The 72,089-nt window shown below is 42.8% G+C and overlaps 1 long non-coding RNA gene across 2 annotated transcripts; it reads right to left on the bottom strand.

Annotated features, from left to right (window-relative positions):
- Positions 1-18,367: 18,367 nt before the first annotated feature.
- Positions 18,368-44,599, bottom strand: LOC135227277 (uncharacterized). Of its 2 annotated transcripts, XR_010317437.1 has the most exons (4): positions 44,097-44,599; positions 43,805-43,967; positions 19,708-19,786; positions 18,368-18,819 (listed from the first exon to the last, which is right to left on the bottom strand). It is a non-coding gene; the product is annotated as an uncharacterized LOC135227277 (long non-coding RNA). The 2 variants fall into 2 exon arrangements; XR_010317435.1 differs by lacking the exon at positions 44,097-44,599 and having other exon boundaries at positions 43,805-44,090.
- Between the last annotated feature and the right edge of the window lie 27,490 nt (positions 44,600-72,089).

Here is a 72,089-nt window from a genome sequence, read left to right as displayed (position 1 = left end):
GCTTTAGGCCTATCACTAGCCAGCACTCGCCTTCCTGGTACTATGTTTCTTCATCTACAAACAGTAAGGGTGTGCTGACATGAATTGTAAGATCCTTCCATCCCTAACACATTCTGATCCTGAGGTAAGTTGAAAAAAACTTTTTTTTTTTTTTTGACTTTTTGCTCTTCAACAGAGGAATTAGGCCAGACAGCTGCACAGAAAAAACAGCTGTTTAAAAATACATTTTGTGGATAAAGCATATTTATTTTTCCTTTTCCTGACTCCTTTTGACCTGCCATTTTTGGGGGCTGACTTGTGAAAGCAGAGCTGGGAGCACGTTCATTTCTTCAGCTCGCTAAACCCCTCAAATACCAAGTGCCCTAGACACCTGCTGGGAGGTCGGGCTACGGCCTGCTGTCCATGGCTCTCACAGCCCAGAAAAGACAGGCCCGGCCTTCTGTCTTTGAGCCATTAGAGACATGGCCGCCACTAAACACGAGAAGCATTTTCTCAAGAAGCATGTATACCCTTGACCAAATGCGATTAGGGGCCTTCCAAGATTGAGGAAAAGTCCAGGTTCAAGTTCAAGCATCCACCTTTGCTCAGGGCTAACTCATGGCCATGCCATCTCTCTCATGGCGGTAATTTAAGCCTCACTTGACAAATCGGGTTAATGACTAACCAGGCTAAGTGACTCAGATGCAAGTTCCACGTCCTGACTGTGGTCACCTTAGTGGTGCTGTTCTGAGGGATGTTTTGTCTTAAAACAGTACCTTTAGACTTTTGAGTATTTTTACCTTAGAGTTTGAGACACTTTTCTTTTTTGAGGTCTTTGTGAAATAAGGAGCAGAGTGTATAGGAACATTTTACCCACTTTGTGGTCCAGTGGTAGAATTCTTGCCTTTTATGTGGGAAAACCAATAAAAACCAAACCTGCTACTGTCGAGTCGGTTCCGACTCATAGTGACCCTACAGGATGGAGTAGAATTGCCCCATAGAGTTTCCAAGGAGTGCCGGGTAGATTCGAACCGCCGGCCCTTCCGTCAGCAGTCGTAGCAATTACCCACTACACCACCAGGGTTTCCTTTATGTGGGAACCCGGATTCAGTTCTCAGCCAATGAACCTCAGGCACAGCTACAGTGTCAGTGGAGGCTTGCATGCTGCTATGATACTGAACAGGTTTCAGTGGAACTCCCAGACTAAGACAGACTAAGAAGAAAGGCCTGGTGATCTCCTTCCAAAGATCAGCCAATGGAAACCCTATTGTTTTAGGCTGGGTTCTCCAGAGAAGCAAAACCAGTAAAGTGTATAAATATATATAGAGAGAGAGATTTATATCAAGGAAATGGCTTCATGCAGTTGTAGAGGCTGGAACCTCCCAAGTCCCCGAGTCAGGATAGAAGCTACTCCTGATTCACATGGCCACAGGGGCTGGCAAACCTGATTGGCAGCTCAGACAGCAGAGCTTTTGCTCACAGGCTGTGAAGACTGATGAATCCCAAGATTGGCAGGCAAGACCACAGGTAAGCTGCTAGCTCAAGTCCCAAGAACTGGCGGTCAGATTAACAGGATCTAGCTGCAGGATCCAGCACGAGCAAAAAGCCCACAAGCCTTGCTGGAATGTCCACTTATATTTGATGTAGGCCACACACCCAAGGTAACTCCCTTTCAACTGATTAACTACTCATAGCAGATCTCATCATGGAGGTGATTACATCACACAACTGCCAAATCACTGAGAATCATGGTCTAGCCAAGTTGACACACAACCTTACCCATCACACCTATGGATTACAATGTTCTGATCTGCAACTGATCACAGGGATGGAGCAGGATAGGGCAGTGTTTCATTTCTGGTGCACTGGGTTACCATGAGTTAAGGATGACTTGACAGCAACTAACAACAACAACAACCAAAAGAATCACTAGAGGCCACTCTAAGAGGTGTACTGAATGAGCTAATTCAGCAGGGTGTGAGCCAAAACGGGGCTTCAACCGGCTGAACCCCTGCTGAAAATTTGCATTTCTAACAAGTTCGGGGGCAGGGGGTGCGATAATGCTGCTGGTTAAGGACCGATTCTGAGAACCACTAGTAGAGCAGTGATTCTCAAAATATATGCAAGAATCATCTAGGGATGTTGTTAAAACATAGATTCTGATTCAGTACATCTGGGGTGGAAATGCAAATTCTCAGCAGGGGTTTGAACTGGAATGAATTGGTTTGCTCAAAACTCCATCTACCCCAGTCAAGTCATTCCGTCTGAGTTGTTCTGCCTGCCTCCTAGTGTGCCGGCCTCCCCAGGAAGGGGGCATGGCCTTGGCCAGCCACTCTCTTCAGCTGAGGTAAGCCGTTTTGGCAGCTGACAGCTGAGGGCTTTCTACCTCCCAGGAGCACTCCCAGCTGCTGGCAAATACATCCTTCATTCCTGTGTCAGGGCATCCTCCCATCTACCACAGGCATTTGGAGGAGAAGGGCACAGTCCTAATTAGCTGGTAGAGGTGGGACATGCCAGGGAACCTTCCAGTAGACGTGTAATTGCTGGCTCCTCCTCAGTGGGATGCTTCGAAGTTTCCTTGAGGATCTCCTCTGGGGACCTCTGATTACAGTTCGTCCAGCTGACAGTGCCCTTTAGGCCAGCTACTACAGCTGTGCTTCGCCCTGGGGATTTGGGTTGTTCACCCCTTCATTGAGACCCCTTACCCTCCAGGTGCTCTAATTTATAGCATTGACAATTTCCGTATAGTCCCATGATGGCTTATGTCAGTGATACCACTGAACATGGAGTTAAAAAGAGACGCTAAGAACTGGCTTCAACACACCATCAAGGATGACAGCTCTGAAGGCTGGGGAATCAAGGTTTCAGGAAGAAGCTGAATCTTAGCAGGTTCTAAAGGATAGGCAGATTCAAGATGAAGGAGGAGGGGCTTCTACAAGGGAACAGCCTGGGGAGAGGAGCAGGAGAGGAAATGGAGAGAAAAGTCATGGAACCAGGAGGATCTTAGAACAAGCCCCAGTTCATTTACTGGCTATGTGATGTGAGCCTCAGTTTGCTCATCTGTAAAACAGTACCTATCACACAGGATTACGTGACATAGGTATGTTACTTGGTACCCAGCTGTTAGCTGTTGCCGAGTCAGTTCCGACTCATGGGGACCTTACGTATAACAGAAGGAAATGCTGCCCGGTCCTGAGCTGTTTACATGATGGTTGGTATGCCTGGGTCCATAGTTGTGGCTACTGTGTCAATCAATCCACCTCATTGAGGGTTTTCTTCATTTTCACTGTCCTTCTACTTTACCAACCATGATGTCCCTTTCCAGCAATTGACCTTTCCTGGTAATGAACCAAAGTAAACAAGCCAGAATCTCATCATCCTGCTTCCAAGGAACATTCTGGTTGTTTTTCTTCTAAGACTTATTTGGTTTGTTCTTTTGGCAGTCCACGGTACATTCAATCGTCTTCAACACCACAGCTCAAATGCATCAATTCTTCTTCTGTCTTCCTTATTCATTGTCCAAACTTCGCATGCATGTGAGGCAACTGAAAAGACCATGGCTTGGGTCAGGTACACCTTATTCATCACAGTGACATCTTTACTTTTTAAAACTTTAAAAATGTTTTTTGCAGCAGATTTGCCTGATGCAATTCATCATTTGATTTCTTGACTGCTGCTTCCATGGACATTGATTATCGACCCAAGTAGAATGAAATCCTTGACAACTTCAATTTTTTCTCCATTTATCATGATGTTGTTTATGGATCCTGTTGTGAGAATTTTCATTTAACTCATGTTCGGGTATAATCCATGCTGAAGGCTGTAGTCTTTCTCAAAAAAATGTTGAACTGTCTTTAGCGTGAACTGAATAGTTTTAAGTGAGATGTTTGTGTAAGGCTGTTGTGGTATAAAAGTTCCAAAAGCATGTATATACGTAGGTGTGTAAATATGCACACACATAAATACACATACACTCACTTACATAGTTGTAGTTCTCCATTTACAGAGACAAAGCTATGACATCAGCTATAGAGATGTATTCCATTCTCATTGAACGCAGGCTAGGAGACCGTTAGGGCATGACATCATTCCTATTTAGTTGTTCAAGGACATCTGCGGGTGCAAAGCCCTGAGGGACTCAGGAGAGAAACATCCTGCCTTGGCCTTTGAGGCTATAAACAACCACAACAGGATCGGAAGAGGTGCTCACGTGAAGATGAGTTCCTTCCAGACTTATTGACAAAGGGGATTTTAGGTCAATGTTTATCCTTCAGGAAACAACAGGGAAACAGGGATCATTCTGCATTCCTTCAAGGAGGGGAGCAACGTTTCAGAAACTAGAGCAAATTCCTGACATTAAACAAAAGAAAGTGTCTTTGTGGATATGATTGGATTGGGCAGGGGTAGCTCAAACGTGTCCCTTTGTCTGGCTGGGTCACTGGGTAGACAGAAAGAGCTCTTCTATGGTTGGGCTGTCAGTCATTTAGTAACTTGACTCAAAATTACATTCTTTGGCTACAAACTCAAGTATGCACACTGGCTCCTGGAGGAGCCAGTCTAGATGGGTAGGCTGCCCTGGACAACTCATCACCATGGTTAGAGAAACAATGATAATAATCTTATGTTTGCAATCAAAACCGTTTGTACTCGCCTTGGGAGTTCCAGGAATTTAAAGGAGCTTCTTAGATTTGCATGGAGGCATTGGTGGTTCAGTGGTAGAATTCTCACCTCCCATGCAGGAAACCTGGGTTCGATTCCTGGCCAAGCACCTCATGCTCATCTATCCCCTGTCTGTCAGTGGAGGCTTGCATATTGCTTTGATGCTGGACAGATTTCAGCTTCCAGGCTAGGAAGAAAGTCCCAGTGATCTACATCTGAAAATCAGCCAGTGAAAACCCTATGGATTGCCTATGGATCGCAATGGTCTGATCCACAACCAATCATGGGCATGGCAAAGATTGGGCGGTGCTTTATTCCACTGTGAGTGGGGCAGCCAAGAGTTGGCAGTGACTTCACAGTAACTAACAACAACAGCTTACATCTGCATCCTATTTATGTCAAAAATTAGTGAAGACTGGTTGTTCCTGAGAGGGAGCAGAATTGCTCAAAGCCAAGGATAATCTGTAAACAGGAGCAAATTAAAAAAAGAAAAAAATGCAGGACCAAGTCATAAACACCATTCCAGGTAAATGTTAGCTGAAATGGTGTCTAAGGCACAGAGCTGACGATGGAAAGCATATGAGCATAACACGATCTCAAACAACACTTAGAATTTGGGGGAAAAGAGTAGACCAAACAAGTGAAACAATCTGAATATAGGTTGAGAGCAAAGGTTGCAAACACAAAGGCCTGTGGGCAAGTGCTGACACTAGTCACATAGGAAGCAGCAGGCCAGGCTGCTGCCGTTGCTTCCAAGCTTAGTACCTTGAACTCCTGTGTGGGCTTGACACAAAGGCCAAATAAAACAGGTGTTAGGAACTGGCTTATGCTGGAAGAAGCTGATAATGCAGTCTGCAGGTAGAATTTCTTCTTCCTCAGGGAAACATCAGTTCTGCTGTTAAGGACTTTCTACTGATTGGATGAGGCCCAGCCACACTATCTAGGACAATCTCCTTTACTTAAAGTCAGTGATTGCAGGTGTTAACCGTATCTACAAAAATACCTTCATAGCAATACCTGATTTATTTTAATAAGAGTGCTATAGCCTAGCCGCATTGACCCAGCTTCCAAGCTCCCATAGTTCTATTATATAATACAGAAGTAATCCTGACTGGGTAGTCAAAGAAAACAGCGAAGCTTCCCCCACAGCATGACAATGTGAAGGATGTTTCTTGAGTCAAGGCTTAGCTGTGCCTTTGTGGCCCGTGGCCTAGCCAAGTCCTAGACTTGTCATCTTGGATTTTTAAAGAGAAAGTTTACAGGTCTACCAGTATTTTATTCCCACTAACTTTTCAGGGGTTTGATTTGGTTCATAAATGAATCCCATAGCCCTTACAATTTTTAATCTTTGATCTCAAGAGGTGCCTCAATCATAGCCGGGAAGTATTAGTTGGCTCTGATGACCATCATGTTGTGCCTGTAATGCTTTCTTCTCGTAGACTTTCGCTAATGAACTTGATTCAGCAACTTCCAATTTTGTGGGGCCGTATGCTTCAGTGAGCTTCAGGAGCTTGGTGGGGGTTAAAGTGGGTCAATGATTTAACACACTGAATGAATGGCCCAGAAAACACTGGTCACATCAACAGATTACCCTGTCTATTTTCACAATGGTGTATATTCTGCTTGATTAGAAACTTTCAAACTAATTGCTAACGATGGCTACTTCAAGAAACATCTATGACCGGTAGTTAGCCAGCGAGTAATTCAACCCGATAGGTTGTTGCTGTTGTAAATGTGCATGTGCCTAGAAGTGTATTTGCAAGGCAAATCCATCCATCTGTCTGTCCATCTGTCCATCCATCCGTCCATAGCTCCCTCCTTCCCTCCCTCCATCAATAAAATAGATTTATCACTTTTATTTTGTGTTTTCTTATGCTTCTTTCTTTCCTGCCTTGCTCCCTTTTTATCTCTACAGTGTTTTCCCAGGCCTCCTTTGGTTCTTAAATTGTTAAACTCTGTAGTAATTGGAAGGTCCCTGAGTGGCACACATGGTTTTTGCTTGACTACTGACCTAAAGATTGGTGGCACTACGGAGGAAAAGCCTGGCGATCTGCTTTCATAAAAACTACACCAAGAAAACCCAATGGAGCAAGTCTACTCCGTAACATATAGGGTTGCTCTAAGGAGTTAGAACTGGCTCCATTAAAAAAAAAAAAAAAAATTATTTTATAGCAATGGGTTTTATGGGCAGTTTTTGGAGCTGTGATAATATACCTTCGCTGAAAACTTTTTTGAGGTTGCCACTGTCAATGCTGCCATATGTAATGATCTGTTGTCTTCCGTGAAGCTATTATATGCTCCTTTGAATCGGTAATAGCAACAACTGATGGACTGTGATGAAGGATGACACTGGGGAGGTTGGTAGTTAGTGTTTTTTTGCTTGGTCTCCTACTACATGTCAGGTGTGGGACTGGCCTAGGATTTCACACACAAGGAAACAGATTTCATCTCTGACCCCATGGCCTATCAGCCCAGCCAACTCTCCTATTGTTCCCTCTCCTGGTCAGGTTCTTATTGGAAGATTCTGTCCTGCTTAGAATCTTACATCTTAAGAAGGACAGTGAAGAAAATTCAGAGAAAAGATAAAGGAGTGGAAAATTGAACTGATCAGAAAAAAGTAAAGGTTTGGAAGTTATTTTGAGGTTTTTATAATTTGGATCCTTTATAAACAATGCTTTCATTGCTTTGCTCCAAATTAGAAAGTCCACGTGGAGAATATCTTCAAGTCCTAGATCAGTGCAGGGAAATTAAGAATCTGAACGTTTCTGGCACTTTGTGACTTCATGTTAGTTAAGGAACAGGAGACTATTTTATTATCCTTAATTGCTTTCTTCACAAAGTAGAGATAATAAATTTAATTGCACTCATTATACAGCACTTTTTTTTAGGTATACAGTACCAGACATGGTGCTCAGTGCTTTACATATATTAACTCACTAGATCTTTGCAAAAACTCTATGAGAGAGGTCCTATCGTCCCCATTTCAAATAGATGAGGAAACTGCAACATAAGGAGGTTAGGCAAGTTGCCTACAGTCACACAACTAGGGGTGGCGCTATAACAAAAAAAATTCAAATACCACAACTCTGGCTAGCTTCAGCATAAAACCCCAAAGACACAACACTTTTCTTACATATATTTTCATATTATTTCTCCCACTCAGTTTTTCTTTTTTTTTTTTTTTTGTACTTTGCCAGGTACTGAGGAAGATGATCTTTGTATGTTTTATATTAGAAGCTTCTAGCAGAGCCCTGGTGGCATAGTGGTTAAGAACTACAGCTGCTGACCAAATGACTGGCAGTTCAAATCTACCAGCCGCTTCTCAGAAACCCTAAGGGGCAGTTCTACTCTGTCCTGTAGGGTTCCTGTGAGTTGGAATTGACTTGATGGCAACGGGTTTGGTTTTTATTGGGCAGAGTGGGACCATGTACTTTTATATTTCTGGTAATTTACAATACTATATTAACAATTTATATTACTTTATTGAAATTCTCACTACAGTGAAAGGGATTTTCCTGGATGATGACATGACAATTGTCTTAGTTACCTAGTGTTTCCATAACACAAATATCACAAGCAGGTAGCTTTAAAGACCAAGAATTTATTGTCAGTTATGGATCGAATTGTGTCCCCCACAAAAATGTGTCAACTTGGCTAGTTGTGGGGCTGTCCACCATTTTCTCATTTGATGTGATTTTCCTGTGTTGTTAATCCTACCTGTATGATGTTAATGAGGTGGGATTGGTGGCAGTTATATTAATGAGGCAGGACTCAATCTACAAGATTAGGTTGTGTCTTAATTTCTTTTCAGATATAAAACAGAGACATGGGGACCTATACCACCAAGAAACGAGAGCCAGGAGAATAACGTGTCCTTTGGACCTGGGTCCCTGAGCTGAGAAGCTCCTCAATCATGGGAAGATTGATGACAAAGACCTTCCCCCAGAGTTAACACAGAAAGAAAGCCTTCCCTTGGAGCTGGCACCCTGAATTCGGACTTCTAGCCTCCTAGACTATGAGAGAATAAACTTCTCTTTGTTAAAGCCATCTACTTGCAGTATTTCTGTTATAGCAGCACTACAGAACTAAGACATTGTCTCACAGTTTGGGAAGAACTCTAAATCAAGGCATCAGCTCTAGGAGAGGGTCCTTCCTTGTCATAGCCCCAGGCATTCCTTGGCTTGTGGGAAGATCTTCACGGTGTCTGTTTTCCCCCATGTGTCCGTCTCTCTGTGACTATTCTGTTCTTTTTATAAGACACCACACAGAAGAGATTAGGTTTAGGACCCACCGTATTGTAGTAGGATTACATTAACATAACAAAAGAAGAACCCTATTTCCAAACAGGGTTACATTCGCAGATATAGGGTTAGGACTTCAACATATCTTTTTGGGGAGCACAATTCAATCCACAACATTTATCATATGACATCTCTCTTCAAGAGACATCACCAACTGCCTATTGCATTAAAGCTGAACTCATCCACCTGGTTTCCAAGGTTTGCAATAATCTGACTTCCCTCTCCTGACAACCTCATCTCCCGCAAGTCTTCAGCATGAGTTTTCTCTCCTGCTATCTGAAGCTCCCATGGTCTCCTCCTCGATTGCTTCTATGGTTTCCTACCCAGACAGCCTTCTCCTCACATCTCATCTGTCTTAGTCATCTAGTGCTGCTATAACAGAAATACCACAAGTGGATGGCTTTAACAAAGAGAAATTTATTTCTTCCAAGTAGGCTAAGGAAACCCTGGTGGCATAGTGGTTAAGAGCTATAGCTGCTAACCAAAAGGTCAGCAGTTCAAATCCACCAGGTGCTCCTTGGAAACCCTATGGGGCAGTTCTACTCTGTCCTATAGGGTTGCTATGAGTTGGAATCAATTCGACGGCAATGCGTTTGGGGTTTTTTTGGTTTTAAAGTAGGCTAAAAGTCAAAATTCAGGGTGCCAGCTCCAGGAGAAGGCTTTCTCTCTCTGTCAGCCTTCTCACCAATCTTCCCCCAAACTAGGAGCTTCTCTGCACAGGGAACCCGGGCCCAAAGGACGTGCTCTGCTCTTGACACTGCTTTCTTGGTGGTATGAGGTCCCCACGTCTCTCTGCTTGCTTCTCTCTTTTGTACTTCAAGAGACTGCCTCAAGACACAATCCAATCATGTAGGTTGAGCAGGGCCTCACTAACACAGCTGCTGCCCATCCTCCCTCATTAACATCATAGAGGCAGGATTTACAATGCAGAAGAAAATCACACAATACTGGGAATCTTGGCCCAGCCAAATTGATACACATATTTTTGGGCAGACATAATCAATCCATGACATCATCTTATTCAAACCTGTGCTCTGAGGCTGCTCTCAACCCTCCCCTTTTGTTTGCAGCACTCCCCTCCCACCCTAGTTCTCTCTACTCTCTCCTCTTCCTTTTCAGCCTCCCAGCGTACTTGTTGCCTTAATGTGCATATCTGGCAATCGATTATATCCTCTGCTGGACTGTATTCAAGTGCTTCTCAAACTTTGGTGGGCGTCAGGATTATCTGCGAAGATAATATAAAATTAAGCTTCCCAGGCTTACTCCTAGAGATGTCCAATTTTGGTTGTTTTTGTCTAGATAGGGAGGGAAGAGAAACTGTCATCTTTAAAATCACTCCCAGGTGACTTGGAGGCAGATTGTCTTTGGCACAAATTTGCAGATGCTTTTAGAGTTTTCATATATGCTACATACTGTCTCCAGGACTGTAGATGCCTCTAAATAAAGGAAAAGGAATTAGCATTTAATGAATACCTAGATTCAAAGCACTTAACTCTTATCCACACTGTTGATATTATGTATATTTTATATATACTGAGGCTGAAAAACTGTATAAATCACCTACGATCATAAAGACAGAAAGCAGAAGGGCTGGGAGCTAAACCCAGGTGTGGCAGAGACACTCCGTGTGCTCACCACTCCATTTCCTATTCTTGGACACACAGGAGACTAGGCTTCCAGCCTTCATCGACCTTTTAATTTGGCCAAGTTCGTTCCTGCCACGTGAACGAACTTGGCCTATGCAATGTTATAGAGAGGTTGTAGGAAGCTTGTAGGCCTGGCCTTTATAAGCATCCACAAGGTCCCTGTTCTCCCCTCCCTGCCCATGGCAACCTTGAAGGACACAAGTTCCAGATGGCAGCCCTATCAGATGGAGAATGGCCACCAGACCTGCATCAGAACTGAAAGAAGAGTAAGAAATGAATGTTGATTGTGTTAAGTCACTGAAATTTCACAATTTACTGCAGCATAGACTATTGTACCCTGACTAAATCCATATCCTTGTCCTTCCTGTGACATTACACTGCCTCCCAAAACCTAGGACATAACTTTGTTTTGTACTTTCTGCAGCACCAAGGATAATGTTTATCATATAGAAGTCCCCCCACCCCCCGCCACCCATCTACCCACCCAAATCTCGTAGCATTGATGTGGATAATGAGAGTAATGTAAATTCCAGGTTTAAGCAGAAAAAGACTAGGAAACACCCATTACAGTGGCAGTCAAAGCAGCTCCAAGAGAACCACTTAAATGACTTTTACCTTTAATTTCCTACTCCCACCTTACGTCTCTGATTCTTTCTCCTAACTTCCTAGTGTAATTTTCCTGAATCCTCAGAAAACCAGTGTTTTAATTTTAGCAAACCAACTTTAAAAAAAAACACTTCAGAAAAGGTTAATGATTATAAATAAATAATCAGTGCCAAACGAGTCCGATGCTTGGAGAGTTGAGCTCACATAGGGCAAATGGGATACGTTTCTGAATACCCAAAGCCAGAACAGAAGCCCTCTGTGAAGTGAGCCTGCCAAGCTGTGGGGGCTCAGATGAACACATGGCCTTACACATGAAAACAGGAAATGGAAGGGGGAGACTTATGTTTGGGCAAGTGGAAGAAATCAAGACAAACAAGGACAGCTTCCCAAAAGCTGAATCCTCCAATTTACTGCTTTGCACAATGTCATCTGAGCATGTGTTTTCTCTTTGGTATGTGGCAGAGACATCCCCAATGTGTATTTCCCCCATTTTCTTTAATAATACAACTGCCAATACTTACCTGGGAACATGGCCATACAAAATATAGTCTGTATTTCCCAGCCTTATTTCCAGCTGTTTGTAGCCATAGAGAAGTCACCGGGTGATGCAAATGGTTAACCCACTTGGCTGCTAACCAAAAGGTTAGTGGTTTGAGTCTACCCAGAGACACTTTGGAAAAAAGGCCTGGAAATCCAGTTCTAAAAAATCAGCCATTGAAAACACTATGGAACACAGCTCTACTCTGACACACATGGGATCACCATGAGTCAGAATCGACTTGACAGCAACTAATTTTTGGTAGCCACAGAACTAAGTTCTGATCAATGACCTATGAGAGGAAGTAAGTACACAACTTCCAGGACAGGTCTCTAAATGGAGGGGGTGGGCTTTTTCTTTTTCTCTGTATCCATTCAGCATTGTAATTTGGATGTGATGACTGGCATTCTATCTTGGGCTGTTTGAATGAAAGCCACACCCTAGTGCTGGTGAAACATAAAGCTGAAGGCACACGGGGCTTGGGTGACCGTACTAAAACCAAACCCATTGCCATCGATTCCGACTCGTAGTGACCCTATAGGACAGAGTAGAACCACCCCACAGGATTTCCAGGGAGCGGCTGATGGATCTGAACTGCTGAACTGCCAACCTTTTGGTTAGCAGCTGAGCTCTTAACCATTGCACCACCAAAGCCCTGAACTGTCTACAGCAATCCATTATAAGATGGAAGGTACAGCTGAGGTGCCAACTTAGAGATGATACTTTGAAAGAATGACACCTATACCAGGATGCAGTACACAACTTAAATCCAGAACTATTATATGATGCTGTTTCCCTAAAAGGTAGAATCCTTTCCCTAAAAGGATCTGGAAACCAATGGGTAGCATTAGGAGTGGCCCACTAATCATTATTCTCAGGAATTTATTGAGAATTTGTTCTTCCCATCTCCAAAACTTTAGGCTCTGTAGTTCTAGGGGTCATGGTTAATAGAAGAACTATTCCACCAGGGGACCAGTAAAAGTCCCTTTAAATTTTATACTATGACTATGTTCCTGTCATTTCATGCTCCTTGTGCCAAGAGATCAGTCAACAATAACAGGAATCACTATTACTTGTTAGTTGCTGTTGAGTTGATTCCAACTCATGGTGACCCTGTCTGTATGTGCAGAGTAGAACTGCTCCACAGGATTTTGAAGGCTGCGTCCTTTCAGAAGCAGATCACCCAGGACTGTCTTCTGAAAACCAAAACCAAACCTATTGCTGCTGAATTGATGGTTAAGAGCTTGACTGTTAACAAAAAGGTTGGCAGTTCAAATCCACCAGCCGCTCCGTGGAAACCCTATCCTGCAGTCCTACTCTGTCCTGTAGGGTCACTATGAGTCACTATATTTTCCAAGGTGCCCATTAATTCTGATCATCAGGAGCAGGCAGGGCTTTACAAAATGGAAGCAGGGAAGAAACATGTAACTCTCAGGTAATCCTCTGAGGTGTCTTTGCTACTCTTTTCCCCAATGTAGAAAGTAAATAGACAAGAGCACCTTCCATGACCTGAGAGAGACATGCTGTCCGTATATATGGTTAACCGATTTTCAACAAAGGTGCCAAGTGGCAAACGTACCAGAAGGTGAAATGATAGTCATTTTAAAACAATGCTGGAACAACAGGAAGTTCATTTAGAAAAAAATGAACTTTGACTCTCACTTCACACCAAACACAAACATTAACTCAAAATGGATCACAGACCTAAAGGTAAAATCTACAACAAACTTTTAGAAGAAAACAGATAAGAGGAGAAAATCTTTGTAATTATAGGTTAGGCAAATATTTATTTTCCTAAAGGAAAATAACTGATAAATTGGACTTCATCAAAATTAAAAACATCTGTTCTTCAAAAGCATTGCTAAGAAAATGAAGAGATAAGCGACAGACTTGGGGATAATGCTCTCAACACATATACCTGAAAAAGGATTTGCATCTAGAACATATGAAGAACTCTTACAACTTAGGAAGATGATAAACACTGTAATTCTTTTTCCCTGTAAGTAGATGAAATGATAACTAATGATGCTCAACATCATTAAAAAAAAAAAATTTTTTTTTTTCATTAGTCACCAGGAAAATGCACATTAAAACCACAGTGGGATCCTACTACACCACAGCGGGATCCTACTACACCATAGTGGGATCCTACTACACCACAGTGGGATCCTACTACACATTATCAGAATTGTTTCAAAAAAACCAAGCCCGTTGCCACTGAGTTGATCCCAACTTGTAGCGACCCTATAGGACAGAGTAGAACTGCCCCATAGAGTTTCCAAGAAGCACCTGGTGGATTCAAACTGCTGACCTTTTGGTTAGCAGCCATAGCACTTAACCATTATGCCACCAGGGTTTCCATCAGAATTGTTAGTGGGAATGCAAAATGGGACAACCACATTGGAAAACAATTCGGCAATTTCTTATGAAATTAAACATAAACTTACCATGTTGTTGTTAGATATTGTCTAGTAGACTCCAACTCACAGTGACCCCATATATAACAGAACAAAACCTTGCTGGGTCCTGTACCATCCTCACAATTTTTGCTATGTTTAAGCCCACTGTTGAAGCCAGTGTTAATCCATGTCATTGAGGGTCTTCCTTTTTCATTGACCCTCTACTTTACCAAGCATGATGTCCTTCTCCAGGAGTTGGTCCCTCCTGATAGCATTTCTAAACTAAGCTAGATGAAGTCTCACCATCCTTATTTCTAAGGAACATTCTGGCTGTTCTTCCTCCAAGACAGGTTTGTTCATTCTTCCAGCAGTCCATGGTATATTCAATATTCTTCACCATCACCATAACTCAAATGCATCACTTCTTTTCAGTTGTCCTTTTTCATTGTACAGCTTTCAAAAACATATGAGCAGATTGAAGATACCATGGCTTGGGTCAGGCTCATCTCAGCCCTCAAAGTGACATCTTTGGTTTTTAAGACTTTAAGGAAGTCTTTTGCAGCAGATTTGTACAATGCAATACATCATTTGATTTCTTGACTGATGCTTCCATGGGCGTTGATTGTTGATCCAAGTAAAATTAAATTCTTGACAACATCAGCGTTTTCTCTGTTTATCATGATGCTACTTATTGGACCAGTTATGAGGATTTTTATTTTCCTTATGTTGAAGTGCAATCCATACTGAAGGCTGTAGTCTTTGATCTTCATCAGTAAGTGCTTAAGTCATCTTCACTTTTGGCAAGCAAGGTTGTGTTATCTGCATATCAAAGGTTGTTGAAGTATTGCTTGGGCATTTACCCAAGAGAAATGAAAACCTATATCCACACAAAGGCCTGTATACAAATGTTAATAGCAGTTTTGTTCACAATAGCCAAAGACTACAAACAACCCAACCTAATTTTCCATCAACAGATGAATGGATAAATTGTGGTGTATCTGCACAATGGAATATTGCTCAGCATTAAAAAGAAACGAACTAGTGATATATGCAGCAACATGGATAAATCTTTAAAATATACTGAGCCAAAAAAGCTAGACACAAGAGAGTACATACACATGACTACATTTATATGAAAGTCTAGAAAAGATAAGTCTAACCTATAGTGACCTCACGTGTCTGTCAGTTTGTCATAGTGTGAGGGCTTGCGTGTTGCTGTGATGCTGGAAGCTATGCCACTGTTATTCAGATACCAGCAGGGTCACTCATGCAGGACAGGTTTCAGCTGAGCTTCCAGACTAAGACAGGCTAGGAAGAAGGACTTGACAGCCTATTTCTGAAAAGAATCAGCCAGCAAAAACCTTATGGATAGCAGCAGAACACTGTCTGATACAGTGCTGGAAGATGAGCCCCCCAGGTTGGAAGGCACTCAGAAGACGACTGGGGAAGAGCTGACTCCTCAAAGTAGAGTCGACCTTAATGACATGAATGGAGTCAAGCTTTCGGGACCTTCATTTGCTGATGTGGCATGAGTCAAAATGAGAAGAAAGAGCTGCAAATATCCATTAATAATCAGAACTGGGAATGTATGAAGTATAAATCTAGGAAAATTGGAAATTGTCAAAAATGAAATAGAACACATAAGCATCGATACCCTAGGCATTAGTGAGCTGAAATGGACTGGTATTGGCCATTTTGAATTGGACAATCATATGGTCTACTATGTTGGGAATGACACCTTGAAGAGGAATGGCATTGTATTCATCGTCAAAAAGAACATTTCAAGATCTACCCTGAAGTACAATGCTGTCAGTGATAGGATAATATCCATACGCCTACAAGGAAGACCAGTTAATACAACTATTATCCAAATTTACCCACCAACCACTAAGACCACAGATGAAGAAACTGAAGATTTTTTACCAAGGTCTGCAGTTTGAAATTGATCGAACATGTAAAGAAGGATCAGTACTTGGAAAATATGGCCGTGGTGATAGAAACAATCACATGATAAAATTTTTCAAGACCAATGACTTCTTCACTGCAAATACCTTGTTTCACAACATAAACAGTGAGTATACACGTGGACCTTGCCAAATGGAATGCACAGGAATCAAATCTACTACATTTGTGGAAAGAGACGATGGAAAAGCTCAATATCATCAGTCAGAACAAGCCGAGGGGCTGACTGTGGAACAGACTATCAATTACTCATATGCAAGTTCAAGTTGAAACTGAAGAAAATTAGAACAAGTCACCAAGAGCCAAAGTACAACCTTGAGTATATCCTACCTGAATTTAGAGACCATCTCAAGAATAGATTTCAGGTGTTGAATACTAATGATCGAAGACCAAATGAGTTGTGGAAAGACATCAAGGACATCATACATGAAGAAAAGCAAAAGATCATTAAAAAGAAAGAAAAGACCTAAATGGATGTCAGAAGAGACTCTGAAACATGCTCTTGAATGTCAAGTAGCTAAACAAAAGGAAGAAATGATGAAGTAAAAAAACTGAACAGATGATTTCAAAGTATGGCTTGAGAAGACAGAGTAAAGTATTATAAAGACATATGCAAAGGGTTGGTGATAGAAAGCCAAAAGGGAAGAACACGCTTGGCATTTCTCAAGCTGAAAGAACTGAAGAAAAAATTCAAGCCTCGAGTTGCAATAGTGAAGGATTCTATGGGGAAAATATTAAATGATGCAGGAAGCATCAAAAGAAGATGGAAGGAATACAGAGTCATTAAATCAAAAAGAGTTGGTCAGCGTTCAACCATTTCAAGAGGTGGCATATGATCAGGAACTGATGGTACTGAAGGAAGAAGTCCAAGCTGTTCTGAAGGCATTGGAAAAAAACAAGGGTCCAGGAATTGACGGAATATCAATTGAGATGTTTCAACAAACAGATGCAGTGCTGGAAGTGCTCACTCATCTATGCCAAGAAAATTTGGAAGACAGCTTCCTGGCCAACTGACTGGAAGAGATCTGTATTTATGCCTATTCCCAAGAAAGGTGATCTAACCAAATGAGGAAATCATCAAACAACACCATTAATATCACACACAAGTAAAATTTTGCTGAAGATCATTCAAAAGTGGCTGCAGCAGTATATCAACAGAAAACTGCCAGAAATTCAGGCCGGATTCAGAAGAGGAGGTGGAACCAGGGATATCATTGCTGATGTCAGATGGATCCTGGCCAAAAGCAAAGAATACCAGAAAGATGTTTACCTATGTTTTGTTGACTATGCAAAGACATTCAACTGTGTGGATCATAACAAATTATGGATAACATTGTGAAGAATGGGAACTCCAGAACACTTAATTGTGCTCATGAGGAACCTGTACATAGATCAAGTGGCAGTTGTTTGAACAGAACAAGGGGATACTGTGTGGTTTAAAGTCAGGAAAGGTGTGTGTAGAGGTTGTATCCTTTCACCATACCTATTCAATCTGTATGCTGAGCAAATAATCCGAGAAGCTGGGCTATCTGAAGAAGAAGGGGGCATCAGGATTGGAAGAAGACTCACTAACAACCTGCGTTATGCAGATGACACTATCTTTCTTGCTGAAAGTGAAAAGGACTTGAAGCACTTACTGATGAAGATCGAAGACCATAGCCTTCAGTATGGATTACACCTCAACATAAAGCAAACAAAAATCTCACTAGACCAATAAGCAACATCACGATAAATGCGGAAAAGATTGAAGTTGTCAAGGATTTCATTTTACTTGGATCCACAATCAATACCATTGGAAGCGCAGTCAAGAAATCAAAAGATGCATTGCATCGGGCAAATCTGCTGCCAAAGGCCTCTTTAAAGTGTTGAAAAGCAACGCTGTCACCTTGAAGACTAAGGTGCGCCTGACCCAAGCCATGGTATTTTCAGTTGCATCATATGCACGCGAAAGCTGGACAATGAACAAGGAAGACTGAAGACGAACTTATGCCTTTGAACTGTGGTGCTGGCGAAGAATATTGAACATACCATGGACTGCCATAGGAACGGACAAATCTGTCTTAGAAGTACAACCAGAATTCTCCTTAGAAGCAAGGATGGTGAGATTACATCTTACATACTTTGGACATATTGTCAGAAGGGATCAGTCCCTGAAGAAGGACATCATGTTTGGTAGAGGGTCAGCAAAAAAGAGTAAGACCCCCATAGAGATGGATTGACACAGTGGCTGCAATAATGGGCTCAAGCATAACAAGGATCGTGAGCGTGGAGCAGGACTGGTCAATGTTTCATTCTGTTGTATAAAGGGTCGCTATGAGTCAGAACTGACTTGAGGGCACCTAATAACAACGACGACAAATCTATAGTGACGGGAAAAGATCAGGGGTTGCCTAGAGTGAACAATTGTGGGGGAATTAACTAGAATGTGGCATGGGGAACAACTGGTGGGTGATGGAAATGTTCTACATGATTGAGTCCAGATTTATTTGTCAAAACTCCTCAAAATGCACACTTAATGTATGTGTTTTATTGTAAGTAAACGGTCTTTAATAAAGGAAAAACATTTATTTTTGAAAAAAGTGGCTGAAGCAGTTCACACACCTACCAACCATACATACAAGTGTCACCTTGGTATCACTAGTTATTGCTGCATTTTTCTTCCTCTGCTGGGTAAAATGCATAATTTCCAACCTCTGAGGTCAAGTTCTGTTGATTATGCAAGAGGTTATCTATGAAAGACAGAAGATCAAATTACAGAGTTATGTCCTGAAAGTCACTGCAAGTAAAGCTATGGCTTATGAAAAAGTGTTACTAGAATGATAATTTATGCTACCTTTTACCTACCTAGTGTGCTGGGTTCACATAAGGAGAGCAAAACTTAGAGCAGAATCATGCAAGTGGCACTACAGGGGGCTTTAACCCAAGCAGCCCCTCCCAATTTTTTGACATGGACAATTTATATTTTCTCAATTTTGTGAAAATTCTTAAATAAATGAAGCTTCACAATAGGCCCTCAGCCTCGTCTTCCAGTTAGATTGCTGGCCCCCGCTGCTCCTACGTGGAAATACTGGAGCCACGGCTGATCACGTTTTACAGGTAAGAAAAATGTCTACAGTTGCACAGCTAGTATTGACAGAGCTGGAACTAAAATTTGGGGCTTACTGCACACAATGACAACAATAGCTCCTAGTCTGGGGGCAGTGGTGGTTCAGTGGTAGAATTCTCAACTTCCATGCAAGAGACTCAGGTTCGAATCCCAACCAATGCAATTCAAACACAGCCACCACCTGTCTGTCGATGGAGGCTTGTGTGATGCCATGATGCTGACCTGGTTTCAGCAGAGCTTCCAGACCAAGACAGACTAGGAAGACAGGTCTGGCAGTCTACTTCCAAAAATCAACCAAGGAAAACCTGTGAATTACCACAGTCTGTTCCTCAACCAATTATGGGGGTGGCACAGGACTGGGCAGCATTTAGTTCCATTGTGCATGGGGTTCCTGTGAGTCAGGGACCAGCTTGACGGCTGGTGACAACTCTACTACTCTTTCTACCACACTACACAACTTTGTTGGTGCAGAATTGCAGCTCAGATGACACATCCAGACGTGAGTACCCACATTTGCAGTTCCTCGCACAGCAAAGCCTTGGGAAATGCTGAAAGTGCGGAATATCATGAGCTTATCCAAATGGCCTTGCCTGAAGGAAAAAAAAAAAAAAATGCTCGTGATTTGCAGATAAAACAAACAATGAAACAGTGCTGGGGGAGATTCCTGGGTGACAGCTGTAACCAAAGCAAAAATATTTGTTTGCTTAATATAATGATTGTTAGCCTGCTCAGAACAAGCCTGGAGTCTTGACTTCTTCCACTCTGAAACATGTCCTTGTTTTAAAGACAAATTAGCACTATAATTAAAGGGATTTCTAGCTAATAAGCAGCATATTCCATCTGATTATTTTTTATTATTAGAAATAAGTATGTGGGGGCAGTGTTTAGGGGTAAATGGCTTATAATCAGTTTCTAAATCGTGCTAGATTAGGAAAAAAACTGCACAATTCTCTCTTTTACTGTTTCAGAGGGAAAAAAAAATCCAACTGGCTCAGTTGCTCACTTTGCGCAAGGAGTGCCTCGAAAACACTGCTTTAGGAAACGTATTAAGATCCCATGTGTCCCTCCATCTGTGCTCCATAAGTACATTATGGCCCCAGTTGGGAAGAAAATATTTTGATGAAATGCGGTATTGAAACTCATCAACCATATTTAACTTGTATACACGCTAATGAATCTGGAACCCTGTTTCACGTGAAATCCCAATGATGGAGCACATGTGTTGTGCATATACATTGGCGGAATCTCTCCTTGTTGTAACTTTCAGCCAAGAATAGGCTAAGAGGGAGGCCAGGCCTGTAGCATTCCGGCTGTTGCACTGCGTCAGCCCTGCTGGGAAAGGTTCCTTCTCAGTGTGCTGGTGCAGGTTTCCAGAGCTCCTTAAGACCAGGAACTGTGATGTTCTGGCCTCTGAATCTCCCATATACCAGCCATGGTCCTCTCATTGAAAAGCCTCTCCCCAGATATTGATCCAGTGAAAGGCAGTGTCATTCAGGACAGGCTAGTGAGGTAAGGCAATAACTAGGGTATGTTTGTTAGCCAACATTGACAAACAATGCACAACGATGCCTCACACACTTGTTAATTGTCACGTTTTGGGTGGGGTTGTGTCAGACAAAAGGATAATTAACGCAACGATTCACCAATGGGACAGTCACCAAGACAGCAAGCATAGTCAATCAAATGCATGCCCACCATGACCACAGTAGGCCCTGGTTGTCAGTCCTGAGAGAAGAAATACTCCTTCTGTTCACAACTCAATGCCTGCTCTTCCTGCAAGATCAGGCGCAAACTCCATCTCTCCCGAAAAGATGCCCCTGATAGCTCCCCTTCCCAGTTTCAGCTGTGTCCTGCCAGAGGGGTGGGAAAGAGATTTTCATAGCCACCTTCATACAGCACTTACCTTTTTTAATAGTTATTATCACACTACATGGAGCTTTGGTGGCACAAAGGTTAAGAGTTTGGCTGCTAACCGAAAGGTTGGCAGTTTGAGTCTACCAGCTGCTCCCTGGAAACCCTATGGGGCAGCTCTACTTTGTCCTGTAGGGTCGCTATGAGTTGGGATGGATTCAACAGCAACAGGTTTGATCACACTATGTTATTATATCTTTGTGCATACTTGCTTATCTTCTCAATTCAACCAGGTCTGTTCTTTCTGTGTTCTTAGGGCCTGGTCCAGTGTCCGACACATAGCAGACAACTAATAAGTGATTGAATAAATGAACAGATAACTTGCTTTTCCAGTGTTCTTTCTCATCTAAGACTACGAGACCACCCAGAAGAAACACAGGTGTAGATGGTGGAGCCACATGGTCATGCAGGAAACTGTCAGAAGAGTTACAGAACATCAAAATCCCAGTAGGCATCACACTTGAATATACTACTCAAAAGCACTCATGTGGAGGACATGGGCCAATTTTTCAGACCTTTGGTTTGTTTTTTTCCTGGTTGCTATGTGAGGCACAAGAATGGGCTCTGTTAAAACTCTGCAGCTCAAACTCTGAAGAAAGACTGCCTGGGCTTGAGTCTCAGCTCTGTCACTACTGGCTGTGTGGACTTGGGTAAGTTCCTTAACCTCTCTCTCTGGGTTTCTTCCTTTGTGAAGGGGATATTCTAATAGTATGTATCAGTTTCCTAGGGCCGCTGTAACAAAGTACCACTAACTGCGTGAATGAAAACAACAGACATCCATACTTTCACAGTCTGGAGGCTAGAGGTCTGAATTCAGGGTATCCTCAGGGCCATTCTCCTTCTGAAGCCTCTAGAAGAGGATCCTTATTTGCCTCTTCCAGCTTCTGGTAGCCCCAGAAGTTGCTTGGCTTGTGGCCCTGTAGCTCCAATCCCTGCCTCCGCTATGACATGGTCATCTTCTTTCTGCGTCTCTGTCTCTTCTCCTCTTTCTATAAGCACACCAGACATATTTGATTAAAGGCTCACCCCACTCCAGTATGACCTCATCTTAACTAATTATATCTACAATGGACCTATTTCCAAATAAGGTCACATTCTGAGATTCCAGGTGGATGGGAATTTTGGGGAGACATGATGCAACCCAGTACAACCTCTTCAAAGGGCAGTTATGAGGAATAAAAGAGGTAATATATATAAAGTACTTAGGATAGTTCCTGGAATGTAATAAGTGCTATATACCTGTTTGCTATTACTGCCATTATTGATACTACCCTGGGTACTCTTAGTGAAAAGGAAATCATTTAATTTGGTTCCATGCTATCACTATAATTTTAATCAACCCCTTGAGTACACCCCTCCATGAGGGGCTTCTCACCACCCACTGCCACCTTTCCTTGGGTGGTCATGTGGTCATCACTGTGCTGGCTTCTCTGTCCTCCAGCCCCAGCTGCTGACCAGCAGCTGCCCTGGCCAGGCCTCCCCAGTTGAGGCTGCAGGCAGCTGCTGTCCAGGCTGCAGACAAGGTGAGCCTGGCATCTCTCTCCCAGCTTGTGTGTCCTGTGGGGTCTGAGGCAAAAATAAAAGTCACAGTCACTCCTTGCAAAAAAAGGAGGCTGGAGAAGAGGGAGCTTTTCAATATTCAGGTAACAGCAGAGGGGGGAAAGGGAGTGGAGAGGAGGGAGGGAGGGAGGGGAGGGAAGGGGAGTGGAAAGGAGACTAGAGGAGGGAGGGAGGTAGGGGAGATAAAGGGAGTAGAGAGGAGGGGGGAGTGGAGGGGAATGGAAGGGAAGGGAAAGGTTTGGGAAGAGAGAAAGGGAGAGGAGGAAAGGGAAAGGGAGTGGAGAGGAGGGAAGGGAAAGGGAGTGGAGAGGAGAGGAAGAAAGGGTTGGGGAGGGGAGGGAAGAAGAGAGGGGAAGGGAAGAGGAGGGAGAGGAGGGAAAGGGAGTAGAGGGAAGGAGGGTAGAGAGAAGGGAGAGGAGGAAGGGGAGGGAGGGGAGTGGAGAGAAGGCCAGTAGAGAGAAGGGGAGTAGAGAGAAGGAGTAGAGAGAAGGGAGAGGAGGGAGGGGAGTGGAGAGAAGGCCAGTAGAGAGAAGGGGAGTAGAGAGAAGGGAGAAGGAGGGGAGGGAGGGGAGGAGCAGATCCCACAGGAGCCAGGGAGGGACACTCCAGGCTGCCTTTAGCAGCTTTTCCAGTGACTATCCACACCCCCCTACACACACATACATAAAAACCACCATGCTGCCAGCCTTCCCAGCTCCAGCTGTTTCCACTTCCTTAACACATGTTCGCTCATGTAAATTGTTTACCAACTTCACATCCAGAATTTTTTAAATAGAGGAAAACCTGGGGCTTGTCTACAGCAACCAGAGGAGCTGGTGATAAGGGGTGGGGGGAGGGGAGAGGGGAAATCAACAACAGAAGGAAAAAGCAGAATGCTACAAGAGAACCTACATTTAACCAGGACAGCATATTTCCCTTCTCTTTTATGGCTTCCTGAATTGTCCAGGGAACTCTCTCCAAAGCTGTTACCCCAAGTAAGCGAAGTATACTACGCTGACTACTAGATTGAAATGGATAACCTGGAACACAAAAACAACTAGAATTAGCGCCTGGCCATTTATCATGAGAGCGAGAAAGTTACCATATTTGAAAGCCTGGCTCACAGTGAATGAACAATGATACAATTTATAATGAATAATGTTAACAACACAGACTCTGGAGACAGGCTACCAGATTGAAGTCCCAGCTCTGTCACGTGGGAGCTGTGTGACTTGGGGGTGAGTTACTTAACCTCGCTGTGCCTTGCTTAATCACCTATCAAATGGAGATAATAACAGTATTTACCACATAGGGCTGTTGTGGAATTAAATGTGTTAATGTAAAACACTTAGAATAGTGTCTGGCATTTAGTAAGCACTATGTAAGTGTTTTCTGTTTTTATTGTATATACCTGTGAGTTTTTATCTCTTTTTAAAAACCAGAATTTATTATTCCTCTTTGATATTCATGCCATAGGATTTATCATGGGATTCCGGTTTAATATGACGTCAAATCCAACATTCCTGATAGACTGTTTGCAGCTTCCATGGAAATACTATTGCTCCACCCTCATAACCCCAGAATGATAAATGCTTGCAAATTCCCTGAACATGAAGTATAACAAAAAACCGCATGCCAAAAGCAGATGAAATTTCTATGAGATCATCCATATGAATGAATTGAGAAGAACCTTCTTGACAATTCCATCCTGGAGCTGTGGCCAGGAGAAGTGAGGGATAGATTGGGGGAAGCAAATAGCACATGGTTAGTACATGAATGCACTAATTTAAAATCAGAAAATTAGCATTATAAAAAGAATAGTGCAATCAGACAATGAAGCTAGAACTCATCTTTAGGTCACTGGGTGGCTCAAACAGTTAAGCGCTCGACTAGCAGTTGAAAGGTTGGTGGTTTGAACCCACCCAGCAGTACCTGGGAAGAAAGGCCTGAGGATCTGCTTCTGAAAAGTCATGGCCTTGAAAACCCTATGGAACAATTCTACTCTGCACGCATGGAGTCACCATGAGTCAGAACTGACTCAACTACAACAGATACTAACAACAATATTTAGGTGGCAAAGGTAAAATGCGAGCAGACTTTACAAGTAAAGATGTAGTTGAGAATAACTGGCCAATGTAATCAATCCCTGTTTTCCTCGGTGCATTTCCTACGGGATCCACAGTGGGTGGGGTTAATAAACTATCCTCAAAGTCCCCTTGATTGAGCAGAAGTCCTCAGAGCCACCATCATTTTTATTTAAGCCACAGTGGCTTTGACAAATATTTAGTGTTTTAACTCATTAATGATTGAAGAAGTGCGGTAAGAAATGCATTTTCTGTTCACATTGAGAAAAATACTCTCAAGTTTACATCAATTGACATAGTTTATCTCAACACTGAACTTCTGCTTGGTTTTTATACTCTTTTGTTTCCCATGTGTATTTTGGAAAAGATGTATCCTGCTAGGAGCTTCCAGTATGAGCTGCACACAAAATGTTTCTGACAGTTCTTGTGAAGTTGATATTTCCTTGAGAACAAATCTATGCTGCAATCATATCCGAGAACATATCAGATCTGGTGCCAAAGACACTGGCAGGAGAGGAGCAATTTTCCCTTTAAAGACACTGCTCATTACAAAGATCAACCATCAAGACAGGTCCTCTGGAGGACGAGCCAGTGCGGGTGCTGGATGGCCCCATAGTGTCCTCATTATAAAGGGAAAGAGATCCCAGGCCACTGGTTACTGATTCATATCAGGGCAGGGTGATACAGTTTCAACCATTCATTCGCTTGAACCAATATTCATTAAGGACCTACTATGTTCCAGGTAAGGAGACCTGGTGGTACAGCACTTGGCTACTAACTTGAAGGTTGGCAGTTTGAACCCACCAGCAGTCTGCCTCCATAAAGATTACAGCTTAGGAAACCCTATGGGGCAGCTCTACCCTACAGAATATGTACAGTATTTTGCTCCAAATAAAATGCAGAGCTGTTGGAGGGCTTTGAGCAGAGAACTGACATGATAGGACACATCTAACCTTCCCTCTCTCTCAGCTCCCTACCTGCTTTACTTGACAGCACTTACCACTTCTTACAACATCTCCTTTAGTCCTTTATCTGCTTATTTGCTTTTTGTTTTCTGATTCCCTGATTAGGATACAGACTTACTGAGGGTAGAGGCTTTCTATATTGTGTTCATTTCTATGCTCTCAATGTTAGAATGATACCTGGCACATGTTGGTAGGTGCCGTCAAGTTGATTCTGACTCATAGTGACCCCATGTGACAGAGTAGAACTGACTTCTAGGATTTACTAGGAGGAAATGCTGGTGACACAGTGGTTAAGAGCTACAGCTGCTAACCAAAGGGTTGGCAGTTCGAATACACCAGGCACTCCTTGGAAACCATATGGGGCAGTTCTATTGTGTCCTATAGCGTCACTGTGAGTTGGAATCAACTCGAAGGGGTTTAGTTTTGTCTTAATCTTTACAGAAGCAGATAGGTCTTTCTCCCGCAGAGCCACTGGGTAGGTTCAAAGTGCTAACTTTCAGTTAGCAGTCAAGCACTTAACCCTTGCACGACTAGGGTTCCTTTTATCTGGTGCATACCCATTATTTTCAAGTCTATTCCAACTGATAGGACCCTATGGGACAGAGTAGAACTGACCCACAGAGTTCCCAAGTAGTAGCTAGTGGATTCGAACTGCTGATCTTTTGGTTAGCAGCTCAGCTCTTAACCACTGTGCCACCAGGGCCCCAGATTAGAGGAAGTTATGTTAATGAGGCAGGACACAATCTACAGGAGTAGGCTGTATCTTCAGTCAATCTTTTTGAGATATGAAAGAGAGAAGTAAGCAGAGAGAGGGGGGGACCTCACTACCACCAAGCAAGAAGAGCCAGGAGCAGAATGTGTTCTTTGGACCCTGCACTGAGAAGCTCCTAGACCAGGGGAAGACTGATGACAAGGACCTTCCCCCAGACCCGAGAGAAAGCCTTCCCCTGGAACTGGCACCCTGAGTTTAGACTTCTAGCCTGCTGAACTGTGAGAGAGTAAATTTCTGTTTGTTAAAGCCATCCACTTGTGGTATTTCTGTTATAGCAGCACTAGGTAACTAAGAAATTTGGTACCGAGAATAGAGTGCTACTCTAACAGCTACCTACTATGGGGAAGTGGTATTGGAATTGAGTAATGGGTAGAGGCTGGAAGAGTTCTAAAGTGACTAATAATAGAAGCCTATACACTGCCTTGAAAAGACTGTTGTTGGAATTATGGACATCAAAGACAACTCTGGCGAGGGCTCAGAAGGAAGTAATGAGAGCTCTAACACTGGAGACAGTGCAGATGGCAAGAAGCAACAGCAAAAAAAAAAAAAAAAAAAGGCAGCAGGAGATTAGCAGAAGACAATGTGGGACACCAGCCAAGGAGCAAGAGAGCTGAGTGCCTTCAGGCAGGAGGCTTCCTGGTGGAGTGGTATGCCTCTGGGCACTTATCGGTACAGTTTAAGAGCTTTGTAACACTCGTTAGAGCAGGGCAGAGGCAGGGTCAGCCCAAGAGGCCCAAGAAGCCTGAGGAACCAAGAGGCTGAAGAATTAGGAAGCAGAAGCTAAAGAGACAAGGAACACAGGAAGCAGAGTTGCCTCTTTCTCAAAGAATGGAGCCATAGCCTCTGGGGTTTCAAAAAATGGGGCCACGGCCTCCTAGGTTTCAAAGAGTCATTCAACTCGCTTCTGGAGTGTGGGGCTGCCGTTGAAGAGTGCCAGGGGTATGGGCCTGATTCACTGCCCAAAGCTGAGGAGGTGGGTCTGCCATGCCCAAGGGGCAGAAGAATGGGGCCTGCTGGGCTGAGGGGATAGGGTCACTGCTCAGATGGACTAGGAGAATGGGGCCACCCAAATCTGAGGGAGCAGATTTGCCAACCCAGTTGACCAGGAACGTGGAGCTGAAGCTCAGGGCCAAGGGACTTCCACCAGAATCCAGAGAGTGTGGCCAACATCCAGAGTCTGGAGGGCAGAGCCATTGCCTAAATGGTCTCAGAGAACAGAGGGATTATTTTCAAGCCTTGAGAACTAAGGTAATGTGTTCCGTTGGGTTTTGGACTTGCTTGGTGCCTGTTATCCCTTCTCTCCCTTCAGTTTCTCTCATTGTAACGGAAATGTCTACCCTGTGCCTGTTCCACCACTATACTCTGGAAGCAGATAACCTGTATTCCAGATTTCACAGAGGAAGAGGAATTTTGCCCAAGAATGGAATTTGCACTCGGAATCGACTTAAGACTTTGGGATGACAGGATGGAATGAACGTCTCTTACATGTGGCAAGGACATGAAATTCTGGGGGCCAAAGGATACAATGTTACGGATTGCATTGTGTCCCCCAGAAATGTGTGTCAACTTGGCTAGGCCATGATTCCCAGTATTGTGTGTTTGTCCATCACTTTATGATCTGATGTGATTGTCCTATGTGTTGAAATCCTAACCTCTATGATGTCAACATCCTGTTGCCACTGAGTCAATTCCGACCAAGTTTGTTCGTTAAAGCCATCCACTGTGGTACTTCTGTTACAGCAGGATTAGATAACTAGGACAATTACTATATGATTTTCTTATTTTAAATTTCTTATTTTGTTCCAAAATGGATTTGAAGTGTTCAATAAATACCACTTAAGGAAAGAAAATAACTCCATCAATATAACTCTGAGAACAGAAAATTTTCAAAGCAAATCCTAATTCTACAAGGGATTTTACTAGGCTCTTTTCCAAATTAGCCCACTAAATCAGATTTATTACTTTTTGGTGAAGAAAGACTCAACAATAACCATCTTTATTCACCTAGGGAAGCATATTCCAGAAACCTCCTAGGGAGTACTTACAAACAATGATCTATTTATGCTCCATGTAGCTTTCCACAGAGGCCAGTACCAGGTGCTTCAGAAGACTAAAAACACCAAAAATGTTCATAAATATACAAATTTAGCTGAAGAAATTCTTCTGGAAACTTCTCCAGGGCCACAATGGCTGCCTACTTTGTTACCTGAAATTTGAAACAATTTTGCTCACATAACTAGCTCAAGTTATAGAGTTCTTGTCCAGCAATGCCATTAAACATATGCAATTATGATTTTTAGAAGCCTCACTTCAGCCCCGTTACACAAAATACCTAGGACTAGTGCTTTGTCTGGTATCCTGAAATCCTCAATAAAATCTAAAGCTAACATAACTCTGTATTGTGATTAAATAACATGTTTATTTGTCTTCATGGTGTGACAAGACGCTTCCGCCCTCTCCTTTAGCAAAAGAAAAAAAAATTTATGTAGGTTTTCGTTAATCAGGTGCTTAAATGTATGAGCACAGAACTCTTAATCTCATGGGAGCCGTAATTTTGATAGCTGATCAGCTGATTTATTAAAAAAAAAAATTAAATGAGAGTCAAGTTACCATCTGAAGCCCAACCAGAAAAACTTTCTGAAAGGTTCCTTAAAAAGTATTTCCTCACAATTGAAGGCTGGGTGTGCAACTTTTTTTTTTTTTCTATGCCCCACCACAACCAAGACATGGTAGGCGCTCAGTAACTGCTGAACCAAACTGACCGTTTACAAATGGAGAAAATTTTGTTTTGGATGAACATGGACTTCGGAGTCAAACCTGCCACAGGACTGAGCAGCTTAATTATAAGACAGTCTTCAGTCTTCCAATAAATAAAAGGAGAAGAAGAAGACCTGCTTTTCTGGCATGGTGGGAAGAAGAATGATAATGGATACAGCATAAACAGCTCAATGATTAGGAGACTAAGATCTTGTCTGTAATGATCAGAAAATGTGTTTTTCCCAAAGAATGCCTCTCTCTCTCTCTTCTTCTCTGTTACTCATTCTGTTAGCTGTTTTTGTTTGTTTTTTTAAATCTTAGGTCCAATTTCCTGTTTTAGGGTAAAACATTGAACCTAATGGTCTTTTTCTGACGTTGGCGAAGAGTCTCCAGAGTAATTGTTCATTCTAAACATCTGGGAGGATTACTGAAGGAGCCCCAGTGGCACTGTGGTTCAAGAGACAAACTGATAACCAAAACGCTGGCAGTTCGAAACCACCAGCGGCTCCATGGGAGAAAGATGTGACAGTCTGCTTCTGTGGAGATTTACAGCCTTGGAAACCCTATGGGGTCCCTTTGAGTCAGAATCGACTCGACGGCAGTGGGTTTGGTTTTTTCGTTGGTAGGATTATCGAGCACAGGTTGATGTAGAAAGTGTAAGAAACTGGGTTGAATGTGTATTGACCCAATACATTCTGGAAGATGTTTTAGTGTTTGTTTTTTCCAAAAGCCATGATATCAGTTCTTTTTCTTTAGATTGCCTAGTCTCTTTCCCCTAAAAAAGAGAGTGCAGGAAACCTTTAAATGGGCAAACTTACTGGCTAGTTCCAGTAAGTCTTTCAGTGAGCATAGCAGACATACCAGCTTGACACACAGCACTCAGGAATAAGCTGCTGCTTTACGGGGGAGGGGCGAGAGGCTCCAACCTGCCCAGGTGTCTAGGAGGCAGAGTCTGAGATGAGGGCGGACCAAGCGAACAGGTGCTGCAGACACAGATCCCAGGATCAGCCACAGGACATGAAGTGTGAACAGAAGTGCTCACCACCGAGGCCTTATCAGCCCAGGCATGCACACAATGCTCTTTGTGGACGTCCAGGGGGCATCTCTGAATTTACCCAGGACATTGGCAGAGGTAGGCAACAAATGGTTTCTGATCCACGAGGCTGAGTTTGAAGGATGAGGTGGTCAAAGGCAGTGGAGGGGAAAGATGCCCAGCTAGAGAGGGGTTGGCAGGGCTTTATCACCTTATTACTTCAGGAAGGCTTTGTCAAATGTGAACGCGATTTCACGTTTTGCTCACACAACTGCAGATACACCTGTCATCAGAGAGCTAATGAACTGTGACAGCAGGGCTTATGCTGCTGCTCAGAACGGACAAAAGCAATGAGCACACCGTTATGCCTTCGGAGCCTGTTTTTCCAACAGAGGCATTTGAGGTATTTCTTGCACAGTGAGCATTAGTCAACTCAAGACCTGATATTGGTCTTCAAGGCATTTTCTGCGATGCACAATGGACAGGCATTTTGACTTCTGGACCTTTCTTTCCTTGTTTCACCTCCTGGAAATGACCTTGGCTTGGGGATCTGGTTGTCCTTGCTACCAAAAGTGTGGTCATCAGACCAGAAGCTTCAATGTCAAGAAGCATTACGCCCAAGTAATGTGCTTGGAGGAGAGAACTCCGGAAAACCTGTAGAATCTCTCTCTTTTCACACACACAGGCCCTTAAGAAAGGCTGCCCCCAGGCCATACTTGCTTAGTGCTATAGTTGACAGCCCTCTCTTTCTAGTCTAGCGTTCCTTCCTTTAGGCTGCACTGTCTCCAGACCTATGACCCAATGCTAAAACAGGGGCCCACGTGGGTCACGCAAGTTAAGTAGCCACCTGGTTTTTTCAATTGTTTCCTAAGGTCCATGATTCCTGGCAACCAAAAATGCTTCCAGGGACAGGGTTAACGGTGGGGCGGAAGAGGGAGGAGAGGAAAGTGATGTGACTGCTGCTGACACAGTGGAAAAGGCAGCGGGAGGGACCCTGAGTCAGCGGGAGGCCACCTTCCTTCCCACCCTGCTCCCCAGGCCCCAGGCCCTGGGTCATGAGTTCATGCATAAGAAATCAGGGTTCTTTGGAGCAATTCATGCTGCCAAATCCACAATGACAGTCTAGGCCACACTCCACTCTGCCCTTGAAGGTCATTTGCCCTGCGTCAAGCACATCTGACACTTGCTCAAGGGGAAATGAGGGAATCGGTTTATACAGATGAGTCAACTTGCCTTCTATGAATACAACTGGAAATCAACCTTTTGATGACAAATTTGCCTGGATTTACCTGAACCTTGTCATTAACCCTAACACATATTATGTACCTCTCTGCTTATGGCGCTATGTCAGGTTTCGGAAGAAAATAACTGGGATATATGTAGTCCAGGTAACTCAGCAACTCAGGCAGCATGTTAAGAGCATGTGTTCACATTCCCATTATCCACAGTGAAGAAGGAAAAAAATAATGAAAGGTGGTAGAAAACCAGCCCCCAGACTCTGCTTCTGTCCATATCCCAGCCCCTTCTATCTGCCTTCTCTGTTGCCTTCTCCCAAGAGGTGGCTGGGACATCCAGTTAGCCCACGACACTGTGAGGACTGGAAGGAGGCTTTGGGTAGGCTTAGGGGTTGGGAAGGTATCTGTGATTGTTGCCGGATGGAAACCCCAGGTTCTGCTCAGCACAACTCCTACTGGCCAATAAAAGAGAGACCAAGGTGGGAGAGCAGAAAGGTGCATTATTTCGTCGTGCAGGGAAAAGAGTTAGTCGAAGCTGTTGCTGCCAAGACTGCTCCGTGAAGGCAAGGGGAAAGGTCATTTTTAAGGGGTTTTTAAGTAGGGAGTTGATACAAGTTACATCAGCAGCATTCTTAATCATACTACGCAGGTGCAATGGGGTTTACATATAGCTTCATGCATCACCAGGATTTTTAGCAGGCAGGCCAAGCACAGGAACTAGGATTCTAATGCAAAGTTGTGAGGCAGGCCAATCAAGCTGCTTGAGGCAGAGGAATTTTCCATGGCCTGGGGACCTCTGCCTTATGATGGTTAATTTTATATATTAACTTGGCTAGGCTATGGTTCCCAGTGTTTGGCCAAACACTGGTCCAGTTGCTGTCATGTAGTAGTTACGTGTGGTTAAGAAGAGCAGATTACCCTCCATAATGCAATTTAATGTAATGTAATCCATCAGCTGAAGGCCTTAAGAGCAATTTCTGTCAGTTGTGTTCTGCCTCTAGACTATAAACTGATATTTGGGCCTAACTCTCACCTCATTTTCCCCATCCCCTGGCCTACAGAGCTTGGGATTTCAGCCTGCAGAAGTCCCTAGCCTGCCACATGACCTACAGATTTCAAGCTTGCCAGCCCCCTACAATCATGTGAACCAACTCCCTGAAGTATATCTATCTATCTATCTGACTGTCTGTCTATATCACCGGTTCTGTTTCTCTAGAGAACCCTGACTAAGACAGTGTCCCACAGAGCATGGTTACCCTGTACCATGGATAATGGACAGCTAACTATGTGGACACCTGCATAAATATTGAAGAAACACATATAAACAAGAATATTTATAGTTGGTGTGGGTAAAGAGAAAGATCCATGCTGTGAGTGGTGAGTAAAGAAGCATGCATACTGTGTATTTAGACAAGGCAGGACTGGCGGAAGTCTTTTTCAGTTAGGAGAAAAGGGGGTTTTGACAGACGGGTGGTGGCTATACATGAGATGCATTGGCCAGGAAGGGCTCCCACAGGGAAGGCAAGAATTCTGCCACTGAACCACCACCAGGGCTCTATCCCTCCTGCTTACTCACCTAGAAAGAACCCCTATTCTCGGTCAATCCAACTCCTTCCCTTCTCTAAGGCTGCACCTGAGTAGCTTATGTGGCTGGAGACAAATGCATACAGAGCAGTAGTCAATATTGTCTACCAGTTGTACCATATGCCCACTCCTTAGTTATCAACATGCTTAGGGTCCAAAGGCCAGGTCATTATGTGAAAATGAAGGATTTTTTTTTTTCCTGTTTTCAGACCATCCGTTTGTTTTTTATATTTATTTAGAAAATTATTACTGTTGTTGGTAAGTGCCATTGAGTCTGTTCCAACTCACAGCGACCCTATGCATAACAGAACAAAACATTGTCTGGTCCCACACCATCTTCACAATCGTTGCTATGCTTGAGCCCATTGTTGCAGCCACTGTGTCAATCCATCTCGTTAAGAGTTTTCCTCTTTTTCGCTGACCCTCAACTTTACCAAGCATGATGTCCTTCTCCAGGGACTGATCCCTCCTGATCAGTAGAAAATATGATCATAGAAATAATAACAGCTAAGATTTACTGATGTGCTCATCACTATGACGAGTCCAGTTATGGATTACTCCTCTGCGGAGATGGAGGCTTGGAGGAGACAAAGCTAGATAAAGCCCGACTCGAGGGCCCACAGCTTAACCACTTCACCTTTCTCCTTTGCTGGGTCAGAGCTTCCCTTTCAGAGCTGCCTCCAGGGCGCCACTCCCACCCCTGCAAGCCCTGTGTTCTCAGTCCCAGAGCCTGCTCTGCCCTCTGGGCCTGGAGAGTCACTAAAGCTTGGGGCTTCCTTCCAAGGTGCTGGAAGCCTGGCCACTCACCAGGCCCCTTGAGACAGAGGCTTCAGGCCCAGGTCGACTCTCTTTGGGATGTCTTTAAACTCACACACACTTCTTCCAAACACCCTCTCCTATGCCTCTTTCTTTCCTCCCTTCCAACCTCACAGCAATTTTGAGCTGCAGGGCCTCAGGCTGCGTTGGAGCTGGGAACCCAGAACAAGAACCCACCGGCCTGGTATTGTCTGCGCCTCCACCCGGAGGCCATGGCCATGTAGGAGGCTGGCTGCAGGCTACAGCTGGACACAGAGCCCCTGCCAGCAAGAGGGAGCAGAGGGCATGGGCAGTGTGGCCCGGCTTCCTGGAGGCCTTCTGGAGACTCTCTTCAAGGGAAGGGATACTCTGCAGCCATTGCCACCAAGCCCACTGCCTCCTTAATGAACAAAATAGTTGGACAGTAGATATTTTACTACTGTCGTAAATGCTAAATGTTGGATAACGGGGACAGTTGATAAGTGAGGAGTAGGTATAATTTACTATGTGCCAGGCACTGTTATAGGTGCTTTATAGTTATTAATACATTTAGTCTTCATAATTCTCTATACATTCTACAGATGTGGAAACTGAGGCAGAGAGAGGATAACAAAATTGCCCAAGGTCACACACAGCAAGTACATGACAGAGCCAGGATTCAAATCCAGGCAGCTGGACTCTGGGGTCTTTACTCTTCACACTATGCTACACAGCCTTCTAGATAATGCCAACTGTGTGTTTGTGAACACTTGCAAACTGGCTCTATTTCTAGGTGACTCAATATCTCCTGGTCAAGATACCTCACTGGCCCACTTAACTCTAAATGTTCATGCCCGTGGATGATGCACTGTTTCTAGAACACCACCAGCTGCCATTGAGTTGGTTCCAACTCATGTCAAACTCATAGGTGTCAGATTAGAACTGTGCTCCATACAGTTTTCAATGGATGAGTTTTCTAAAGTGGATCACCAAGGCTTTCTTCCAAGCCACCTCCAACCTTCTGGTTACCAGCCAAGTATCCTAACGGGACCTATTCCAATAAAAATGCATTAACTGAGAAAGTAAGCTTCAAAGCCATTGTACTTGTTTTAGTTACCCAGTGCTGCTATAAAAGAAATACCACAAGGGGATGGCTTTAACAAACAGAAATTTATCCTCTCACACTTTAGGAGGCTAGAAGTCTGAATTCAGGGCGTCAGCTCCAGGGGAACTCTGAGGGAAGGTCCTCGTGTAGGAGCTTCTCAGTGGAGGGATCTCGAGTTCAAGGACTCACTCTGCTCCTGGCTCTTCTTTCTTGGTGATACTGAGTTTCCTCTCCTCTCTGCTTGCTTCTCTCTTCTACATTTCAAGAGATTGATTTAAGATACAACGTAATCCTGTAGATTGTGTCCTGCCTCATTAACGTAACAAACAGCTCACTCCCAAATAGGATCATAACCACAGGCATAAAGGCTAGCCTTTACAATACATAGGATAATTACATCAGGTCACAAAATGGAGGACAACCACACAGTACCGGGAATCATGGCCTAGCCCAGCTGACACATATTTTTGGGAGACATAATTCAATTCATGACAGTACTCATTAACATTCAGCAGGGAATTGTTTTCTTCTAGGCTATGAGACATCAGAGAGAGAGATCAGGGCCTAGAGAAATGAAGCACAAGATAACTTTGATAAAGGCAAAGATATAAAATAAATGAGGTAATGTCAGGCCCTGCTAGCAGAAGAAGATTCAGATGGGAAACTCTGAGAAGCCTGGCGGGGGGACTTTGTAAAGTGCTAAAATTTTGACTATGAAAAATTCACAGAAGCTTTATTTTTAATAATGCAGAAAATGGAAACACCCAAATACTCATCAACAGTGGACTATTAAATGATTTATTCTACATTCATGTGATGAGTTAAGCCATAGTTATTAAAAGATGAGGTTCTTATACAGGATATGATCCCATTTTGTGAACACATATATAAATTAACACTACACGTGTATCCAAAAATCTCAGAATATGACCCAAATTGAAATCAGCTGTTATCTCTGAGGGGCAGAATTATTGGAAATTACTCTTTTTGTGATTTCTACTTCAGAATTATTCACATTTTTGTAATGAACATGCATTATTTTTGTAAGAAGGAAAAACAGTAACTATATATATATTTTTTAAATATATATATATATAATTTCTTTTTGGCCCAGAGAAGGTAAGCATGTGTGTTCTGGGAGAGAAAACGGAGGTTTCTACCATCACTAAAGGGCTGTCTTGCACATTCGAAAATTGTTTTGCCCTCTCTGTCATATTTCCTTAACCCCTCAGAAAGTTCTTTTATTAGACAGCACTTTGATGTTGTCCCATTGGCTTTTTTTGATACATAATAAGAAACAGCTGCACAAGTCTGTCACTGTATCTATTGAAGAAGATATTGTTGAGGGTGTTGCCCATCGCATTTCAGTTCCCCCTTACAAAAATTCACAGGAGACGTTTCCCTGGTCTCTTCATCATAAAAAGTTACTTTCCTGTGCTGCTGGGCACTTCCCCTGAAGGATACTGTGATTCTTATAAGTAATCTTGCCTATCTCTTTGCTTTGGCTACTAGGAAGCTTAGAGACAAAATTATCACCTGTCTAGCAACTGTACAGAGCCAGATGATATAAATTTGAGTGTGCTGTTGTGACAGCTGGAGCTCTAGTGTCACAGTGGTTAAGAGCTTGGCTGTAAACTAAAAGGGTGGCAGTTCTAATCCACCAGCAGCTCCTTGGAAACCCTGTGGGGCAGTTCTACTGTATCCTGCAGGGTCGCTATGAGTTGGAATGGACAGCGGCAACAGGTTATTCTGATAGGTAACTTTGATCTGATTCTTTCCTCTCTTTAATTCTTTGTACTTTATGTATTTTTGCAAGTTGCCTCAAATAAATATATCCCAAAAGTAAATAACTACTGATTATTTCTTTGGTAAGAGGCATGCCACCTCTCCACAGCCTTTGCAAACTCTGCACTGAGTGGAGCCTAGTGTTTCCCATAAGTGCTGGAAGACCACCTCTGCTTTCATCTGTTTTACGGGCTGGGATTGTAAGTGGCATTTCATTTAATAAAAGGGTTCAGCTTCCTAAAATAGTTTAAAAACCTCTGAGATGGTAATGTAGTTGGATGCATTTTAATACAGGTACTTGAATTATTTTACTTAGTATTTTTTCAGGTATTTAGCATTACATACACTATTCTTTCAACATCTTTCCCTCTCATTATTTATATGATTTATTTCAACCTTGACCACATGTATCCCTTCAGCCAAACCCATCTTTTTCTCTCCTTCCCAGTCAAATTTCTCAAGAGCTGTCTTCACTCACTGCCTCCATTTGTTCACCTCCTGCTCACTCAACTCATTCCATCTGGCTTTTGCCCTCATCATCCTGTTAAAACCAACCGTAATAACCTTCATGTTGCTAAATCCAACGTACATTTTTGAGACTTCTCAACAGCCTTCAACACCATTGGCTGTGCACTAACATAACGCTCCTGATTTTTTTCCCTTACAACTCTGACTGCCCCTTCTTTCTTTGCAAGCTGTCCTCCTCTTAAAAAAAATTTTATTGAGAGTCCCTCAAGGCACCACCCTGGTCCTCTTTTCTTCTACTTTGTATATGTCACCTGGATTATTCTATGCATGCCTATGTTTTCAGTGACCACAAATATACCAGTGTCTCCCAAATTTGTATCTTCATTCCAGAGCCCTCTCTAAGTCCAGACCTATGAGTCAGACTGCTTATTCAACATCTCCAATAGGGTGACTTCAAACCCAACATGACCCGAACTGAATGAACAAGGACCTCATGATTGAGCTTGGCTCCTCTTCTACTTTACTGAATGATACTCTTCTATCCAGTTCCATAAGCTGGAATCCTAGGAGGTACCCTTAATGCCTCCCAATCGTCCAACCTCCAGCTCCTATTCACCTATATGTATCTCAAAAATCCTTCCACACCTCTCTGTCTCCACAGCCACCATCATCTCCCAATACAGTTCTTTCAATGACTTCGTAACTTATCTCCTTAGTCTACTCTTACTCCTCTTCAGTAATGTTCTTCACTCTGCAGTCAACGTGAAAAATATGATCACACCCACACACTAACCTCCCCTTCTTGGCTTAAAACCTGGCTTCCCATTGCTCTTAAAGCAGAGACCAAAATCTTTAACGTGACCTAAAAGGCACTGCATGGCCTCACCTTAATCTCTCTTACACCTTCCTTGTACCAGTCTCTCTAGCTTTCTTTCGTTCTTCGAACATGCCATAGGACCTTTGCATGTGCTGTTTCTTCTGCTTGCAATGTTCACTTGCCCTACCACCATTTTGTGTAGTTAATCTTTACTCTTCTTCAGATCTCAACTCAACATTATTTTCTCAGGGATACCTTCCCTAACTCTAGATTTCTCATGTCATACTCTAACCATCTAATCATTGTAGCATTTCTCACATTTTGTAATTATACATTTACTTGTTGGATTGTTGGGTAATATCTTTACCCACACTAGACCATAAGCTACATGATTTCAGGAAAATTTCAGTTTTTGTTCATTATTACATTCCCAGCAACTAGACTAATACTTGATCCACATAGGTGCTTGCTAAATATTTGTTGGAAAAATCAGTCAAAGAAAATAAACTCTGCTTGTTATATACCTAGCATGTGTTAGAACTGTGTCCCACAGTACCCTAAAGCAGGTGGGATTTTTTTTACTAGTTTCTAGAGTCAGTGCTATTTTAATATATAATGGATTATTGCTAGCTTTGAAAAGGTAATAAAAAATACTCCCAAACTTTTGAAGTTTTTACAAAAATACTGGGGCTGATCCTTTAAGAGGATAAAAAGATTTTTTTACTTATAAATATTAAATGATCAAGGCTACATTTCAATGACCACAAAGCTAATTAGAAAACTAATTAATAAAAAAAAAATTAATAGCACTATATAAATTACTAGGGTTTTTTTACTGTTTAAAAATCCCTTTATGACTTAGTAGGAGTTATTAAATAAAGTCTAGATAAAGAAATCATTGAACAAGCAAAACCTTTCCTTACTAAGTTGTTATGTTCCAAAATATAATGGTTGAACTTGAAAATGTGAAGACCAACATGAGGAGCAGATACTCAGGTAAGCAATTTACTAAAAATTTTCCTCTGTATCAGTTTTCTATCTGTAAAAACCCATGCCCTCCTTGTGCATAGGGAGGTTGTGAGGATAGACTTAATCTCCAAAGACCAACACCACAGGTGATTTTCTCTTTGTGAGTGGCATTACTGGCTACCCAAATCTACTGTTCTTAACACTCCTTGCTTTATATACTTTGTCCCCTGAATTGTGCATGCTCTCTCATTTTTATTACTGTATATTACTGACGCTAGAATGGGTGATGCAGTAAAAGCAATAAAGATGATTCATTCTTTAAAAAGGATCTGTTGTGGCTTTGTTTCTCCTTGTTCCATTCAGCCCAAGTCTTTGTCAAGACTTTGACAAAAGATGTTTTGCATACTTTAGACCTTGAGTTGGTTAGTATGATTAATTAGATGTCTTACCTTTCTTTTGCTTGATTAAGTAGAGGGTCAGCAAAAAAGAGGAAGACCCTTAACGAGATATATTGACACAGTGGCTGCAACAATGGGCTCAAGCACAACAACAATTGTGAGGATGGCGCAGGACCAGGCGGTGTTTCATTCTGTTGTGCATAGCGTCGCTATGAATTGGGACCAACATGACAACACCTAATGACAACCACCACCTTTCTTTTATTGAGACAGTGCTATAAGTGGAAAGGAAAGATGAAACCGCACAAATGCCTAGGAGCTGCCAGCCACTGAAATATAACACAGATTCAAAACGGACTTCACCTAATGCAAAAAACATGGCCCATAAATTGGTAAGCTGAACTTCATTAAAATTTAAAGTTTCTGATTTTCAAAAGGCTGTTAAGAAAATGAAAAGACAAGCCACAGATTGGAAAGAAATATCTGCAAAAACATATATCTGATAGAGGACTTGTATCCAGAATACAGGGGACACTGGTGGTTCAGTGGTAGAATTCTAGCCTTCCATGTGAGAGACCTCAGTTTGATTCCCGGCCAATGTACCTTATGTGCAGCCACCAACTGTCTGTTAGTAGAGCCTTGCATGTTGCTATGATGCTTAACAGGTTTCAGTAGTTTCCAGACTAAAACAGACTAGGCAGAAAGGCCTGGCAATCTACTTCCAAAAATAAGCCAATTAAAACCATATTTATCACAACAGTTCAATCTGCAACCGATCACAGGGATGGCATGTTCCGTTGTGGATGGCGTCACATGAGTTGGGGGGACTCAGCAGCAGCTGACAACACCAATTCAGAACACATCAAGAACTCTCAAGAGTCAGTATTCAGCAAACATACAATCCCATTTAAAAACTAGAAAAAGCTTTGAATAGACACTTCATCAAAGAAGCTATAAAGATGGCAAATCAGCATATGAAAATATACTCAACATCATTACTCATTAGGAAAATGCAAATTTAAACCACAATGAGATACCACTATATACCTACCTGAATGGCAAAAAGCTGACAACATAATTGCTGGTAAGTATACGAAGCAACTATGAAGCAACTGGAACTTTCATACATTGTTGGTGCAAAATGGTACAGCCACTCTGGGAAACAGTTTAGCACTTCCTGACAAGCAACCTCGCTCCCAGGTATTTACCCAAGTGAAATGAAAACTTACATTCACACAAAAACCTGTCTATGGTAGATTTATTTGACTGTCAAAACTGGAAAGAACCAAGTTGTTCATCAGCTGGTGAGTGTATAATCAAACTTTGGTACATCCATCCAGTGGAATATTACTCAGCGACATAAGAGAATGAAGTACTGACACATGCAACAACACGGCTGAATGTCTTCTGACCTCCATGACCCAAGAAGATGTCAAATCAGAAGCTCAAGTTCATCTAGTCTGACAAATGCCCTGAGAGGAAAAGTGGCTTCACTGCTACTCCTTACTCTCTAGGTTTCAGATTTCACTTAGATTTCTGGGCCTGATAATTCCTTACTAGCTTTGATGCTTTTATAAAGACAGTTTTTAACATTTCATTCTGCATTTCTAGTTGTCAGCAGAAAGACTGGTCCAAATAACATAATCTACCATATTACTGGAGTCCCTGGGTGGAACAAACAGTTAACTCGTTTGGCTGCTAAATGGAAGGCTGGCAGTTTGAGTCCACCCAGAAGTACCTTGGTAAAAAGCTCTGGCAATCTACTTCTGAAAAATCTGCCACCGAAAACTATATGGAGCACAGGTCTACTCTGACACACATGGGGGCGCCGTGAGTTGGAACTGACTCAATGGCAACTGATTTTTATCGTACTGCCAGAAACAGAAGTTGAGTAATTATATTTACTAACAGTCAAAGGAAAGGGTTGGTATGGGTGGGTTTCAGGCACAGGGATAGTCAGGAGACATCTTTAGGGGAAGGGGAGGCTTTCCCACCTCATCACAGAGGAAGATGCTGACTCATCATGCTGGAGTGTGGCAAGAGTAATCACAGTGCTGGAACGGCTATCCTTCAGGAAGTGGCAGCAGAACAACTGACCGCTCTGCTGGGTCCAGCCCTAGAGCTTCCTTTAATTCACCCCCACTTTGCTCTAGCTGATGTGGTCAGAACCATATAAAAATGGGACAGCGATGTCCTCTCTGTTGATGGACTCAGCATGCCTGTCCCACACCCACCACCTGCGCCATTCTGATCCTTCCCACTTCAGAATTTAGCTTTCTTTTCTCCTGTTTTCATCTTCTCTTCATTCTTCCCACCTAACGCTTACCCCTTTTCTCTGTATGGTGTTGGCACCTCTCCCCTGGTCTATACTACCTCAAGCTTCCTGACTCTACCTGACCCTGAGCCCACCTACCTGGGTGCAGCCCCTCAGAGGATGGCACTTGCTGCCTTTACCAGAGCAATGAGCAGGACACACACATGCAGGCTCCACAGGCCTTTGCACAAAGCCTTCTACCGAAATCCAAAGGTGGAACTTAACCAATTCAGTTCCCAGAACTCACCTGCATGACAAGTAACAAATTTCCAGGTGTTCTTTTAAATCCTACCAGAGGGTGCAAGTTCTAATTTCTTAACATTTTTGCATCCCATATGAACATTTTTTGAATTCCTACAGGAATGAATTACATGCCACATAAATCTTAATAACTTTTACATGTATTTTCTACCTCACACCAAAAAGACCAATGAGCTCTATATATATGTATCGGGAACATGCTATTAAAACCAATAACTTGTTTTTTTCTTTCAGTCATCACTCACTGAGAGAGATACAAAGATCAGCTTTTGGGATATTGAAGGGTAAACAATTAGAATCATATCGTGCTGGAGTTTAAATAACGCTGTTTTCTAATATCCAGTATTGGCGTGTGCAATAAAGACATTTAATTGTCTCATGAGACATTAAGTCTGGACGTAGGTCGTTCAGGTTGGTACAGTGTTTCTGCAGTGTCCTAAACGACCTGGGTCATTGCTTCTACTCTACCATCCTTGTGAGAAGCATCTGTCCTTGGCCTTGCCTGACACAGTCATGAGATGGCCACAGACCTCAGAGTCTCCAGGCTTCACATACCTTGTGCAAGGCAGCAAAAAAGGAAGGCGGCTTTCTTCCTACAGTCCTCTTTTTGTTAGGGAGCACATTTCATCAATGAGGCCATTGACCAGACATGCCCACCCCTCAACCAATCACTACAAAAGGAGAATTAAGTGAAGATGCTTGGTTCAGACCAATCAGATTCACCCCACGGGACCAAAGGCAGGGCCACTTTCCTCAGCATGTGACCACCAGAACAAAGCTAGTTTTCCATAGATGAAGGGACAAGGGGGTCACCCATGAAGTGACACACTTAAAATCATGTAATCAGTTTGTAACAACCCTCTTCCATGGTCTTTGTCTAATACCACACCAAGATATGTCATCTTAGTGGACGAAGTACCAATGACATTTTTTTCCCCCCTGCAAACAGGACCTCCCCTCTTTTCTTTTCTCCCGTAACACTCCTCCACCTGGCGTGCAGTGGAGGAGGAAAAGGCCCCAGGTATGCCTCCGAAGTCTTCTCTCCCTGTCCCTGTCCCAAAGCCGTATCTCATTTTCCTTTTTGCCTGACTTCATCCCCTGAGATGCTATTTTGATATAATTCCAAATTTTGAGCCAAAAGTCACTAGCAATGCAAGCTAATATAACCTCAGTATTTCTATGCATAAAGTAAAGCTAGGAATGGCATTGTCTCATGACTGAAATGAGGTAATACACAAGACAGTAAGAGGGAAAGTATTGACTATACTGCAGTATCCTGTGGCTGAGACATCCTGTGGTGGGAACCTCAAAAATAGAAGAATGCAATAAAGCTTTGCAAATAGTTTTCAAAAGCAAAATCTTCCAGTGTCTGCTTCCAAATTGGTCCATCCTACACTTACAATGCCATCAACTACTCTTCCTTCTCAACTGCCATTCCTTTAATGCTTTTCTTTAACTAAGTTGGGGAAGCTCACGTATATAAAAAAAAAAAAAAAAAAAATTTTTTTTTTTTTTATAGTTCCCCATAATTAATATGGATTCTTAGGAAAATCAAACAAAATAGCTGAGGAATCATATGCAATATATTTAGGAGCATGATTAAGTACAAATACTTAAATAACTCAAATATTTAACAATTTATTGAGTTGTCTCCTTATGTGTGTCACTTCTTGAAATAATGATTTAATCCTAGACCATCTTCAAAACGCTGGTTAATCTGTAATGTTTCTGGAACATAAACCTAATAACATGGAAAACCTGCATATCACTTATAATGAATCATCTATGGAGAGGAGGCCCTGGGTGGTGCGAAAGGTTAACGCGCTGGGCTACTTACCAAAAGGTTGGAGGTTCAGGACCTCCCAGAGGCACCTCAGAAGAAAGGCCTGATGTTCTACTTCTGAAAAACCAGCCATGGAAAACTCTATGGAGTACAGTTCTACTCCGACACACATGGGGTCGCCACGAGTCAGAATTGACTGGAGCTGGTTGGTGATTATCTTTGGAGAAATGAACATCAATTTACAATGTCCAGTTGCCTGTCTCCCTTTCCTCCCCTCCCTGCTCCCATGGCTTTTCTCCACCACCAGCCCGGACTGTGATTCTGCCCGTTTCATTTTGTACCTCACCTCCACCAAGTCCCCAGCTGTGCTCCACCGGCAACCCTGCTAGAGAATGAACAGGGTCAGGGACTCCAAGTTGTGAGGAACTGGCGAGGGACTTGGGGAGAGGGGTGGACAGGTTCTGTTCCATGCCTGGGATACTGGCCCTGGCGAAGGGGTGGGGGGACAGCATGGCGGTGAGACAAGTATGGCGGCAGTATGGCTGCAGCACGGGGCTTGCTCCCCCTTCCTCTTTAGCCCTGTGCCTGCTGAGGAGACTTGTGCAGGCGGCCCCAGGGCAGGAAGCACTCAGTGCTATCGAGTCCACAGGGGCCAAGGGCTCTGTGGTGAGAAGTGGGGCCTTCGGGGAAGTGTCTCCGCCCTTCCTTCCTCCCTGTGAGACCTTGGGAGAAGGAAGGACTGAGGCTGCTGCCCCACAAGCGGCAGGTGGGGAAGAATCTTGCGGGGAGGAGAGTGGGGAGGAGTTTACGACCATAAAAAAGAAAGTAAAAAAAGGAGGGAAAGGGACACCCGAGAAAAGTGAAGGGAGCTGACGGGCTGTCGGTGGTCACCGCAGAGACAGCCTCCTGCAAGAGATGGTCCTGTGAAAGTCGGGAGTCTCCTAGTCTTCGTCCTGGGTCCTCCTCCTCACATCCGGTCCCAGCCCCCACCCCATTCTTCACAGGTCCTTGAAGTGGAGAGAGCGGCTGACTTCCTGACCCATGTACTGTATTGTCACTGGAGCCTGATTCAGGGCAGCCGGCCTTTTGTTAGGCCTCAGAAAGGAACCTGCAGCTCTAGCATGTAATAAGAGGTTTTATTTAGAGGCAAAGAAATGATTTCTCATACCTGAATGCTTTCACAGCACTCCTCTATTGGTTCCTCTGCCCCGTTTCCCCTTCTGTCATGGCCGATATTTTTAATATTAAGATATTTTGGGTTATTTAAAAGCATGTTCCCCCAAAAAAGGAGCCCTGGTGGCGCAGTGGTTAAAGGAGTTGGCTGCTAACCAAAATGTCCATGGTTCAAGTGCACTAGCCGCTCCCGTATAGGTTTATAGCCTTGGAAACGCTGTGGGGCAGTTCTACTCTGTCCTACAGGGTCGCTTTGAGTCCAAATAGGGTGGATGGCAAGGGTTTGATTTGGTTTTCGGGTGTATGCTGGGCCTAGTGTATCTTTTCCATGCCTTTTTATTTAAGCTGCTATTTCAATATCAGAGTTTTACAGCCAATTTTTGATATGTGCTCAGGGCTAGGAGTTCAAGTGGAGAAGTACTGACAGGTAGCCAACCCAGAAAGAGATGTTTTTAAAGCTCTGAAAGATCAACGTTTTGGGAAGTGTCTACCCAGAAAAATGAGACCGTTTAAGCTCCCTATTTTCTCTCATTCATTCATAGATACTTGAGGATCTATGTTTTTTTTTGTTTCTCCTATTTATTTATTTATTTTTAATTAACTTTTATTGAGCTTCAAGTGAACGTTTACAAATCAAGTCAGTCTGTCACATATAAGTTAATATACATCTTACTCCTTACTCCCACTTGCTCTCCCACTAATGAGTCAGCCCTTCCAGTCTCTCCTTTCATGAAAACTTTGACAGCCTCCAACTCTCTCTATCCTCCCATCCTCCCTCCAGACAGGAGATGCCAACACAGTCTCAAGTGTCCACCTGATATAATTAGCTCACTCTTCATCAGCATCTCTCTTCCACCCACTGTCCAGTCCCTTTCATGTCTGATGAATTGTCTTCGGGGATGGTTCCTGTCCTGTGCCAACAGAAGGTTTGGGGGCCATGACCGCCGGGATTCCTCTAGTCACATCCAGACCATTAAGTATGGTCTTTTTATGAGTATTTGGGGTCTGCATCCCACTGATCTCCTGCTCCCTCAGGGGTTCTCTATTGTGCTCCCTGTGAGGGCAGTCATCGATTGTGGCCGGCCACCAACTAGTTCTTCTGGTCTCAGGATAATGTAGGTCTCTAGTTCATGTGGCCCTTTCTGTCTCTTGGGCTCTTAGTTGTCGTGTGACCTTGGTGTTCTTCATTCTCCTTTGCTCCAGGTGGTTTGAGACCAATTGATGCATCTTAGATGGCCGCTTGTTAGCTTTTAAGACCCCAGATGCCACATTTCAAAGTGGGATGCAGAATGTTTTCATAATAGAATTATTTTGCCAATTGACTTAGAAGTCCCCTTAAACCATGGTTCCCAAACCCCTGCCCTTGCTCCGCTGACCTTTGAAGCATTCAGTTTATCCTGGAAACTTCTTTGCTTTTGGTCCAGTCCAGTTGAGCTGACCTTCCATGTATTGAGTGTTGTTCTTCCCTTCACCTAAAGCAGTTCTTATCAGCTAATTAATAAGGAGGATCTATGTTTCAAAAAACCAAACTAAACCCGCTGCGTGGAGTTGATTCTGACTCACAGCGACCCTTAGGACAGAGTAGAACTGCTCCATAGCGGTTCCAAGGAGTGCCTGGTAGATTCGAACTGCCGACCTTTTGGTTAGCAGCCATAGCTCTTAACCACTATACCACTAGGGTTTCAATCTACATTTTAGGATTATCTAAAGTTAGGGAGGAACCCCTGGCCGGTGCAAACGGTTAATGCACTTGGCTGCCAGCTGAAAGGTTGGAAGTCAGAGCCTCTGAGAGGCACCTTCGAAGAAAATCCTGGGGATCTACTTCTGGAAAATCAGCCATTGAAAACCTGTGGAGCACAGTTCTACCCTGACATACATGGGATTGCCCTAAGTCAGAATTGATTGATAGCAACTGGTTTATATTTTATGTTTAGAGTAAGGGGTGACTCCCTTTTCTGGGATAGCCTGTATTTTGATTATGTTATTAGCAGCGAGAGAAATTTTAGGACACTTATACACAAAAACTGAGTAAAGGTTTTCAAAATCTTTGAGTCCTTTTCAAGGGTACTGCCTGTGCTACTGGATAAGATGGGGAAAACAGAAATAAGGGCAGGTGTGATAGAAGGAATCAAGAGTTCTGGGTTTTCTATGTTCAGCCTGAGATGCCTGTTAGACACCCAAGCAACAAGGTCAAGTTGGCAGATGTCCAAGGTCAAGGAAGAGATCAGGGCTGGACACCTAAGTGCAGGAACTGTAGTGTATAAATGACATTTAAACTCATGGCAATGGATGAAATTGCCTGGGGAAGGCTGAGAACTAAGCACTGGAGCACTTCAACAAACAAAACTGGGAAGGAAAGACCAGTGAGATAAATGGGAGATCATAAAATTCAAGTATTTTAAGAAGTATTCAATAGATTGGATGTTGCTAAGAGGGCAAGTAAGATGTGGATGGAGAATTGTCCCCTGGATTTGGTATTTAAAAATGGTCCATGACATTGTCAAGGGTGGTGTCTGTGGAGTGGTGCAGATGAAAATCTGATGAGAATGGTTAAGAAGGGAATGAGACACAAAAAACTGGAAACATCAAGTGCAGGCAACTCGGAGCAGATGCTACCTCCAAGGGATTGCAACTTTTACTAGGGGTCCAAACCTTTAGTTTTCTCCTCTAATTTGAGCAGCTGTTGTCTCTAACCGGATACGTCTTGCTCTGTCTGTGCCATAACCACAGGAAAAGGCACTTTTAAACTCTTCTCTTTTTGGTAGGTATCTTCCAGGTTGGGTCCAAACTATATCCCTCACTAGACAGAATCTGAACACTGGGACACTCCCTGAAAAAAGCCATTCGTTAACCACCTTGACTTTTGAATCACTTCATACTTATTTTCACAGAGCTTAAGGCAGTGCAGTGGGTAAGAGTTCAGCTGCTAACCAAGAGGTCAGCAGTTTGAATACGCCGGCCACTCCTTGAAAACCCTGTGCCGCAGTTCTCTGTCCTATAGAGTCACTATGAGTCGGAATCGACTGAACAGCAATGAGTTTTATATATATACTATAATAAGGCATCCCTGGGTAGTGCAAACAGTTAAGCACTCAATTACTAACCAAAAGGCTGGTGATTCAAACCCACTCAGAGGCACCTCAGAAGACCTGATGCTCTGCTTTCAAAAGGTCATAGCTATGAAAATCCTGTGAAGCGCACTTCTATTCTGAAGCATACGACGTTGCCTGGTGTCAGAATTGACTTGACGGCAAGTGTATTTTTTTTTTTTTAAGGCAAAATAGGGTTGGATTTTTTTTTTATTGTTGTTGTAAACAAACTGGACTTCATTTTATATGAATTTAAATACTTTCTTTCCTAAATTCAGTTTGAGGTAGACATTTGAGTTTAATGCAGTGCTTAAACATAAAGTTACCCACTGCTGTCGAGTCAATTCTGACTCATAGCGACCCTACAGGACAAAGCAGAACTGCCCCATAGAGTTTCCAAGGAGCGCCTGGTGGATTTGAATGGCTAACCTCTTGGTTAGCAGCTGTAGCACTTAACCACTACACCACCAGGGTTTCCAAACATAAAGTTAGGCCATAGATTTTATCTTGTAGAAAAAGGGAAGATCTGGTTGTGCATGGTACAGAAACACAGAAGAGTAGAGTCCTAAAGCCCCTAAGAGCACTTCCCCGGTGAGTCTCTTGCTTTCAACATTTCTGTCACTCATGTGGTCAAGGCCACAACTCCAAGGGAGTTCCTCGGGTGTAACATGACAAGCCGTCTGGACACCTGGCAAGAGTTACTGTGAACTTTCGCAGTTTCCCAGTGGTGCTGTGACAGAAATATCACAGTTGGTTGCCTTTAGAAAACAAATTAATTTTCTCAGAGTTCTGGAGGCTAAAAGTCCAAATCAGGGTCTGGACCATGCCCATTCCTCCCTTGTTGGTAGCCCCAGGCATTCCTTGGTTTCTTGGTGATCCTCACATGGCGTCTGTCTCCCTCAGTATGCGCTAGTGTGTGTCTGTTCTGCTATTTTTAGAACTCAGAAGTCATTAGGTTTAGGCACACCTTAGCCTGATATGACCTCATTAACATAACAAAGAAAACCCTATTTCTAAACAGGATTACATTCACAGGTATAAAAAAAACAAGAAAACCAAACCCATTGCCACTGACTCAATTCCGACTCATAGTGACCCTATGAGGACAGAGTAGAACTGCCCCATAGAGTTTTCAAGGCTGTAATCTTTACAGAAGCAGACTGCCACATCTGTCTCCCGAGGCTCAGCCGATGGGTTCAAACCGCAGACCTTTTGGTTAACAACTGAGTGCTTAACCACTGTGCCGCCAGGGCCCTTTTTCACAGATACAGGGGTTAGGATTCCAACACATATTTTGGGGGGATACAATTCAATTCAACCTTCCTGGAACAGTTTTTAATGAAAAGAAAAACAAATGAGAAGCTTTTCTGATTTTTTGAGTGGTCCCGTTTAGATTAATCATACACCTAGGCATTATTCAGGAATAAAATGAAAACTCAGCCAAGAGAAGAATGGGTGTCTCATTATGAAAAGGAAGCCAATAGTATAGAATTATTTAGAGCTGGGGAGGGGTCAGAGATTTTCCAGTTGAGCACCCTCATTGCACAGGTGAGAAAACAGGCCAAAGCAGGAAGCCTTGAGCCTAGCCCAGCCCTCCCTGTGAGCGTCCCTCCCACCCACAGAAGGCTGCACGTCTTGGAAGAAAGTGAAAAACCTGTTTGACGGCATCTCAATGAAAAGATCCCATGACTTTCATCTTCTCTCTTAAAACATTTTGTAAATTATGAAATATATCGTATTTTCCAAAGAGCATATGTAACATATATGTACAGTCCTGCCTTCCTTTTTTATATTTTTCCTGTGGGAAAAAAAAAACCTCAGGATGCAAAGGAGCCTTTTTGCGTTTGGGTTCCTGGAGGATGAAGCAAGATGAGGCAACATGACATCATGCATATATTAATATCGACCCACCGGGTGGGCCTGTGTAGAATAATGACCTCTAGACTCAGACTGGCTTATCTCCCCTGAGCAGTGCTGCTGGCCCTTCCTATGAGTGTGGGCAGGAATCGGCTCCAGCCCAGCTCCGCCCACCAGAGCTGAGCACGCCCTTGCAGCTGGCTCAGCAACCACCGGCAGGGCAAGGCTGGAGCAGTCAGGGCTTTCTTGTCATTGTTATAGCTGGGGCCTCTTCCTGCAAGACGCTGCGTAGGGTCATGTCCTGCAGAAATGACTGATAACTCTGCACAGCTTAACCTGAATAAAGGCACCGTGTGCATATACAGTGGTTAGTTAACTCACTGGAAAACTACAGCAACCCTGGAGCCTGACTCTCAATCCACATGACACCAAAAAAAAAAGGTCAATTGCCATCAAGTCAATTCCAACTCATGGTAACCCCATGTTTTTAAGAATAGAACTGTACTACATAGGGTTTTCATGGCTATGATGTTTTGGACACTGGTCGCCAGGCCTTTCTTCAGAGGTGCCTCCAACCTTTTGGTTAGCAGCTGAGTGCTTGCACCACTCAGGGATCCCAACCTACATGGTAGAAGCGCTTTTATTTAAATATTATTGATTAAGGGATCAGGGCACCAACTGGTCATCTAATTAAATAAAAAAATTTCAAATGAGTGGGTTGTATAATCCTAATGGCATTACAGAATTGGTCCTTTCACTGATTTGTTAAGAATTTTAACAATGGGTTTTAAGCTCTATGATTTTTATTAGTAAAATGGAATTGTTATCTAAATAGGCTTGGTGCACCTCCCTCTGCAACCCCAGGCTTAGCACAGATGCTCCTAAAGGAGACTCTTGCCCCAGTACTCTTGACTCCTGGGTTGTCTCCAGGATCCACTTCTCAAACCTACTTGGTCCTTCTTGTATCTTTTCTGTTGCCAACCATTCCTAAAATCTACCTGCTGCCTTACCTTGATGCATCAAATCTTTGCTTTCTGCCTGGGCCCATTTCCATCCCACATTCCAGCAACCAAGCCAAAGTCCAAACCCCACCTTCTCTGGCATGGGGAATGGGCAGAAAATTTTGGCCTCACTCTTGAGGCTATGGAAGCTCCATTTTGTTTCTAGATACACTTACTCAGTGTGGCCACCCAGGCTCAAGGCGTGGCTCATAGCAGGGTCCTGCAGCTCCCTCGTGTACCTTTAGCAGTCACTGTGCCATGGTTGAAACCCTGGTATTGCCCTTTCCTGCTCTGAGCAGTGAAACGCATCCTTTCAGTGTTCAGGATCTAATGGCAGCTGAAGGAACTGTGATTGGAGATCGGAATACATCAGAAGGGCCCCTGTCAGTGTCCCCAGGGCAGTTTCCACTTCTGGAGATGTGTACTGTATCCCGAGGGCCTTCCTGTACTTTCTCCCACCCATTGGGGTTATATCAGGACACACTCATCTCCAAGTGTGTGAGGACCAGTTGGAAGGGAAACAGTGTCTCTGGTGGGAGTTCCTCTCTTAAAGACTAAACCTGTTGCTGTTGAGTCAATTCTGACGCATAGTGATGCTATAGGGCAGAGTAGAACTGCCCCATAGGGTTTCCAAGGCTGTAATCTTGACAGAAGAAGACTACCACATCTTTCTCCTGCTGGGTTCGTATCTCAGACTTTTCAGTTAGCAGCCAAGTGTTTAGCCAGTGTGCTCCTTCTCTTGCAGACTACCTGTCCTCAATTCTAGTTCTCAATTCTTTCCCCCTTGCTGTGTGACCTCGTAGTGTATTAGATGGGCAGAATGTACTTTCCCAGTGTCTAACTTGGCTTCAAATGTGAATTACTTTGGCCAACGAAATGTCAGGAACCACAGATAAGAGTCCCTAAGTAGCTTGGCTGGTCTTCTTGCACGTCTGTGAGAACAGCATGCCCCAGGTAGCTGCTGTGACATCAGCCAGGGCCCCAGAATAGACACACTCCACAGCCTGAAGAACAGCAGCCAAGCAAAAGCTAGACTAGTTCAGTTGAACATCTGCCGTCCACATAACCTGTAAGTGAGGAAAAAAAATTGTTTTTGGTCACCACTAAGATTTTGGAAAGGAGCACTGGTGGTGCAATGGTTAAGGGCATGGCACCTAACCGAAAGGTCAGAGATTCAAACCCACCAGCAACTCCACAAGAGAAAGATCTGGCTATCTGCTCCTGCAGAGATTACAGCCTAGAAAACCTATGGGGGCAGTTCTAGTCTGTCATATAGGGTCACCATGACTGTGTGGATCGTAACAAATTATGGATAGCATTACAAGGAGTGGGAATTTCAGAAAAACTGTGCTCATGATGAACCTGTACATGGATTAGGAGGTAGTTGTTGGAACAGAACAAGGGGATAGTGTGTGGTTTAAAGTCAGAAAAGGTGTGCATCAGGGTTGTATCCTTTCACCATACCTATTCAATCTGTAGGCTGAGCAAATAATCCAAGAAGCTGGACTGTACAAAGAAGAAGGCAGCATCAGAATTGGAGGAAGACTCATTAAAAACCTGTGATATGCAGATGACACAACCTTGCTTGCTGAAAGTAAAGAGGACTTGAAGCACTTACTGATGAAGATCAGAGACTACAGCCTTCAGTATGGATTACACCTCAACAAAAAGAAAACAAAAATCCTCACAGCTGGACCAATAAGCAACATCATGATAAATGGAGAAAAGATTGAATTTGCCAAGGATTTCATTTTATTTGGATCCACAATCAAAGCTCATAGAAGCAGCAGTCAAGAAATCAAAGGGCACATTGCATTGGGCGAATCTGCTGCAAAAGACCTCTTTAAAGTGTTAAAAAGCAAAGATGTCACTTTAAGGACTAAGGCGTGCGTAACCTAAGCCATAGCATTTTCGGTCTCTTCGTATGCATACTAAGGGTGGACAATAAATAAAGAAGACCAAAAAATAATTGATGCCTTTGAATTATAGTGTTGGTGAAGAATACTGAATATAACAAAGACTACCAGAAGAACGAACAAATCTGTCTTGGACGAAGTACAGCCAAAATGCTCCTTAGAAGCAAGGATGGCAAGACTTCGTCTCACGTACTTTGGGCATATTATCAGAAGGGACTGGTCCCTGGAGAAGGACATGATGCTTGGTAAAGTAGAGGGTTAGCAAAAGAGAGGAAGACCCTCAGCAACACGGATTGACACAGTGGCTGCAACAATGGGCTCAAGCATAACAACGATTGTGAGGATGGCTCAGGAACAGGCAGTGTTTTGTTCTCTTGTACATAGGGTCGCTATGAGTCAAATTGACTCAACAGCACCTAACAACAACAACATCATGAGTTGGAACAAATTCTACAGCACACAACAGCAAGATTTTGGAGGTTGTATGTTAAAAACTTGACTAATAAAAGCCCTAAACTTCATTCATTTTGAGAGACCCAGCTTTGTAGTTTCAGATTCGGGAAAGACTCTAGGACATTCTGCATGATGACTTGGCACAAGCCCCTGAATCCTTCATCCTTTCTGTAAGGATAGTGTGCCCACACTTTCTCTGGCCTGCTTTACCCTCTGCCCCCACCCCCAGCCAAGGTAGAAAAACCCGGTGCTAGAATCCCAAACCCAATATCCCACAAAAGGAGCAGATTAACCAGTAAGCAAAGTACGCAAAGGCTTAATTGTGTTTACTCACTAACCTGTAGTGGGCAGTTTTACATGAGTTTCACTACACCTTTGATGTGGTGACAAACAGGTGAGATTGTACACTACAGGTTAGTACGTAAGCACAGGTAAAGCCCATGCGTCCCTTGCCTGTTGGGCAATCCCTCACTCCCCTTACTCACCTGAAGGGGACTTTCACTTTCCCAGATAGAGTCCTGCCTCCAGATGGAGGCTTATTAGAACTAAAAGATTTGGGGCAGTTTCCTGGAACATGCTTTAGTTGGGTAATCCGAACTGCCAACCCAACCCCAGATTGTTCTAGATGGAGAGAAGGTTCAACGGATGGTTTCATCTGGGCAGGCGAGCAACACATTTGACTATTCCCACTCATGTGGTATGTGGAAAAACACATTAAAACTATGATGTTGAGTTTAAATCCCTTTTTTATTTCAAAATGGAAATTGTAGGCAAGAAGAGTTAAAAAAAAAAAAAAGTATAAGTCCATAACCTCTGAAAATGGAAGGAAATAGGATTCAGCAAAGCAGCTATTTGTGCCAAATACTTCAAGAAAATGGGGGTCCCGCTCCAGAAGGAAATATGCCGCAGCTTATAAGATAGACAGGACAAAGCTGGAGTGAAACCCAGAGCCTGACTTGTTGGTTAGAAAAAGTCCCAAGTGTCTATTTGTCAGTCAGTTTCCAAGAGCCAAAGTAGAAAAGAGGTCAGGAATCATAATTATTCATTGGAGGACATTAGAATGTCTGTCTGATCCCCCATCCCTCTATATACATATGACAAGAAGCAGTTGACAGAGAACAAAGGTGAGGTAATCTAGGTCCCTCCAAGCCTGCTCTTCTACTGCCTGCCTTTCTTTGAGAAATCAAACTGAGAATTTGCTCCAATAGGGGAAATGTCAAGTTCAGCCTACTTCAGTCTACATTTGTGGCAGCGATTTAAAAATTAAATCCAAAAGGTAAAGAAACATGAACATGGTAGGCAGAACTCAGGCTCAAAGGATGGTTGATATAAGTCATGGGTGTAAAAACTGAGGTTGGACACAGCCTGTTATGGACTGAGTTGTGTCCTTCAAAAATATGATGTTGAAGTCCTAACCCCTGGTACTTGTGAGCTTGACATTGCCTAGGAATAGGGTCTTTGAAGATGTTATCAGTTAACATAAGGTCATACCAGAGTAGGGTGTATCCTAATCCCAACAGAGTGGTGTCCTTATAAAACAGGAGCAGAGACACAGAGAGCCACAGGGCCCTGTGAAAACAGAGGCAGAGCCGGAATTTTGCTGCAGTTGAAAGCCGGGGACGGCCTGGGGCTACCAGAAGCTGAGAGAGAAAAGAGGATCTTCCTCTAGAGCCTTTGGAGAAAACATAGCCCTGTCAACACCTTGATTTTGGATTTCCAACCTCCAGAACTGGGAGAAAATAAATTTCTGTTCTCGAAAGTCTCCAGTTTGTGCTGTTTTGTTACGGCAGCCCTAGAGCTCTGGGAAGCTAATCCGAGGCCCCGCCAGTGGTGCAGGCTCTACATCGGATTTATTATCCTCCCCTGAATAATAGGAAGGCACCCACCTCCTGATATATGACTGACCTGTTAAGGATGTGGGATTGTGTTTATGAATATTTAATTTATACCCTTTTATGGTTTGGTTTTATCATCGTTCTTATTTAAAAAATAATTCTGACTTCAGTCCCCCCAAAACGTAAATGAAGGCAAAATCATGCTGAGAAAGCATTTCATATGGCTGCCTAATAATTGCTTTTTTTTTTCATTGCACATTAGATGAAGGTTTACAGAGCAAATTAGTTTCTCATTAAACAGTTAATACACGTATTGTTCTGTGACATTTGTTGCCATCCCCACAACATGCCAACACTCTCCCTTGGGTTCCCCATTGCCAGCTTTCCTGTCCTCTCCTGCCTTCTCTTCCTTGCCCCTGGACTGGTGTGCCCATTTAGTCTCATTTTGTCTTATGGCCCTCTCTAATCTTTGGATGAAGGGTGAACCTCAGGAGTGACTTCAGTACTGACTTAAAGGGATGTCCGGGGGCCATACTCTTGGAGTTTCTCCAGTCTCTGTCAGACCAGTAAGTCTGATCTTTTTTTGTGAGTTAGAAATTTGTTCTACATTTTTCTCCAGCTCTAACCCATGCCCTCTATTGTAATCCCTGTCAGAGCTATCAGTGGTGGTAGCCGGGCACCATCTAGTTGTGCTGGACTCAGTCTGGTCTAGTTGTACTGGACTTCGTCTGGTGGAGGCTTTGGTTGTTATGGTGGCTGCCTAATAATTTTGCTTGTTTTAATGCCCAAGACTTGATGCTCCTTGGGTATGCCCATTGCCGTCAAGTCTATTCCGACTCTTGGCGACCCTAAAAGATACAGTTGAACTGCCCCATAGGATTTCCCAGGAGTGGCTTGTGGATTCGAACTGCTGACCTTTTGGTTAGCAGCAAAGCTCTTAACCACTTCACCACCAGGGCTCCTTGGGTATATGTGAGGTCTAAAGTGCTTTATCACCCTTCCCCAATCTCCTCCCACAGTTTCTGCCCTTCACAGTATTCATGCCTCTGTTACTGGATGATTACCAAATAAGAGCGGGATTAGTCATAGATCTTTAATATCTCCCAAAATATTGAACATAATTACCTAGAACGTGCAGCAAGCAGGTGATAGGTGTGCTAGTTCTCCCTGATCAAAGACCAATGACAAGAGATAATTAACCTGTTTGGAAACTTGTAACTCGTGGGCACAATCACATACTGAAGTCACACAAGAAGTGACACAAAAATGGATTAAGAAGGAGCACCTGTGTGATAAACTGCAAACAGTGATATATTTTGAAGAAAAGACAATATTTAACCATCCAAACTGCCCCACAGTTACTTAGCCCTAATTTTGTCTCAGTAGATCAGTAACTACTGACATTTATAGTGTACTTTACCGATTATAAAGTGCTTTTAGGTACATGGTCATATTTTCAAGGCCCCAGTCTGATAAAATGCAAAGGGATAACTTCCCATTAGAGATGCTCATTACACACTTGGAAGATAAATAATGAAGATACAGATCTTTACGCATATAAGCTAAGCACCTGGAAGAGCATCACTGCCTACAGTAACACCTGGGGAGATAGCTCATTCTGCACAAGATTGCCCAACAAGCACGGCTTCCCACATCCTTCCCGGCTCCCTTCTGTATTTTCTGCAGGGGTGGATTATCCAATAGTCAAGGTAAACGCGGTGCTTACCTGGCTTACCAGATCACCTGTAGTGAACAATTTCACATTTTTTCACCACATCAAAGATTCTGCTTCCAGGTATGGCTGGCATCTGTCTCTCTCCCAACCTCATTGCACTTTCCTACAGAATCAAAGCCTCTTTTCAAATTTATAGTCCTGGACAGAGATGGATTATCCAGTAAATAAGGTAAGCACAGGCTTACTTTTGCTTGCTTACTAATCTCTAGTGAGCAATTCCACATAGTTACTGGGTTTCACCTGTTTACTGGGTAATCTGACCCTGATTTTCTGTACTCCTCTTCCATCTCTGGCCCCCTCCCCCCACCACTTAGGCTACTGAGGTAGGTAAAGCGGGTAGGTAGAGCACCTAGCTGGTGCTCAGTACCAACTAGTTACCTACGTATTCACTAGTTACCTAGTTACTTTTCTTCCAACTTTGGGCCTCCACCATCTCAGACTGTTCAATGGAGTCCCTAGTTCTCTCCACCTGGGTCTTAGCATTCAGTTCTTATCGCAGTATTTCCCTGCTTTCCACAGCTCCCCATTGTGGGCAGGGTAATGTCTAAGCAAGACCTGTAACCCCCTTCATGATGTGGCCCCTGGGTGAGATTTTCAGATTGCAGCTTGATTTCAGGTCAGTGCAGTTCAACTAGTACTAATGGAGCATGAACTAGGTAACATAAATGTCCCCTAAGTCCCACCAGCTTGTGGATTCTATAATGATGATGATAATAATGATAGCATGGCACTCTCCACGTGTCAGATACTGACTTGTGGTGTTGCTGAAGAATATTAAATATACCATGGACTGCCAGAGAATGAACAAATCTGTCTTGGAAGAAGTATAATCAGAATGCTCCTTACAAGTAAGGATGGGTGAGACTATGCCTCACATACTTTGGACATGTTATTAGGAGGGATCAGTCCCTGGAGAAGGACACCATGCTTGGTAGGGTAGAGGGTCAGCGAAGGAGAGGAAGACCCTCAGTGAGATAGACTGACACGGTGGCTGCAACAAGGGGCTCAAGCATAGCAAGGATTGTGAGGATGGCACAGGACCAGGCAGTGTTTCATTCTGTTGTACGTGGGGTTGGTATGAGTTGGAATCGACTTGATGACACCTAAGAACAACAACATAACACATTCATCATTTCAACATTGTTCAGGTGTACAACTTATCAATTAATTAATCAGATTGTAATCATTCTTAATTTACTTTAAATGGTGACAAATTTCCCATCACCATAAACAGAAACTCACTGGTTCACAAAAAAATTGTTCCGCCTCTCCCCCTTACTCCCACTTCTGGTAACCACTAATAAACTTTGATCTCTATACATTTGCCTATTCTTGTCATTTCATATAAATAAGATCATACAATATTTGTCCAGTTGTGATTGACTTATTTAACTTAGCGTAATGTTTTCAGAGTTCGTTCATGTTGTAGCATGTATCAGGACTTCATTTCTTTTTGTGACTGAGTAGTATTCCATTGTATATGTACCACATTTTCTTTATCCACTCACCTATTGATGAACATTTCGGTTATTTCTACCTTTTGGCTATTGTGAATAGAGTTGTAAGGAACATAGGTGTATGTCTTAGTTATCTAGTGCTGCTATAACAGAAATACCACAAGTGGATGGCTTTAAACATATGGGAATTTAGTATCTCACAGTTTAGGAGTCTAGAAGTCCAAAATTCAGGGCGTTGGCTCTAGGGGAAGGCTTTCTTTCTCTTTTGGTTCTGGGGGAAGGTCCTTGTCATCAATCTTTCCATGGTCTAGGAGCTTCTCAGTGCAGGGACCTGGATCCAAAGAATGTACTTGCTCCTGGCTGTTCTTTGTTGGTGGTATAAAGCCCCACCCCCATCTCTCTGCTCACTTCCGTCTTTTATATCTCAAGAGAGATTGACTCAAACTACAGCCTAATCCTGTAGATTATGTCCTGCCTCATTAACATAGCTGCCTCTACTCCTGCCTCATTAATATCGTAAAGAGCCAAAAAAAAAAAAAAAAAAACCTGTTACTGTTGAGTCAATTCTGACTCATAGCAACCCTAGAGGACAGAGTAGAACTGCCCCATAGAGTTTCCAAGGAGTGCCTGGTGGATTTGAACTGCCAATCTTTTGGTTAGCAGCCGTAGCACTTAACCACTACGCCACCAGTGTTTTCCATTAATATCATTGAGGTTAGGATTTACAACACATAGGAAAATCACATCAGATAGACGACAAAATGGTGGACAATCATACAGTACTGGGAATCGTAGCCTAGCCAAGCTGACACAGTTTTGGAGGGCACAATTCAATCCATAACAATGTACATGTGTCTGTTTGTATCACTGCTTTCAAGTCCCTTGGGTATATACCTAGGAGTGGAATTGGTAGGTCATATGGGTCCTGGTGCCACAGTGGTTAAGAGCTCAGGCTGCTAATCAAAAGGTCAGCAGTTTGAATCTACCAGCCACTCTTTGGAAATCCTACAAGGCAGTTCTACCCTGTCCTGTTGGGTCACTATGAGTTGGAATTGACTCCATGGCAATGGGATAGTAATTCTACATTTAATTTTTTTTTTTTAATTTTTATTAAGCTTCAAGTGAACATTTACCATTCCAATCAGTCTGTCACATGTAGGTTTACATACATCTTACTCCCTTCTCCCACTTGCTCTCCCCCTATTGAGTCAGCCCTTACAGTCTCTCGTTTCGTGCCAATTTTGCCATCTTCCCTCTCTCTCTATCTTCCCATTCCCCCTCCAATCAAGAGTTGCCTACACACTCTCCCGTGTCCACCTGATTTAATTAGCTCACTCTTCATCAGCATCTCTCTCCCCCCACTGACCAGTCCTTTTCATGCCTGATGATTTGTCTTCGGGGATGGTTCCTGTCCTGTGCCATCAGAAGTTCTGGGGAGCATTGTCTCTGGGATTTCTCTAGTCGCAATCATACCGTTAGGTGTGGGCTTTTAGTGAGAATTTGGGGTCTGTATCCCATTGGTCTCCTGCTCCCTCAGGAGTTGTCTGTTGTGCTCCCTGACAGGACAGACATCGATTGTGGCTGGGCACCAACTAGTTCTTCTGGTCTCAGGATAATGTAGGTCTCTGGTTCATATGGCCCTTTCTGTCTCTTGGGTTCTTAGTTGTCGTGTGACCTTGGTGTTCTTCCTTTGCCTTTGCTCCAGGTGGATTGAGACCAATGAATGTATTTTAGATGGCCGCTTGTTGGCATTTAGGACCCCAGGCGCCACAATTCAAAGTGGGATGCAGAGTGTTTTCATAATAGAATTGTTTTGCCCATTGACTTAGAAGTCCCCTCAAACCAAGTTCCCCAGACCCCAGCCCCTGCTTCGCTGACCTTTGAAGCTTTCATTTTATCCCGGAAACCTCTTTACTTTTAATCCAGTCCAATTAGGCTGACCTTCCTTGTTTTGAGTGTTGTCTTTCCCTTCACCCAAAGCAGTTCTTATCTACAGATTGATCAATAAAAAGCCCTCTCCCTCCCTCCCTCCCCCCTTTGTAACCACAAAAGTATGTGTTCTTTTCTGTTTTTTCTATTTCTCAAGATCTTATAATAGTGGTCTTATACAATATTTGTCCTTTTGCAACAGACTCATTTCGCTCAGCATAATGCCTTCCAGATTCCTCCATGTTATGAAATGTTTCAGAGATTCGTCACTGTTCTTTATCGATGCGTAGTATTCCATTGTGTGAATATACCACAATTTATTTACCCATTCGTCCGTTGATGGACATCTTGGTTGCTTCCAGCTTTTTGCTATTGTAAACAGAGCTGCAATAAACATGGGTGTGCATATATCTGTTTGTGTGAAGGCTCTTGTATCTTTAGGGTATATTCCGAGGAGTGGGATTTCTGGGTTGTATGGTAGTTCTATTTCTAACTGTTTAAGATAACGCCAGATGGATTTCCAAAGTGGTTGTACCATTTTACAATCCCACCAGCAGTGTATGAGAGTTCCAATCTCTCCGCAGCCTCTCCAACATTTATTATTTTGTGTTTTTTGAATTAATGCCAGTCTAGTTGGTGTGAGATGGAATCTCATCGTAGTTTTAATTTGCATTTCTCTAATGTCTAATGATCGAGAGCATTTTCTCATGTATCTGTTGGCTGCCTGAATATCTTCTTTAGTGAAATGTGTGTTCATATCCTTTGCCCACTTCTTGATTGGGTTGTTTGTCTTTTTGTGTACGTTTAATTTTTTTTTTGAGCAACTGCCCAAATGTTTTCTGTAACGGCTGTACTATTTTGCATTCCCACCAGCAATTTTCCCACATTCTTGCCAACATTTGTTATTTTCCTTTTTTTTTAATCTTAGCTATCCTAACGGGTATGAAATGGTATCTCATTGTGGTTTTGATTTGCACCCCTCTGATGGCTAAAAAACATGGTGAGCCCCAGAGGAGGAGGCAAGGTCAGTTTTGGAGCAGGTACACAACTCTTGATAGAGAAGTATGGGCGACTTCAGATAGGTTTGAGAGTCAGCATTGGGTGAAATACATGAAGAAGCTGCCCAAGGCCGCTTGGCTAGTAAATAATGGAGCTGGGATTCGAAGTCAGGGAGGCCAACTGCAGTCTCTTAACCTGTGTTCAAAAACTGGATATGCTATTTCAAATATAGTCAAGTTGTTTAAACACTCCAAGACTTTGATTTCTCATCAATAATAATGGCAATAATCTCCAGCAGGAGGTTCTTATGAAGATTTAGATGAATGGTATTCTATTTAAGTAAATGATATTCTCTCTTCTTCTCAAAAATGGACACAATCTATCTAAGGTAGTTTTACACTAGTGAACTTAACCTGTTTGGGGTGGCAAATTTTTATGATCATTAAAAAAGCAGAGAGAGAATCTATTTAAATCTAATACATATCCAACTGATGCAGTAGGATCAAGGGGTCCTCTCTTATGCATTTTGTTTACTGTCAATCTACCCCCTCACACCCCTGTGAGGAGCAGGTTCTTCAGACAAGCCAGGTGGCCATGATCTTCTCTATTCCTCTCCTTCCTGGCATCTTTAGGCCTCAGAACAAGTCCCACCCCATCCCCTGCCACTGAGGCCTGATGTTTCTTAGCAAGGTTAAAAAGATACAATTTTGGGCTTACCACCCCCTCTTCTCAGGAAGGCAGTAGGGCAGATGCAGTAGGATATTTGTTAGCAGGTTAAAAAGATACGATTAGTCACATAGACTGGAGTATAAAATAGCTGGGAGAGGAAATTTTCCTGGTCTCTTCAGCTGTGGTGCAGGTAGAGCACACATGGCATAAGCTTACAGTCCACCTAAGTGGACCTACCTGGCCAAAAGGAAACCAGCTGTAGGTAGGACCCCATTAAGCCCATCATCCATGGCACAAAGTGGAACGTACATGGAAGAGTTGTCCTTTCTGCCTGGATAGCTTTTGAGTCAGGTGGCACTGCCTGTTATGGAACTGTTCCTGTCGTATGCTGTCTGATTCCTGTAAGTAACAAAAGCTACTTTCTATGTCCTAATGTGTGTTTAGTCTCTGAACAGAAAGATGTGGTGTTTATGGAGCAATCCGTATTAGTTATTGGTTCGGTTTTTCTAATAACCTCCTGGCTGCCTAGAAATTGGATACAACCTGTGAGCAGCACACAGATTTTGAGTGTTGTCTTACAGTTTTTTTCTTACAGTTACGGCATAGTCAAACAGGATGTGTGGTCCTACAACACCATCAGGAGAAGGGATTCTATAGATATACTGTATTAGTCATAGTAACAAATTACTCCTAAATTTAGGGGCTTAAAATTGTAACCATTTATTATCTCACACAGTTTCCGTGAGTCAGGAGTTTGGCAGTGACTAGCTGGGTGGTTCTGGCTCTGGGTCTCTCAGGAGGTTGTAGCCAAGAGGTCAACAAGGACTGCAGTCATCCAAAGGCTTGACTGGGGCTGAAGGATCTAATTCTAAGACCGTGCACTCCCATGACTAACAAGTTGGTGTTGGGTGTTGTCAGGAGATCGCATTTCCTCACCATATGAACCTCTCCACAGTGCTTCTTGAGTGGCTTTATAACATGGCAGCTGACTTCCTCCAAGAATGAGTGACCCAAGAGAGCAAGGTGGAAGCCGCAATGACTTTTATGACCTAACTTCAGAAGTCACATTGCACCCTTTTCACAATATCCTATTGGTTACACAAGTCAAACCTATTCAGTGTGGGCACGGACTACACAGGATGTGAACATCAGGAGGCAGCAATCACTGGGCGTCATCTTGCAGGCTGGCGAACACATTCACAAAAGAGTTAAAGCCTGTTTTCTTAAAGACAGGATTAAATCAACTTTTAAAAATCATGCTTATTGGTAATGGTTGTACAATGTGATTAATGTGATTGGTGTCACTAAATTGTACATGTGAAAAACATTAAATTGGCAAATGTGTTGTATTTATTTGTACAACAATAAAAAAAAATCATGCTGTCTCATTGAAAGACTTCCTTGGTCAAAATGTCACTGTTATGGATAGAATTGTATCCCCCCCAAATGTGCCATCTTGGCCAGGCCATGATTTCCAGTATTGTGTAGTTGTCCACCATTTTGTGATCTGATGTGATTATCCTATGGTGTTGTAAATCCTAACCTCTATGATGTTAATGAGGCAGGTTTAGAGGCAGTTATGTAACCTGATGAGACTGGGTCCTGCCCAGTGTGACCCCTCGAGTCAGTTGAGAGACACCAGGCCTTTGTGAAAGGGAAAGTGGACTTTATTGTAAGCTGGTCAAGCAAGGAGCTCAGAGGCTAAGTCTCAAATCAAGCTTCCTGAAGTTGGGAATCTTACGGCAGTTATAGGATTCAGGATAGGGAACTTTTACATAATTCATAAAGTTTCTGGGAATAGGCAGGCAATTTCAGGAACTAATTAGCATGTACGGCAGCATAGCAGGGGTGCAATATGATGGCAGCGGGGAGTATGACACATGAAGTTTCTCTAAGGCTAGCTTTGCAGCTTACTGTTCACATCCGAATGGGGGGTTTACTAGTAGTGAAGGGGCCTTGAGCAAAGAAGCAGTAAAATGACTTTGTGTTGTTACTCAAACAACAGAGAAATGTTTTATTAGGAACTTAGAGAGCCTGTCTGGGATGGGAGAGGAAGGGGGGAATAGTTTAACCCATTGGTTATATTTCAGAAGAGGGAACAGTTTAACCCTGTCGTTTAGTTATATTACAAGGCAGGACTTAATCTACAGGATTAAGTTGTATCTTGAATCAATCTCTTTTGAGATATAAAAGAGAGACTCAAACAGAGAGGAAGGGGACCTCATTACCACCAAGCAAGAAGAGCCAGGAGCAGAGCGCATCCTTTGGACCTAGGGTCCCTGCGCCTAAGAAGCTCCTAGACCATGGGAAGATTGATAACAAGGACCTTCCCCCAGAGCTGACAGAGAAAGCCTTCCCCTGGAGTTGACACCCTGAATTCAGATTTCTAGCCTCCTAAACTGTGAGAGAGTACATTTCTCTTTGTTAACGCCATCTACTTATGGTATTTCTGTTATAGCAGTACTAGATCACTAAGACACTCACCAAATCAAACAAACAAAACACTTTGCCGTAAAGTCAGTTCTGACTCATGTCACCAAGATTCATTAATCTAGACAAAGGCTGGAAACAGAAAGTTGTTGCCCAAGACCATGTTTTGCTTGTTCCTGAATGGTTGTGGTATGAGTGGGGTGGTTGAGAAGTATATCCAGGAGACACGATATTCTTACTCTAAAACAAATACTTTAGTATGTCCTCAAACTCTATATTGCTAGTATAAGTGTGTGATAGGTACTGGCATATTCTTTGCTAATATCCAGGTTCTCTTCCTCCTGGATAACCTGCTAGAAATTTCCCAGAATTCTTGCATCTAGATGGGTCCTTGGGTCCAGAAATGATTTATGTCACCTCCAGACTAAGGCAGTTAAGCGGAGTGTAATGTATACATTTTCTCTCTCTTCTCTTACAAAAGAATTGGTAGAGGAAACTAAGGCAATAGAAGATGGCAGAGTTGGTCACCTGTTAGAAAGAGCCTGGATCCCTGAATGAATGCATGGAGTGGACTTTCCTCCAACCTTCCTGAGGTATTCGCACATTGAACAGTAATGAGAGTAGAAATAAACCTTTATTGTGTGAAGTCACTGAAATGTTGGGGTTTTTGCTATTGCAACTAGTATTCCTTGCTATGGCTAATGTCAAGTGTAAGTCATGTTTAAATCCGTGCCATCTTGAGATTCAATTTAATTACTACAAAACTGAAGCTAGGTTTACTTTTTAAAATATTTGTGTGTTTATCAGTAGACATGTTGTTGTTGTTAATGGTTGTTGAGTCGATTCCAACTCATGGTGACCACATGTGTACAGAGTAGAACTGCTCCATAAGGTTTTCTTTCAGAAACAGATCTCCAAGCCTGTCTTCTGAGGCCCTTCTGGGTGGATTCAGATCATTAATCTTTTGGCTAGCAGTCAAGTGCTTAACCATTTGCCTCACCCAGGGACCTTGTCATTGGACATACCATTTAAAAAATAAGATAGCCAAAGCCCCAGAACACAGTTCTTAGGTGCAAATGTCTAATATCACAACTGATTACTTGACATCTGGCTCAAAAAAGCAGACAGGGAAGTGGGGTTAAAAAATAAGAAGTAAAATAAAGGTTATAAAAAATGCAAAACTTTATAAAAATTGATCCAATGTGTTGAAAAATTAAAGGAACTCTTTGCCTCTTAATAAATGTCAAAGTAGTACCACAAGATTCTTTTTATATCCCAAAGGCTGGGCTAATAATAAATATTTAACCGGACAATTCTAGAATTAAAGGGTGTATCTGAAGACCTCAACAACACACTTATAAATAGCTTCTACTTCTTGTCAGCCTGATCAAGGGCTGTTTCTCAATCCCTTTCTGTAAAGAGCTGGATAACAACCCTTGATTTGTAGTTCAGACTCCATATTGTCTTCTCCCTGTGGAAACCAAACACAATAAGGAAAGTTGAAGAAAAAGTGGTCAATATGACTACTCTCACCTCATTCACATTTCACCCTTTTGGGTATGCTGTCCTTTCCTTAACATCACCCACTCCAGGGGCTGCTACCCCCTCAGTGAGGCCTGTTGTTCATAGTCTTTGAGACCCCAAACTCAAGCATCTCTTGGGGCAGCACCAAGGACCCAGCCAAGAGGTGAAATTCCCTGGTTCGTCTAGGGCTTCAGAGCCTGAGGGTTGTTCCGGCTTAGTGCTTCTGCATGAGGAGCCCCTTTCTAGCCACATTCATGGCATTGTGACTTCAGGCTTAAGAAATCTTATTTCTCTATTCTTGCCCATAAGTCTCTTCCATTATTTTCCCTTGTCTGCTCTAGACTTAAAGAGTCCCTGGATGGTGCAAATGGTTAAATGCTGGGCTACTATCTGAAAGGATGGTGGTTTGAACCTACCCAGAGTTACCTTGGAGGGAAAGCCTGGCGATCTTCTGAAAGGTCACAGTCGAAAACCTTACAGAGTGCAGTTCTGCTCTGACACACATGGGGTCGCGTCTCCATGAGTTGGAGCTGTCATGATTGCAACTGTTTTGTTTGCTCTGGTTGCTCTGGACTTGTTAAAAATGAACCCCTACCAAACTTCAAACTTCTCTGGAGGCTTAAGGATGCCTGGTTCTACAAAGGAGCTGTAGAGGCTATGGCCACTAGACTGGGAGATGACATACCTTAAGTGATCACGGTTACATTACATCCTCACTAACGTGCTTGGTCTTGTGGGCTTAGCCTCTGGCTGTGAATAAAACATCTCCCCTATGTAAAAAAAAAAAAAAAAAAAAAAGACAGACAAAGAAAGTAATCATTTACTTTGTGACATTTCTTTTCTTTAACATCTTTCCAAAAACTGGAGCTTCCTAACCCAGTGCAAAATACAATGAGTGACAAGTTTAAGAGGGCCAGGAAATTTATTTAGTGTGGAAGGATTTCCAACACATTAAAGATGGGTAGTATTCCTCTCTATCAGTGTCTGTACAAAAGAAAAGAGATCCAGGCCACTGATGTAACTGTACGAAAAATAAAGGAAAGCATGTCAAAGGAACAGTCAAACATACTTGAACTGAAAACAAAGGGAAGTGATCATTTTTATAGCCCACCTTAGCTGCCGAACAGTTGATCTGGATGACTAACTCTAGCACATCTGTTTACATGATCTGGAAGATGTAAACTACTAACACTTAAGAAAGTCCTGGAAAAAAATACAAACTATAGCTCCTTTAGAACCTGATGAAGTTATCTAGCAAGACTCATTTTCTGAATCTACGAGAAATCTTGATCACATCTAACATGACTGTGCCATCTAGTGGCTTCACAACAATTGCCTCAAGTTGGAGTTTGATTTATTTCAGAAAGGTGCTTTGAATTTCCCAGTAATTACAATTGCTGTTGTTGTTAATTGACCTTGAGTCAACATCAACTCATGGCATCCCCGTGTACACCAGAAACTAAACGTTGCCAGGTCCTGCACCAACTTCTAGATTGATGGTATGCTCTAGTTCCTTATTGCACTATTGTATCATGAGTGCCTTTCCACATACCAGGCTCATCTTCAAGCACTATATTGGACAAGATTCTGTTGTGATCCATAGGGTTTCATTGGCTAATTTTTGGAAGTAGTTCTCCAGGCCTTTCTTCCTAGTCTGTCTTAGTTTGGAAGCTCTGCCGAAACCTGTTCACCACGGGTGACTTTGCTGGTATTTGAAACATCGGAGGCATAGCTTCCAATATCATAGCAACATGCAAGTCACCACAGCATAACAAACTGACAGATGGTGGTGGCAACTACATTTAAAAGGAGATTAAAAGAGTACTTCAATGACATCCACGTGCAGCTATTTCCAAATTAAGCCAATGGAGTGAAAGATCATGAGCTTCACAAATGCCTAATTTTAAGCCACTGATTTAATTATATAAAAGCATCCACACAATGCCAAAATGTGTGTCATGGCCGTAGAAACAGGATACCACCAGGCAATGTAGACTCAATCACTGCCCTTCAGAAGCATAACTGCTGAGGATAGGAGTTTCAGGGTTCTCTTTCCTTCTGTTTACAAGATGCTAAGAGGTAGCGATAGCATTAGTTACAAAGGATATGGAAAAAGAATCCCCAAACTCTGTAGCCATCCATTGAATAATCACAGGCTGAGTGTTCTTCACACAGCAACAACACTGACCTCCTAAATTTCATACTCTGAAATTTTGTTGTTATTGATAATTTTAACCCTTAAGTTGAGGCTGAGGCACACCAACTTTTGATTCCCCCTTACTTGGAATCTCCTGCTCCCTGACCTGAGTTCTGGAAGCTATCAGTGCCTCCATGAGGTTCTTCCTAGTCCTCAAGTTTCCCTAGTTCAGCGGAGTTTCCTCAACAGCCACCTACACTTTCAATTGTGGGGCTCAGTGCTGACCACAGTGAAAGAGTCCAAAGAAGCTGAGGAACATTCATAGTTCAATCTTAAAAGTTACTTGGAAATGGCTGCACGCGTTATATAGATCTATGTTGTTGTTTTTGTTACTTGCCATCAAGAGAACTCTGACTCATGGTGACCTTATGTATAACAGAATGAACTGTTGTCCAGTCCTGCACCATCTTCATGTTCATTGGTATGTCTGGGCCTGTTGTTAGGACTACTGTGTTAATCGACTTCATTGAGGGTTTCCCTCATTTTTCCTGACCCTCTACTTTACCAGCGTGATATCCTTTTTTATCGATTGGTCTTTCTTGATGGCATGTCCAAAGTAAGCAAGCCAAGTCTCATTACCTTCATTTCTAAGGAGCATTCTGGTTATATTTCTTTGAAGACTGATTTGTTTGTTCTTACCGCAGTGTGTGATTGAAACATATCAATTCTTCTGTCTTCCTTTATCATTGTTCATCTTTTTCATGAATATAAGACGACTGAAAAGACCATGGCTTGCAAAAAGCAGATAAATGTACAGAATGATAAAACAACTGGACCAGGAAGGAAACCAGGCCCAAAACCCACAGCCATTGAGTCGATTCCAACTGATAGAGACCCTATAAGGCAGAGTAGAACTGCTCCATAGGGCTTCCAAGACTGTAGGTCTTTATGGAAGCCGACTGCCACAGCTTTCTCCCGAAGAGCAGCTGGTGGGTTCAAACCACCGACCTTTCAGTTAGCAGCCAAGTGCTTGACTACTATACCGCTGGGGTTCCTCAAGAAGTCCGGCTGGGCAGACGCCTCTGTATCCTTTGGAAAAGTTAGAAACATTTAAATCTGATGTAATTTTTGAAATATGCTCTACTTTTGAAACCAGAATATTCCAAACCATTGACTTCATTTTTATTGGTACTTTTATTGAGATATAATTTGCCGAACATAAAATTCACCATTTTAAAGTGTATAGTTTGGTGGTTTTCACTGTATATTCACAAGCAGTGCGGCCATCACCTCAAACTGGCTTCAGAACACTTTCATTACTTCCACAGCAGTTTACGTCCTATTTCTGCCTCTGTTTCAGTCCATGGCAACCATTACTCTGCTTTCTATGTCTATGGATTTGCCCAGTCTGGGCATGTTATAGAAATGGAATTATATAATAAGTGGCCTTTGTTGTCTGGCATCTTTCAGTTAGCATAATGTTTTCAAAGTTCATTCATCTTATGGCACTAACAGTACCTTTATCCTTTTTAGGGCTGAATAATAGGATCACCATGAGTCAGAACTGACTTGACCGCACACAACAACAGAATTCCATCATATGAGTATACCGTATTTTGTTTATACATTCAATAGTTGATGGACATTTGAGTTTCCACTTTTTGGCTGTTGTGAACAATGCATCAATGTGCATTCGTGTACAAGTTTTTGTGTGAATATATGTTTTCAATGCTCTTGGATATACAACCTAGGAGTGGAATTGCTGGGTCACATGGTAATCCTACGTTTAACTTTTTGAGGAACTGCCAAACTGTTCTCCACAGCGATTGTGCCATTTTACATTCTCACCAGCAATGTATGAGGGTTCCAATTTCTCCACATCCTTGTCAAAACTTATTATTTTCCATTAAAAAAATATTATTATAGCCATGAGTGTGAGAAGCCCTGGTGGTGCAGTGGTTAAGAGCTCACCTGTTAAGAGAAAGGTTGGCAGTTTGAATCCACCAGCTGCTCTTTGGAAACCCTATGGGGCAGTTCTACTCTATCCTATAGGGTCGCTATGGGTTTTTTGTTGGTGAGTGTGAAGTAATCATCGGCTTTCTTTTTAAGAGTAATTGTTAATGCAAATATAGACTGGAAAAGGAATGGATGATCTTATAGAAGAGACCTCTCTATATTAAGGCCAGCCACATACTTCTTCCTTACCTGGCCCAGAAGAGAATGATTACATAGTCTGTTCATATAACATCCTGTCACCAGGGCATTTAGAGGAGCGCCAAGTCTTAGAGTCAGAATTGTCTTAGAGGAGATTCCTCCCACTGACACAGGAAAGTTCTCAGCAACTTACCTCTTCTTAAATTCATCCAGTGACGGAGAACTCTTTTCTTTACAAGGCTTACCGTTTTATTTCTAATTATTAGAATGCCTTTTTTTACATTTAAAGTTTGCCATACTGTAATTTCCTACAAAGATTGAGATCAGGTGACAAATCCTAAATTATATCAAGCCACCTACTCTTCCTTCTCCTCAATTTTTCCCTTCATTAAGCTAACCTTTACGTTTTCTATGAAGTCCTGGTTTCCATCTCTGATTCTTTCCCCTAGATATTAAAATGTGTCAGTATCCTTCTAAATATGTGAGCAAAATGTGTTCCGGCCAATGGGGAATACAATGAGAGCACTATTTGGCTGGGATACTCTGCTGCTTCTATTAATGCAGTCTAAAACTGTATGACTTTTTGGCAACTATCTAATAGATTAGCTCAAATTGTGCTTGCACCAATCAGCTAAAATCCCCAAGACTTTTTCAAATGACCTGCTGTTACACTGCTGTGTCTTGGTCAGTTGGTTCTCAAAGCTTATGGGACTTTTTATTTACCCTGATTGAATCTCACCTTTTTAATTTTACTCTAGAATTCTAGCTTGCTAGAATCTTTTGAACTCATTATCTGTTTCCCACCCCAGTAACTATCTCTCTCAGCTTTAGGTCAATCACAAATTAGAAAGACATTTTTATTTCTCTTTGACCAATTTATCAGTATGACCCATACAGAAAGCCTCTTCTCCAGTACAGCATCTGTTCTCATGTGTAGCACCACAATGCAGTAATGACAGAATACTGTACCTGTTCACTTGTCTGTCTCTCTATTAGACTGGCAGGAATTTCTCCTTAAAGGTTACGCAGGGCTCCTCGCTTCTCCCTGGTAAGTGCTATCAGTTACCTGTCACTGTCAAGTCAATTCAGCTTGATGACCCCACCCCATGTGTGTCAGAGTAGAATTGCGTTCCACAGGATTTTGCATGGCTGATTTTTCAGAACAGATTGCTAGGCCTTTCTTCCAAGGCACTCATGGGTGGATTCTAACCTTTGGGTTAGCAGATGAGTACATTAACCGTTCACGCCACCCAGGAACTGGTAAGTATTGCTGTTGTTAGGTGCTGTTCAGTTGGTTCTGACCATGGTGGCCCTATATACAACAGAACGAAACACTGCCCGGGCCTGCGCCATCCTCACAATCACTGCCATGCTTGAGTCCATTGTTGCAGCCACTGTGTCAATCCATCTGGTAAGTATCAGTAGCTCAAAAAATGTTTGTGGAATCAAATCGAACTGAATCTCCTTTTTGAATGCCAACTTAGAGCTTTTTGGATAGGGTCATTTGCATGAGACACGTCCTATTCAATGGCACCGTCTGCCTAGTTAGCAGTTTACTTTCTGATACATCTTTCCTTCTCTTCAAAGTTCTAGTAATAACAGTTTATACTTTTTCAGTTTTTCTATGTGCTAGAATCTGTGCTAAGCATTTTACGAAAATTGTCTCATCTCCTCCTTCCAACAGTTGTATAAGGTACATTTCTTTTTCCCATTTTTAGAGATGACAAAACTGAGACACACAGAATTTAAGTTAGTTACCAAGGGTCACATGACTAATAATTGGCAGAGCCAGAATCTGACCCCAAGTCAAGGCTGATCTAGAGCCAGAAAGCCCACCATCATGCACACCATGCCACCTCTTAGGAAACCATGACCAGCCAAAAAAAAAAAAACCAAACCAATTGCCATCGAGTTGATTCTGGCTCAGAGCGACACTATAACCATCACCTAGGGAAGGAGTTGAAATGCTTTTGTGACGTCC

This window comes from Loxodonta africana, chromosome 1, assembly GCF_030014295.1.
Source record: "Loxodonta africana isolate mLoxAfr1 chromosome 1, mLoxAfr1.hap2, whole genome shotgun sequence".
Classification (NCBI taxonomy): Eukaryota; Metazoa; Chordata; class Mammalia; order Proboscidea; family Elephantidae; genus Loxodonta; species Loxodonta africana.
The sequence above is the reverse complement of the archived record's forward strand: the minus strand, read 5'-3'. Positions and strand labels throughout refer to the sequence as shown.